The 72,089-nt window shown below is 39.7% G+C and overlaps 1 protein-coding gene across 1 annotated transcript; it reads right to left on the minus strand.

The window, feature by feature from the left end:
- Positions 1-346: 346 nt before the first annotated feature.
- On the minus strand, positions 347-54,548 carry LOC126239307 (uncharacterized). The gene is made up of 4 exons (XM_049947851.1): positions 54,277-54,548; positions 38,870-39,044; positions 17,659-17,840; positions 347-1,679 (listed from the first exon to the last, which is right to left on the minus strand). Exons 1-4 carry the CDS (start codon positions 54,421-54,423, stop codon positions 1,500-1,502), a joined length of 684 nt encoding a protein of 227 aa, XP_049803808.1. The 5' UTR covers positions 54,424-54,548; the 3' UTR covers positions 347-1,499.
- Between the last annotated feature and the right edge of the window lie 17,541 nt (positions 54,549-72,089).

Below are 72,089 nucleotides of genomic sequence, written 5' to 3' on the forward strand. Positions count from 1 at the left end.
GCTGCAGGAGCAACACCAAGATGAAGCGTTTATTGCTCCTTACATGGATGTCATGGAAAGAAGGAAGGGAATGGAAAGGAAGAGGATCTTAAAATTTGAGTCACAACATCAATAGTTATAGTTACAACTTTATCTTTGGATAGTTTTTCACAAGATAATGTTTGTCTGCAAATAATGATCTAAGAAATCAAAGCTGGTTAAAATGCTGCAATCTATTAGCTGAACCTTTGAGATCTGTCACAAAGGCATATGATAGTGGATTGGTGTAATGTGATAAAATTTAGATAGAAAGTATCTAAAAGCATTGAGTTTATGTTGAACATTTTCAGATATATAAAACACACAATACAGTAAATGCATTAGTTTTTATTATAATGATATACATTTACAAAATTAATAAATAGATATTTTAGATTAAATATAAGAGACTGCCTGTTACCAGACATAAGGCAAGAAGGTACTGATAGAATACCTCAGGTAGTTTAATAAAAATTTCAAAGTACTGAGACAGGCAGTCAAGAATGTTACATCAAGTCATGTTTACAGGACCAGTAATTCTCAGTCTCATCATCAGTTTCTTTCTCTATTATATATTTACAAAAACTGAGATTCAGTAGGCCTGTTACAAATAAAGAACTGCAGAATTGGTTTGAGAGACCCAAGCTGCTGGCACAGGCTGATTTATTGGAACTGAACTTAAGACTCGTAAATTCTGTAAAAGTCACTTGAAATTAAGAGATTCGCTAAAATGGATTTAACACATGGAAATGAATATTCTAAAAAAGGAGTACAAGAATTGACAAAGAAAACTTTAAATTTAATTCATCAAGCTCAGATTTTACTCCGCCTCTCTCATTCATAGCTACAACACTTTTTCCTTATTTTATTTTACTTGGTCTTTCCTTATTTTTTTCTTAAAATTCAAGAGTTATTTGTTGAAATAATCAGTTTTAAACATTAGCACAACTAATTTTATTCATCTTGTGCATACTAATATTTTGGCTGTGGCAACATAAAGGAAAACAATCACCATGTTTCATTTTGCACCAGCAGATAATAGAGACACAGCAAATAATTCCAAAGCACTTTTATTATTCTGAGCCTCAGTTGATGACAAAATGATTCTGTAAAACGAAGTCTTACTCTGACAGAATCCTAGGCCAATAATTGCTCATACAGTGACATATTTACCAATCAAAATCCTGTCATTAACAAAATCACACATGTCCATAGTATACATTTGCACACTTCAGACACCCCGTGGAATGTAATCTAAATAATCAGCCTTGAAATTTCAGTTTTACACACACAAGAAAGTACAATAAATCTCATTTGAAAGAGTGGCAAATGCAATAGCACAAATGTCCTATTTCCAATAATACGAAATCATTATGTATAAAACATCTAGTCTACACATAAAAAAGAACAGCAGGATACTGTGAAATACTGTCTCACAATCAACCCATTTATTTTAAATACACAAAAGAAATTTAATTTACTTAGACATTTGTCATGCTGAAAAGAGCTTGTTGCACTTCCAAAATTGAAGGATGCCTCGCTATTTCAGTTGAAGGTATGGCTGTAGTACCCACAACACGAACTTTATGTTTTGAAGCAGGAATGCTGTTCAGGTCTAAAATGTCTGCAATCTCCTCACTGTTTTTTGCATTGGGGAGATCCTGCAACACAGATAAGAACCAGTTATTTTGTACATATTATAGGACATGGTGCCAAGGACCTGTAAACATGTTTTTCCTCTTTCTTTTCAACCCCAGTTACACAAATTAGTTGACACCGTGGGCTTGGTATTTGTCACACATCTTTTGCTGCATATTTTTTTCGTATTTGTCCATATCATGTGTTTCTTTATCATTCAAACTAATTCTGCCTCGCAAGCACTGCCCTTTTGCTTCATAATAACATGCCTGTCTTTTCTTATATACATCTACATACATAATCTGCAAGCTACCATATGGTGCATGGTGGAAAGTACCTTGACCACTATTAGGCATTCCCTTTCCCGTTCCCCTTCCACTCGCAAATCGAGCAAGGGAAAAGTGATTGTCTAAACATTTCCCTGTGAGCCCTAATTTTTCTAATTTTTGTCTTCATGGCCGTTAACGCAGAATGTACAATGGTGACAGTATAATCTTTCCGCAGCCAGCCACAAATGCCGGTGCTCTAAATTTTCTCAATAATGTTTTGCAAAAAGAATATCATCTTCCCTCTACGGACTCCAACTGAGTTCACAAAGTGTTATACTGCAACCTGTTTGAACCTACCAGTAGCTAATGTACCAGATATGATTACCTCCACTACTGCAATTAATTACTGCCTTTGATTTTATATATTTATCTGAACTCTTAATTTACTGACAGCACCAAAGCCCTTTCACTATGCACTTCTTTAAGGTGAACAAAATTCCCAAAAAATTAAATGTAGATGATGATATTTTGATAATAACTCAATGTAGCTCAGGGTGTATACGTGGACAACAAAAAAATATTCCTGGATTTTTCCCGGATGTCCTGGTTAAAAACACACATTAAATTTGAATTCCATCAGACACCGCATGTTACTTTCCGAAGCATTGAAATAGAGAATGCGAGGCACTTTGTAAGCCAGTCATAGCTCATGTCACGTGATCTCGCCAGCCGATGACAGTGGATATTCAGAGTACAGGACACGTGATGTAGTCAGCCAATAGCAAAATCATTGTTAAGTAGCAAGAAAAACCCTAACAGGGAAAGTTAATGGTTTAAATTAATATGCACAGTGTTGCTACAAGAAAAGCAAATTTTTCACGTATAATATTTGTCTCGGTAGATTAATAAGCTGGAAGAGAAGCTAAGCTTTCACTTATTGTTCACCTTTTTTGCGCGTGTTAACACTTTAAGATACATCACACAAATGTGCCGGTAAAATTGTTTTAATACCAACAAAAATCTCTGATATTCTGGGCTCAAAATTCTTCTAAATAGCTTGACATCAAAGAGCTGATTATTAAATTAGAGTCAAATGCTCTATGATTTAAGAAATTCATCGTACATTCATGCACATAGTTCATCTTGTGGAAAAAGATCTTACATTATGCCATTTTTTTGAAACAAGACATCAGAGAATACTCCAAGAGCGTCGGAATTTCGTGAACCATATTAAAATGCATAATTCAGCTTAAAGTGCACATTCGTATGTCCAGATTCCCAATTAAGTAGGCCTCGACCTGATATTAAGCGTTTCAGTGCGGTTTTCGGGATGCAAATTTTCTTGGAGTACCAGTACTGTATTAACTCATGTTTGGTTCTTCATTATGACATAATACCATACATGCTAGAAGATGAAAATATGCACTTGAAATGAAGAGGATGGTTGAAACTAGCCAATAGTTAGGCAAACTGACAAATATAACTTCATTGCCCTGCAAGGCATCTATGCTTGACTGTCAGGTAGTTGGAAATAAAATAAAATCTGAAACAAATATCATATTTTAGCCTTCCATAATTATGTGACTGTTTTAATTCACTTGATAGCTCCCAGCCACAGAAATCCGTTTTGTTTTCCTTTGACGTGAGAGCAGTAAACAAAGAGGAAACAGCAAAACCAATAAATGTAAATACAGATCACATGAAGACTACCCCCCCTCCCCCACTATAACTCAAGACTGCTCTGCGCATCAGCCCCAGATCTACGATCTTTCCGGGCAATACTAGATAGTGCCCCCCCCCTCCCCCCCTTTCCCTCCTCACTTGAACGTTTGAGATAGGACATCAAAAATTTGAACGGAAACGACTTCACAAAAATACGTTCATTTTGTAGTGCACATCTTTCTGAAGAGTCTGATACATAAAACATATATGAGGGTTGGAACTTTAATAGTGGAAACTATTTATTTACAGCTTGTACAAAATAAATACATGTTTCAAAGTTTTACTGACCACAAAGTAGTCCCAGCATTGTGTATAACCCGTTGCCAGCAATGTGGAAGTCGTAGGATACTCTTAGCAGTGCCAGTTGTGTTGACAGTTCGAGCGGCGCGATCTATTGCCCGACGAATTTGTAGCAGTTCTAAAGCGACTGCCGTGAAATGTTTCCTTCAGTTTAGAAATTGAGTTCAACTCACGAGGGCTTAAGACAGGGGAGTGCAGTAGGTGGTATAGCACTTAGCAGCCCCATCAGTCAAACAAATCAGTAACAGCTTGCACTGTACATGCTTGAGCATTGTCCTGCAAAATCATGGCCAGGTCCTGCAGAAACTGTCATCACTTCTGTCTCTATTGTGTTCATTTTTGGAACACAACCATACAGTGCAAGCTGTTACTGATTTGTTTGACCAATGGGGCTGCTAAGTGCTATACCACCTACTGCATTCCACTGGCTTAAGCCCTCGTGTGTTCATCTTGATTTCTAAACTGAAGGAAACACTTTAGGGCATCTGCTTCAGAAATGCTCCAAATTCGTCGCGCAATAGACCGCGCCGCTTGAACTGTCAACACATCTGGCACTGCTAAGAGTATCCTATGACTTCCACATTGCTGGCAACGGGTTATACACAATGCCTGTGACTACTTTGAAGGTCAATAAAGCTTTGAAGCACATACCTATTTTGTACAAGCTGTAAATAAATAGTTGCCACTATTAAAGTTCCAACCCTTGCATCTTCGAGGAAATGTAAGACATGTTATTTGGTATTAAGTTAGCCAAGATGCAGTGCCATGCTCTTCACACAGCATTCTTCAACCGCACATCAGTGTATTTCACTCTGTGGAACTCAAACGTGTATATTTAGCAATGGATGCCATCAAGCTACATTCAGGACAGTGGAAGTTAAAATGTCCTGTGGCGCCTCTCCTGCTCCCAGTTGGCTGGTTTGACATTCTGCCCCTCTTTAAAAAAATCTCGCAGTTAACACTGGATTGGATTATTTGTAACCAGGAGAACAAGAACTCTTCCGAAAATTTGCACTCTTTATTGCCTATTAGCTAATAACTTAACCAGTAAAACAAGAGACTAGCAAGACATCAAACATTTCTCCAACCCTTAGGTCCTAGCGTTTTCTTCTCTCTTATCTGGCTACAGCTTTAGATGGTGCGCTTTCCTTTGTGCGAAAGAATCTATTAGCTCACTAAAATTTGTCAAACTTTTGCTACATGAAAAATTGAAATGTCATTGTCTAATACCGGAAAAGCTGTTAATACAAATAGTACCCAAGACTGGTGTGGTTTCTCAATCTAACCACATATATTTCGTCACAGTCCGCTAGATAAAACAAAATAGACTTTTCTAATATTTCAGCAACTTTAACACACACCAAATAAGCGAGACTATTTTGGCAATAATGGTCATTTTGATAACACGACAGAATATAATTCACGAAGTACCAGTATGAAATGCTTATTTGGTCTATTATCAGCAAAATGCTTTATGTTAGGAAACAGTTTCACATTTAATTCATACACTCCAGTTTCTCAGGCATGAGATCAAAAAGTAGTAGCATGAGATCTTTTGTATGAATTTGGAATCGTCATATTCTTCCATAATTTGTGTGAAGTCCCCATTTCTCCGGGTAGCATGTGGCTGCTTGCTGCTACTGCTTACACAGCCAACAGCCACATTACTGTAGCCAGAGGCAGGTGAAGGTACTACTCACACGCGGCTCAACTGCGCATGCACACGAGAGCGCTTGCAACTGCTGAAATGAATCTAATGTAAACAGTTGTAACGTCAACTCATGAGAGGCAATTTGTTGTTATAAAGCATTGCATTGTCTTCCTAAAGCCTTTGACACATTTTGCTGTTGGCAGACACTTGTATGAGCACGGTTTTTTTATATGGCGCATGTCATTTGCAATTTAAGTTTATTTTCATTTACTTTCTCGTCCATGTTTTATTGCTGCAGTATTATTCTGCAGTAGCAGGACACAGTAATATCCTTTGTTAGAGTATTGGTTCTTACCAGTCAACATTACAAAAATTTAGCTAAAACAATGAAAAATTCCCGGAATTCTGAAAAATTCTCGGGCTTTTCTCGGTTTTCTCCTGGATGAAAAAATTCCTGGGTTTTTCCCAAATCTCCCGATTGTCCTGGGTCATATACACACTGTAGTTAAACAAATGAAAATTGTGTGTAGAGCATGACCAAAAAATTAATGATTTTCTGAAGATAATTTTATTTAGAATAATGTGCATAAAGTGAAAAGATTGTTGAAAACAGTGGCATATCACACCTTAGAGAAAATGGGCAGAGCCATTAGCAGGGTAAGGAATGAACATTAATTCCCAATAAGTACTTACAATGGCTTACAGTATTAGGAGATGACTGAAATAACATCTCTGGCCTGATAAATATACTACCACAGCATAAAATTCAATAAAGGGAGCAATAAAGCAATACTGTAACTAGTGAAAAAGCAAAACCAGGGAAAAGATTACCCAAAAGTAATAAAAACTAAATAACTACACAATGAGAAAGTTTTGTGTGTGTGAGGGGGGGGGGGGGGGGGGGGTTGGCGGCGGCACGCGCGTGCATGTGTAATGCGCTTGATGATCGAAGTACTGTCTTCGAAGATTGCATATGCACTATTAATGGCCACTTGGGTGGCACAGCATGAATGAAGTACACATGTTCTGTTTTAAAATTAGGTAAAACTACACAATAAAATAATGCCATTTGAAGACCGAATCACTGAAACTGATCAAAGAATACAGATGGAGGAAAACATGCTGAAGCAACTGTAATTAACTGTCAAATAGTTTACAGAAAAGTCCCAGAACTCTACTCTCTCTAAGGAAACTGTTGTGCTCGCATAAAACTATGAACTGAATTGGCTCAAACCAGAGGCAGAAATTGGGAATATCACCCGGGAAGACAGGTTAGACTCTTCATGAAGCTGAGTGTTTACAACAACAAACAGCAAATATTAAGCCCAACCGATATCAGTGTACATGGACATTTCTATCAGCCACCATATTCCACCATATCAGTATTACAAAGACAGTCAAAATTCAAAAGTAATGAATATCCCAAACATATGGTAGCTGTAGAGTGTCACTAACTCAACAGGTAATCTCCATAGTCTAGCAGTTAAACATTGCTGACCACTGTTACATAGGTCTTTTGTTACACTTGTGGGGATTATTTCATATTTTTCTGTCTTGCTAATACCAGGAAAGGGATCCACTGAACCACATGAGTCCAAGGGAGAAGCTTGGATTAATAACATACACAAAAAATCGAAATCAAAGGCTGGCATCAGCCTGGACACCGCACAACCCTACCACAAAAGGGAATTTACAAAAACTGATGAAACTCAATTACAACTTATGCATGTTATTGTTAAGAAGGCTCTGAGTGAAGCCTACAACAATTTATATGTTCAAATCTTTACAAAAATCTTTCATAAAATCCTAAGAAGTTGTAATTCTTTGTTAAGGTCAATGGATGGATTAAATCCTCACATCAAGTACCACTGATCATTTTGGTGTGGGAAACTAAAGTCAAGTGGCAAAAATCTCTTGTTTAAAAATACTATCATACTGAAGAGCCTACTAACATAAATACACCATACAAAAAATTAAGTCAACCCCAGAAAACATCAAACTAAAACTATAACATCAGCCTCAATGACCACAATTCGGTGAAGAAGAGTGTCACTTCTGGTATGCCATATCGATCCTGAAATTACAAGTCGATGATTATATTCTACAGATTCAACAACGAGAAATGTTGATTGCTACATTCCACCCACTGTTCCGAATAAACCCTAGTATTTTCCACGTGGTTAAGATCGGATGATTAGTGGTTGAGATGATGAAAGACCTTCATGACATCCTGTAGTCAGTAAATCTCAAGACAACCTCCTTTGTGAGATATTGGTACAATATGTGCGGATGGGAGAATGTCTTAACTCATCGCATCTACAAGGTGGGGTAGCAAGTGAGCATTTCCACGTGCTGTCCGGGGCCACATGTTCCTTGGTGTCATTATTTGAAGGTGTTTAGCGGAAAAGGAGAAAAAGAGAGGGCCATGGCTACAATGAGTGCCATGAAAACTGACATACTTCTTGTCCATATCTTATCCAAGCTACATCAGTTTTAAAACGGCCTGTCAACCTACCTTGTACATAAGATTGTATATTGAGACACAATGCTTTTGTTAGAGAAAGTATTAATACAGAATGCTTAAAGATCAGTAGTTTACATCATTTAAGAGAACTGACTTGGAAGACAACTGATGCTCTCTTGCAGCATCCATACAAGTAAAAGTATACTAAGCCCTGTGAAGACTACTGCAACATTGTTAGGTGGAACTAGTATCAAAAATTGTGACCAAGATAAATTTTGCTAAGTAGATCTTCTGACATTGAACACAGGAGAGTTACAGAATGCATACAGGAAATGCACCATTGATACTATTTTTTGCATTTCACTATGTTGACTGTGATGGGACTCCAATAGCGGTTCTAAATTTAAAAGGGAATTAAAGATTAAATATTTTGGCCCATAGCAACATGGATGACGGCAGTAAATACAACCATGTTCGAGTCAAATAGGACACAGGAATACAAGAAGATTTCACTGTTTGTCTAAGATGATTTCCTGTCTTGGGCCGGAGGGCTACAACCAATTTGGCTGTCCATGACACCACTACAACTGCTGTCGATCGACGCGATGGCAGCTCATCTACAGTCAATGTCCACAGGTACAGCAAGCTGTTTCCATCATCCAGTGAGCTATTCTCAGTACATAACTGAGATTTCTTATGCTTTGTCTGAGTTTAAAACTCCCAAAGAATTGAAATGGTGTAGACATAAATAAGAAGTGACGTTTAAGTACTGTTAAATCTGCATATTTATTTATAATATGCAAAGTGTGGATTTGTAATTTGCCTAAGGAGTTACAGACTGAAGTAAATAAACAGTGTGACCTAGCAAGAAACAAAATGAATGTCCAGTAGAAATAGGTATACGATGGACTTAAAGACATTAAATGATCAGATCTTAGATACAGAAGTGTTAGAGCAGGGTCAGAATTTAATGAAACACCAAATGCTCAGAAAACACTGACTATTTTGGACGAATGCTGCGGCAATGTGAGCAAATGATGTTACTGTCAGAAGCAAGCTGGAACAGTAGGGGAAGGTGCTTTATTATGTAGGTGAAGAGCTATAAAGCTTCTTCAAAATACTACCCATTATCGAGCCCTTGTGAGCAAGCAATGAAGGAATTTAGGCGTTTGTGCAGAACATACTGTTCTGCAAACATACTACATAGGCTCAGATGATTTCGGAGTGTCAAATAATCAGAAATGAACTACTGCACATATCTACAGGACCATTGATGTGTAAACAAAAAATTTTAATGGTGAAATCCTATTAACATTATTTAAATGGCCAGCTGTAAGAAAGACAGAAACAGAAGAACTACAGAAAATAGTGGCTAATAGTTTTCACCAGCAAGCAGAAATCAGAGTTAAGAGATACAATGAGAATGTGACTACAACAATATTCCATATCGATGAGCTACAACTGATTTAGCATCATCACCACAGTCCAAATATAAAGAAAGAGACTCGCATTCCCCCCCCCCCGGATGGTGTGGACAATTTAAAATAGTGGGTATTCCACATCCGTACGCAGTATTCTTAGTAGACCCCAAAATGGAGTAAGAAAAAGGTTTATATGCCGTTGATATGGTGAAGAAGTGAAGTCCTCAGGGGACCTCCATTCTACGTGGGTTCGGCAGTTTGATGTCTGTCGGGTTTACAGAGTTAACTGTTTCAGTATTTCCCGTTCAGTTTTTCCTTGAAACAGTTTCTTCACCTTTTGTTGTTCTGTTGCCTTTCAATTTTACCTTTTACTGTCCCTGCTGTCGAGACATCTTCGCAGGTATGGGGTGCGGTTGGGCTACCCTCTCCCCAAGGAGAGTGGCGGGTTCAGCGGCGTTCGCGGCGGAGGGAAAATGTGGAGGCTGGCCGTGTGGCATCGCCCGCTCTGCCTGTGAGTGGACATGTGGCTGCTCTTTCAGCAAGGTCCGAGCAGACACACGGGGGGAGGAGTTTATTAGTTATTGGGAGCTCGAACATTAGGCGGGTGATGGAGCCCCTTAGGGAAATAGCGGAAAGGTCGGGGAAGAAGACCAGTGTTCACTCTGTCTGCTTGCCGGGGGGTCTCATCCAAGATGTGGAGGACGCCCTGCCGGCGGCGATAGAGAGCACTGGGTGCACCCGACTGCAAATTGTTGCTCATGTCAGCACCAATGATTCCTGCCGTCTGGGTTCAGAGGTCATCCTCAGTTCGTACAGGCGGTTGGCGGAATTGGTGAAGGTGGAAAGCCTCGCTCGCGGGGTGGAATCTGAGCTAACTATTTGTAGTATCGTTCCCAGAACCGATCGCGGTCCTCTGGTTTGGAGCCGAGTGGAAGGCTTAAACCAGAGGCTCGACCTCCGCTATCGGGTGGAGAAATGTAGGGTCCCACTGAATAGGTCAGGCGTGCACTACACGCCGGAAGTGACTACAAGGGTAGCGGAGTACGTGTGGAGTGCACATGGGGGTTTTTTAGGTTAGAGAATTCCCTCCCTAGGCCCGACAAGATGCCTCCTGAGACGCGGCAAGGTAGGAGTAGGCAAAATGCAACAGGGAATAACAATATTAATGTGTTAATAGTAAACTGCAGGAGCGTCTATAGAAAGGTCCCAGAACTGCTCTCATTAATAAACGGTCGCAACGCCCATATAACACTAGGGACAGAAAGTTGGCTGAAACCAGACGTAAACAGTAATGAAATCCTAAACTCAGACTGGAATGTATACCGCAGAGACAGGCTGGACAGTGAAGGGGGAGGCGTGTTTATAGCGATAAGAAGTGCAATAGTATCGAAGGAAATTGACGGAGATCTGAAATGTGAAATAATTTGGGTGAAGGTCACGGTTAAAGCAGGCTCAGACATGGTAATTGGATGTTTCTATAGGCCCCCTGGCTCAGCAGCTGTTGTGGCTGAGTACCTGAAGGATAATTTAGAAAATATTTCGAGTAGATTTCCCCACCATGTTATAGTTCTGGGTGGAGATTTTAATTTGCCGGACTCAAACGTTCATAACGGGTGGCAGGGACAAAGAATCCAGTGAAATTTTTTAAGTGCTTTATCTGAAAACTACCTTGAGCAGTTAAACAGAGAACCGACTTGTGGCGATAACATATTAGACCTTCTGGTGACAGACCCGAACTATTTGAAACAGTTAACGCAGAACAGGGAATCAGCGATCATAAAGCGGTTACAGCATCGATGATTTTAGCCGTAAATAGAAATATTAAAAAAGGTAGGAAGATTTTTCTGTTTAGCAAAAGTGACAAAAAGCAGATTACAGAGTACCTGACGGCTCAACACAAAAGTTTTGTCTCAAGTACAGATAGTGTTGAGGATCAGTGGACAAAGTTCAAAACCATCGTACAATATGCGTTAGATGAGTATGTGCCAAGCAAGATCATAAGAGATGGAAAAGAGCCACCGTGGTACAACAACCGAGTTAGAAAACTGCTGCGGAAGCAAAGGGAACTTCACAGCAAACATAAACATAGCCAAAGCCTTGCAGACAAACAAAAACTACGTGAAGCGAAATGTAGTGTGAGGAGGGCTATGCGAGAGGCGTTCAATGAATTCAAAAGTAAAGTTCTATGTACTGACTTGGCAGAAAATCCTAAGAAATTTTGGTCTTATGTCAAAGCGGTAGGTGAAACAAAACAAAATGTCCAGACACTTTGTGACCAAAATGGTACTGAAACACAGGATGACAGACTAAAGGCTGAAATACTAAATGTCTTTTTCCAAAGCTGTTTCACAGAGGAAGACTGCACTGTAGTTCCTTCTCTACATTGTCGTACAGATGACAAAAGGGTAGATATCGAAATAGACGACAGAGGGATAGAGATACAATTAAAATCGCTCAAAGGAGGAAAGGCCGCTGGACCTGATGGGATACCAGTTCGATTTTACTCAGAGTACGCGAAGGAACTTGCCCCCCTTCTTGCAGCGGTGTACCGTAGGTCTCTAGAAGAGTGTAGCGTTCCAAAGGATTGGAAAAGGGCACAGGTCATCCCCGTTTTCAAGAAGGGACGTCGAACAGATGTGCAGAACTATAGACCTATATCTCTAATGTCGATCAGTTGTAGAATTTTGGAACACTTATGATGTTCCGAGTATAATGACTTTTCAGGAGACTAGAAATCTACTCTGTAGGAATCAGCATGGGTTTCGAAAAAGACGGTCGTGTGAAACCCAGCTCGCGCTATTCGTCCACGAGACTCAGAGGGCCATAGACACGGGTTCACAGGTAGATGCCGTGTTTCTTGACTTCCGCAAGGCGTTCGATACAGTTCCCCACAGTCGTTTAATGAACAAAGTAAGAGCATATGGACTATCAGACCAATTGTGCGATTGGATTGAAGAATTCCTAGATAACAGAACGCAGCATGTCATTCTCAATGGAGAGAAGTCATCCGAAGTAAGAGTGATTTCAGGTGTGCCGCAGGGGAGTGTCATAGGACCGTTGCTATTCACAATATACATAAATGACCTTGTGGATGACATCGGAAGTTCACTGAGGCTTTTTGCAGATGATGCTGTGGTGTATCGAGAGGTTGTAACAATGGAAAATTGTACTGAAATGCAGGAGGATCTGCAGCAAATTGACGCATGGTGCAGGGATTGGCAATTCAATCTCAATGTAGACAAGTGTAATGTGCTGCGAATACATAGAAAGATAGATCCCTTATCATTTAGCTACAAAATATCAGGTCAGCAACTGGAAGCAGTTAATTCCATAAATTATCTGGGAGTACGCATTAGGAGTGATTTAAAATGGAATGATCATATAAAGTTGATCGTCGGTAAAGCAGATGCCAGACTGAGATTCATTGGAAGAATACTAAGGAAATGCAATCCGAAAACAAAGGAAGTAGGTTACAGTACGCTTGTTCACCCACTGCTTGAATACCGCTCAGCAGTGTGGGATCCGTACCAGATAGGGTTGATAGAAGAGATAGAGAAGATCTAATGGAGAGCAGCGCGCTTCGTTACAGGATCATTTAGTAATCGCGAAAGCGTTACGGAGATGATAGATAAACTCCAGTGAAAGACTCTGCAGGAGAGATGCTCAGTAGCTTGGTACGGGATTTTGTTAAAGTTTCGGGAACATACCTTCACCGAAGAGTCAAGCAGTATATTGCTCCCTCCTATGTATATCTCGCGAAGAGACCATGAGGATAAAATCAGAGAGATTAGAGCTCACACAGAAGCATACCGACAATCCTCCTTTCCACGAACAATACGAGACTGGAATAGAAGGGAGAACCGATAGAGGTACTCAGGGTGCCCTCCGCCACACACCGTCAGGTGGCTTGCGGAGTATGGATGTAGATGTAGATGTAGTTAAAGTGGTAAAATGACTGTTAACGACATTATCTCGAAGAGAGGTTGGACTATGGTTTTAAGCAAAAATATATTGTTCTCTCTTGCAGACAGGAAACGCAAAAAGACTAATAAAAGCATGTAATTAAGAGGGTTTATACGACATCTTTAGTCACAGTGGGCGGGATATGAAGTGTGACATAACGTTTTTTGGAAAGTGAATATTCCACTCCCAGCATTCCAAGACGATGAAATATGTTCATGATGTTTTAAGTTACAACATGTGCAGATGCAAAAAGTCTTGAACCACCACATCTACAAGGCGGGACAACAAATGAGCATCTCCACCTGCTGTGTGGGGCCACTTGTTCCTTGACATTGTGGTTTGAAGAGGTTTACAAGACACAGAGAAAAAGAAAAGGCCATGGCTACAATGGACACCATGAAAACTGACTGTTGAACAGGTTTGTGTAGAAAATACTTTTTGCCTTTATCTTATCTGAGCTATATCAGTTTTAAAAAGATCCATCAGTCCGTTTTTACACAGGATTTCAAACTGAAACACGATGTTTTTATAAGAGAAAGTGTTAATACATGAGGTTCAAAGTTCAGTAGTTTATGTCATCTGAGTAACGTGGAAGACAATTAACACTCTCTTTAAGCACCCATGCACACACAAGGAGATGAAGTCCTGTGAAGATTGCTGCAACACAGTTAGGTGGAACAGAATAACAAGGCCATATCGGCAAACATCAATAACGGTTACCAAGAGAAGTTTTATTAAGTAGATCTCCTGACACTGAGCATAAGAGGGTTACAGATGCATAAAGTAAATTTAACACTGACAGCATTCCAAAAAACCATTGATGTTATTCCAGTCCCTCTCACTTGAGTTATTTTTACGGCCACTGTTCTTATGCCGTGTTACGTGATTGGAAAGGATATTCTATTCCTTGTAGATATGATGGACAGTCTGCATATACACCAACAAATCTGTCATATTTATTCATAGTATGTTCATGGACAAAGTCAAACACAATAGCTCCTTTCTACCATTCTGTTATACTCCTTGCCATGAATGACAATAGGTGAAGGGGTCCATGACTGCCTACACTACTTCACAAATAAACAAATGTGTGAAATTTTGCAAAAGCCATTGGAACTACACACAGTTAACACAATGCAAGGCCCTAAGAAAATTTATGTTAGATTTAACATTAAACTTGTGAATAATATTAAAGCTTCCGTTACTCAAATCTCTTGTGCAACCAATAGTCCCACAGACAGATAAGGAGCACACATTGCTCCTGTTTATAAGAAGTGTAAAAGAAGCAATGCACACAATTACAGACAAATATCCCTAACAAGTTTTATACATGGAAGACACCCGGAGGCACAGAAAGATTTCAGGTAGATTATGTAAGTGGCAGACAGAGGTTTCAAAATAACGTTTTATACTGCAAAACATATCCAGGGACAGATACGGACCTGACCATAATTTATTGGTTATCAACTGCAGATTAACACAAGATATTTCAAGCTGGTAGGAAATTAAGGAGATGGGAAAAAGTTGAAAAAAATCAGAGGTTGTTGAGAGCTTCAGAGGGAGAATTAGGTGCCAACTGACTGAAGCAGGGATAAGGAATATAAAATAAGTCGAATGCAAAGCCTTGAGGAATGAAACAGCGCAGACAGCACAGGATAAAATAAGCAAAAAGTCCAGTAGAAATCCTCAGGTACTGCAAAGCATACCCAACCTGACACCTGACATAAGGGAAAAATGTAAAAGCGCAGTATGCAAAAGGGAATATGGATATCTATAAAATGAGATTGACCAAAATTCCAAAATGTTAAGCAGGATTGGTTAGAGGACAAATGTGAGACATAAGAAGTATGTGTAACTGAGAGCAAGATAGATGCTGATGCTGCCTATATGAAAATTAGAAAGACCTTTGGGGGAAAGAGAACCATGACCTCAGATGGCAAGCCATTGCCACGTAAAGACGGAATGCTGAAGGGTTGAACAACTATGCAGAACTATTATACAGGGGTAACAAACTTTAAGTCAGTGTTATAGAAAGGGAAGCAGAAGTAGATGGAGAAGAGTTGGGAAATACAATACATCTAGGAATTTCAGTTGTTTTTATACTGTGAAGAAAGTGACCATGCACTGGAATGCTGAAAAAAGTGACCAAGCACTGGAATACCTAAGTGGAAACAAGGCTACTTGAGTAGATGACACTCCCTCAGAATTACTGAGGTCCTTGGGAGAGTCAGCCATTAGACAGAACTATTTTCTCTGCTGTGCAAGATATAAATGAGGCAAGTGAAATACACATGGACTTCAAGAAGAATGTAATAATTCCAACTGCCAGTAGGCAGGTGCTGACAGGTGTCAAAAGTATTGAATAATCAGGTCAGTAAATCATTACTGCAAATAACTGACAAATTATTTACAGAAGAGTGGAAAAACTGGCAGAAGGCAATCTTGGTTATGATCATTTTGGTCTTTGGAAAAATGCAAAAACACACAAGGCAATACTGACCCTACAATTTATCTTTTAAGACTGGCTAAATAAAGGCAAACCTACATTTACAGCATTTTTAGTTTTACAGAAGGCTTTTGACAATGTTGAAAAGAATCACTTAAGATAATAGAGATAAAATGCAGTGAGGGAAAAGTTATTTAGATTGTATTCTGTCTCCAATCTGCAAGCTGTGAAGGAAAGCAGGGACAAATTTGGGATGAGGATTAGTCCAGGGAGGAGAAATAAAAATTGAGGTTTGCCAATCAGACTGTAATTCTGTCAGAGACAGCTAAGGTCTTGGAATACCAGGTGAATGAAATGGATAGTGTTTTGAAAAAGATGACATATGATAAACATCAACAAAAGTAAAACACTGGAAATGAGATATATTCCAATTATATCTGGCAATGATAACCGTATTAAATTAGAAAATGAGATGCTAAAAGTAGATGAGTTGGATAGCAAAATAACTGATGATGGCCAAAGTAGTGGTGATAGAAAATGCAGATTGCCTATAGCATGAAAAGCATTTAAAAAAATATATATTTAATATAAATTTAAGTGTTGCAAATTGTTTCTTCCTGTCTGGAGTGTCACCCTATATGAAAGTGAGACACGGATGGTAGCATACAGTTAAGACAATATGATGCTATAGAAGAATGTTGAAGATTAGTTGGGTAGATTCAGTAACTTATGAAGAGGTACTGATCAATTTATAGGAAATATCCTGAGGCATGACAAATGCATGAGTTTCGTAATGGAGGGAAGAGAGAGAATATCTGTGTGTGTGTGGGGGGGGAGGGGGGGGGCGTAAAAATTTTAGGAGACCAACGGATGAAATACAGTTAAGTAGGTTCAAATGGATGTGGGTTGCAGTAATTATTTGATAACAAAGAGCATCGCACATGACAGTACATATAGAAAATAATAAACACAAACGAAAATAACAGGGTGAGTCCTGAAGTATAACAGGATTATAAATGAAATCAGTATACATAATTTATCACAAATGGTCAGCAGCACTCTCACATTGTTCCAGTATGTTGCTGTTGCCTATGGCAAATTACTGTTACTGAATGATTGCAATAACATTTAGAAGAAATTATTTCCACTTCAGGTGTTGGTTGCACCTACCCTTAAATATGGGTAAATTCAAGGTAAAGCATAAACGAGGGAAAGCACTTGATAGCACGCTATTATAACTTTAAAGATTAACATTTGGAGCCTGCCACATTCTTCAAATGCCTAAAAGTAATAACAGAAGTGATCAGCTGAAACATGAAATCAATAATAGGGAAAGAAAATAGAAGATCAGATTTATTGAGGGGATTCAATAAAAGGACAGTTCATCTGTTAAGGTAATCTCGCGCTGCATTAGTTCTTAGTATTTAAGAAGTTCTCGGGTTTTATGTCCCATGACTGAAATATCATTAAAGATGGAGCACAAGCTCAGATTGGGGAAGGGTGCAGAAGGAAATCAGCTGTGTCTTTTTGTATCATTGTTTGGCACCCTTCCCAGGACCATGTCACGATTGTCAATACAGAAGTGTATTTTATAGCTCATTAAGGCTAGAAACAATTTAAATGAAGCATTCAAATGTTATATATTAGAACCTCGGTAGGATAGAAAATGTAAACAAAAATACGACTAACAATAAGGTTAATATTGCATCTTAACATGCCATGTTATGTTATGAAATTTTATTATGGAATGCCACACAATCACAAACCTGCTTATTAGCTAGGACAAGTAGAGGCACATGTGCTAGCCTTTCATCTCCTAAAAGGCTCTTAAGCTCACGAAATGCTAATGGCAAGTTATGGTCATCTGCTGCATCTACCACGAACACCAGGAGGTCTGTGTCCTGCAAGAAGTTACTCCAGTAGGGACGCACACTTGGTCCACCACCAACTGTAAGAGAAGAAAAATGTGCATCGTAAAGTACCAGCAAGTGGTAACACTCAAACAACAAGGACGCCACGTTACATGTAAGTGAAAATAGATATCTTAGATTAAATTAACAATTTTCATCCCACTTAGATTTACTTTATTCCTTTTACTATCAGCTGACAGTTTCGCATGGCAGGCTTTAAACAGACCTAATCACAGGGACTTCTACCAATTTTGATAACGCTGACTCACTGCAAACGTTGGTAACATTTGCGACATTCCAAAAACATTCAAGTACCTGAAATAGAAGGAGCTTCTGGTCATGAAAATCCCCAACGTGAATTAAATAAATGCTAAGCTGTTGTGGAATGATGAGCTTATTCCAAACATTCAACCATCTGTCTCCTTTCTAGTGGACTACATTCTTGGAATGTTTAATCTGTCATACCACATGTTACCTACTTAATTGCCGTAGTATTCATACTGAAGTTCCCGAACTTGCTGCTCTCCACGAAATTTAAAATTTTCTGACTAGGTCATGACTGTAATTATCAATTACTGTTACACACTGATTTAAGTAACCCCCATTTTGTATTTGCTGTGACTGCCCTTTACACAAAGGAGCAGTAGTCGTACCATTAGCATCCATTTCTTACAGAACAACCAACTTCCTTGAAAAGTAGATAATGGAATATAGTTTTAGATTCGACTGCCTCCAATGTATCTTAACAATGTAAACAATGAGTTTAATGTCTGCAGTCTACTAAACAATTCAGTTACTGCACACAAGAACTCCGATATTAGGTCCTGATAAATTAGCTCATGTCTACATGTCGTAAGCCTTTAAAAGTCAACGCAGGATACAGTTGCCAATGAAAGTGACCAATTTTCATCCTAAGTGCTGGGCAAGTTCATTCGTTTGTTCCGAAGGGGAGGCTGACACTTGTCTGCAACTTTTGGTTGGTCGGCAATGACAGAATCGAGGCGCACACCCTCAATCTTTCTTAAATTATTTTACAAGAACTATAAGATAAAAAAATTCATATTTGATTTACTTGTAGCTTTATATGTCAGGGTCATTATGATGTGTAGATCATTTTGTTGATGAACATAGTTACTGTAATATTTATGTGGGCGTAAGACACTGAGCAAAATTCAAAAAAGTTTGCAATGTAAAACAGGGGTTGTTATGATTTTGCAGCTGTAAAGCCAGAGTGAAATATCCACAACATTCCTCAGATTTCATAAACTGTTTGAGATATCAAAATAAGATTTTGGCAAACTGCAAAGAGGAGACTATTTTGCCATACAGCTATTATGCAAATCTTCATTATCTACAATATTATTCCACTATCTACAGACTTTTTCAATAAAAGAATGTAATTTTTACGGTTCATCGATAGAGGATGAAAAGTGTAGACATTAAAAGTTTATTTTGTACTGAGGATGTGCTTTTTCATACGATACTGGCCTTACTTTTCCTCAGTTCCTATCTTAATAAACTTAATAAACCACTGTTTCAGAATTCTCTCGCCATTACATCTGCACAACATGTTCGTGAGGTGAGACCATGTAAACTCTGCTATGTTTTGTCAAAAGAAGCAAATTTTATCATAGCAACAAGAGAAATATGTAGGTTTTACTCAAAATTTGCCACTCGTGGCACTTCTCTGAAAGTTACAAATGGTTAACAACCCAGGGGCAAAAATAAATTGCTGCATTTTTGGTGGAATTCTTTTTAGACGCTAACCAAAGCCAGGGTGACATATTTTTGAATGGTCGCAATGCAACCAAGTTTGGGTGTGGAGGGGGCCTGCTTAGTATTTACAAAAAAATATGAGTGTAGGCTTCACTTTAGAATGGCAATTCTCCTCCAGTGCTCAGCATTTCTCCTACAGCGCCTGCCCACAGCCCTCATCACTACCGCTCTCCCTGTGCATGCCCTTCTGTCTGTGCATCTACCAGCCATGGTTTACTATGTGAACTTGGCCATGGTTTACTATGTGGACTCTACAATCACTTCAATAACTTTGGAAGTAATTTGGCTTACATCTCCAAAACCCATGGAATGTGATATCCACTCCATCCATCATGCACGGATTCTGTCTGCTGTAAATGACAAACTATGGATCTCCATTTTGATAAGAACCCTGACTAACGTCATGCATAAGTAAAGGCTACCATATTCCTCTTCTCCCATTTTGTAATGATCTCCAACTCATCACCAGTACCAACAGCAATATCCGCCAGTAGTTTCACCAATTTTATTTTTTTATTTTTAGGGTGCATAAACAACTAGGGGCATACGCACCCATATCAAAACTGTAGAACACGAAGACAAAGAGAGGAGTTAAAAACAACTACCCGTCAATCCAAATTGACGGAAGGGAAGGCAGCTAAAAACATGGATGTGAAGAAAGGTCTACAAAATATGCCAGAGAGAAACTGAGGTCCAGAACTAAAAATTAAATGGCCCTTACCATATTGCTAGGGTAAAATGCGGTCGACAGCCCCCGCGCATCGTTTGCTAAAATGGCCAATAACTCAGACAGCAAAAATAAACGGGGTGTAAAAAAAAGAAGGGACATTGCATCAGGAAATTGCAGACAGTCTAAAATTGGGCGCAATGTGCAAAACGTGGTGGGGGAGCACTACTTAACAAATGGCGATGATTAAAGAGATAGTGCCCAATAGGCAACCTCAATAAAATGATCTCCTCGCGGTGAGAGGGCCAAGAGGAGGTCGTCCAAGCCACTGGGAGAGGCTTCATAACCCAAAGCTTGTTCCCATGAAGGAAGGACCAGTGGTGATGCCAAAGTGACAACCACCTGCTGACAGACGGCAACATTGAGGTCAATGGAGGGAATATAGAACAAGCAGGCTGAGATACAAGGACTGCAGCCTTGGCAGCAACGTCAGACCGATGTGATCAGCAATCCACAAACAGCACAGTGGCTCCATCAAGAGTTAGCAAGTGACAGCTTTCCTGAACCTATAGCACTAAGGGATCGACGGTGTGCAGCACATAGAGGCTTTGAAGGGCACTGAGAGAGTCTGAGCAGATGACACAATTGAAAAGCCTGTGTCGCCAGATGTACTCCATGGCCTGATACAGGACGAAGAGCTCTGCTGTAAATAAAGTTGCAGATAGCATGAAGTTGAGCTGCCGGAGCAAGAGCCGAAAGTGAACTCCAGGAGGTAACAGAGAGAAGGGACGCACTCCATACTGGCGATCAAAGGAGTCATCGAAGAAGGAGGCATAGGATGGCTGGCCATGCATGGCGTACAAATGGCATGCATATCTGCTGAGGAGAAAGTCAAAGAGGTAGGACAGCGGTGGTTCAGCAGCTTCTACATACAGACATTCAACCAGGATAGTGTAAAAGGCACCAATGGGCAAACGGATGCCACGATGATGGACAGTATTGAAACAGCGTTAAGAGGAACGGACATGCAGACACATAAATGAAACACCCACACTCTAGTTTTGAACTACAAGGGACCGGTACAAATGGAGGATGGTGGCTCGATCTGCACACCTGGAAGTACCATTGAGGGCACGTAGAACAAGACCACATACAGAAGGCTGCCAGGTAAGACGTGGGAGGACCAAGAGTATTTCCTATCGAGCATGAGCCCCAAGAATTTTGTAGTTCCAACGAAATGGCGACAGCAAGGGGATGCTGCTCAGGACGGAACCCTGAGGTTTCCTGGTTAAAGGTGTCCAACAAGGCAGAACCCACACGTACCTTGAAAACTCAGTCTTTTAAATAAATTTCCTGAAAGAAACAGGGCAGACGGCCATGGAAGCCCAACATGTAGAGAGTATGGAGAATACCAGCCTCGAGCAGGTGTCCTATGCTTTCTCCAAATTGAAAAACACGGCTGTAGTCTGGGATTTCTGCAGAAAACCATTCATGACACGGGTGGACAAAGTGACATGATGGTAAAGTGCAGAACGCAGTGCTCAAAATCCACACTGTGCAGTGGTTAGTGAATTACAAGTCTCAAGCCACCATACCGCCCAGACACGAATCACACGTTCCATTGCCATGCAAACACAGCTGGTGAGAGAAATGGGGCAGCACATAGGAGGAAGATGTTTGTCCTTACCAGGCTTAGGTATGGGTTTGAGAGTGACACCACCACCTCGGTTGTACGTATTAAGCAGAAAGTGCTTGCCCATGAGAGAAAGGTGCTGCAACATCTGAAAGTGGACAGCATCTGGCCCTTGGGTGGAGGATCAGGATAAAGTGAAAGCATGATCTAGCTCCCTCATAGTAAAGGCGGCATTGTAGCACTCTTGATCACCCGAGCCTCCTCCGCTCATTTCCGATGGAAGAACGCAGGGTGATAGTGGAAGGAGCTTGAGATCTCCGCAAAATGGTGGCCCAAGGCATTGGAGATAGCAACAGGGTCCACGATGACATCGTCTGCTACAGTCAGGCCGGAAATTGGGGAATGGGAAATGGGGAATTGGGGAGAGCCGTCAGAGGTTGGCCCACACGACGGAAGGGGGAGTGGAACTGTTAAAAGAACTAGTTTTTTTGCTATCCCGGAGAATGTGATGACATGTGCATGCATCTGTTTATAATGATTGCAGTTTGCCATTGTAGGATGACCGTTAAAAACAAGGAGCGCACATCTCCGTGCACGAATTGCATCATGGCACACCTCAGTTCACCAAGGGACTGCGACACGGTATGGTAAAGAGGAAGTGCGAGGAATGGAACATTCTGCGGAGGTAAGAATAACACTTGTATGATATTCCACCTGGTCATCACAACTGGCCTTAATAAGCTGCCATTTGATTTGGCACGGAGGTGGGGTAGGAGTCGGCAAATGGATAGCACACGGGAAATGGTGACTCGAGCATGTGTCAGAGGGAACGGACCAGGGAAAAGGTCAAGTAAAGAAGGAAAAGGTGAACTGCAACAGCTTGAAGATGGGTAGCCATGGAGGTGGGCATGAGCAGCATGACTCCCCCACAAGATGGAATGCCATCCTCGGGGGGAAGGTCAAAATGGACCATGAAGGAATGCAAGTGCTCAAAGTGGTCAAAAGGATGCAATTTTGTTTCTTGAAGGCAGAGAACAAGTGGATGCTGTGATTCTAAGAGCAGTCGTAAATCCTCCTCGTTGGATCAAAAATGGTGAACGCTCCATTGGAGGAGAGTCATGATGAGGAAAAAATGAAGGGAAGTCACCGCAGCAGTTGCTGAGCTGTTCTGGAAGCCGATACCAAAAAATGTCAGCGCCAATGATGAAGGCACATGCGACACCACGGTCAGTCCAAGAGCCATCAGTGAATACAAAAGTACTATCGCAAACTGAAGGCAAAAGAGTGAGGCTGGTGTAGTCTCCTTAAGAAGCGAATGAATGCCAAAGTGATCACAGGCTGCCGCATGAAGCCAAGGTGGTGAATGTTTCACGCCCACCGGGAAAGACTTGCTGCTGCAGGGCAAAGAGGCAGGAGGATCCCACTGCATGAGGTCTACAGAAGCCTCGGCACTCTTCTGCTGTCGGCCTGTGGAGTCCAGAGCAGATAAACGGTTGGTGGTGCACACCGGGGACACAGAGGTCAGCCAGGAGAGGGTATCACGTGGCGACACCATCGAAGAGGATCTCCGAGTCAGCGAAGGAGAAGACCTTTTGCCTTTGTTTCACTTCTTTGAGCCTTTCCAGTTAGCAGAGGAAGACTCAGGTGTTGGTTGGCTGGATGGACGTACAAATTTCTCGTGAGAGTATTCCTTCTGTCCCTACCGGCCTGCTGGTTGTGTAGATGGTAACTTCGCCCCATGAAGCGAGAGTATGGTGGCATGTTGTACAGCTCGTGGAGTATACGAGGACACTACCATGACGGTGGGCGATTCCACAACTGCGGTGCTAAATTTGAGGTCGCATGTCTGCGGTGTTAAATTTGAGGTCTCATATATGAGTGGCCATGTCCTTCGTGGAGTGAGATGTAGCAAGAACAATACTGTTGGTGAAAGATGGTAGAACGCAGGGTTTTTGACTAGCCAACAACTTGCGAACGACTGGGTAAGACACTTTTTCCTTCAGCCGGATCTACTGGACAGTTCACTCATAAAAATACAAGGGACAATATTAGGTGGAGGCAGCGGGGTCACCACTGCAGTTGATGCAGTGGGGAGAAGGAGGCGTACAATCAGCCTTGTGGGCATTCCTACCACAGGTTACACATTTAGTTGGTTGTCGACAGGACTCTCGAGTGTGGTTGAAACAATGACACTGATAGCAGTGCATCGGGTTCGGAATATACGCCATTCAGGAGAGCACAGGGACAAAGAAGAAAAAGAGGAAACTCAAATACCGAAGTGGAGGAAGGATAGTACAAGGTGAATGAAGAAACAGAAAAGGAACAGTGGAGCGTGTTCTGATACTGATGCCAAATACGCAGAGTACGTTTCCAAAAACAGTCCAGACATGTTCCCCAAGGGTGGGAAAAAGAACAGCAAGAGGATAGGCATGTGGCACGGAATGGAAAAGATGCTACAAAGGCCGGGGTCCTGTGGTAGCCAAGCACAAACCCGCCAAAGAGCGGTGAGCCCACCTGGGGAACCTATTTTTTTACTAGCGTCTCGATATAACTGTATTTCGAACAGGTCTGGATGAGGTATTAATTATTACAGATGTAGGGTCCATTCTACATTATTCCGCTTTCATTTTATTACATCCCCCAAGGCAACCTCTAATGCTCATTGGTTGGAATGCTGTGTATTCGTACCACCAATTCCTAATGCATGCACTACCGAGTAGGCGATGTCACCACCCACCACCAGCGCATTCACCTTATATCTACATCCCACTGCCCAGCTGCCGCTTCACTAGTTTCTGAAGCCTGGTTTATGCAGACAAGTTGCACAATATAAAACCCCTTGTTGCCAACTGTGTCCCTGCCTTATCCAATTATACATTTTTGTGCACTTATGTCCTTACGTCAAAAATTTCAGATTCTTTAACAACCCCCCCCCCCCCCCCCAAATAGTCTAAGTCCCCTATTTGGGCAAGTTGTCTTTGCAAAGGAGTGTCTGATAATATATTTTAACACTGTCAGTCACCACTCCTGCAGAAAAAGGGAGGGCTGTGCAAGTGGCCACTTACTTGCAGGAATTCAGGAGCAGTTTATTAATGATTCTGAGTTGTTAAATTTTATTTCACACTGAGTTGTTGTCTGTTCCTGCAACTGTATCCATGACTTTTGCACTGGAATGGCCAATGTTGCAAGTCAAGAGTGGTTCATACTGCCTAAAGCCTGCTTCTGAGTCATGCCTTACAACTGTAATGTAAGGAATGTGGGAATATGGTCATTTGAGTTCGGGGGGATGTGAGCACCAAGTTGGATTCATAGGTCTCTCTCTCTCTCTCTCTCTCTCTCTCTCTCTCTCTCTCTCTCTCTCTCTCTCTCTCTCTCTCTGACCTGACAACAACCAATCTTCCTTCCTAACACACTGCACTTCGGTACACCCTAACATAGCAGTTGGCTGCTCCAAACAGCTATGGCATGCTCACCTTCCACAGGCATACCCCTTACACCCTGCATATTCGGTACACCCTAACATAGCAGTTGGCTGCTCCAAACAGCTATGGCATGCTCACCTTCCACAGGCATACCCCTTACACCCTGCATATTCAATTATATCATGGTTTTTACCTATTCAGTTCTTATGTTACCTCTCCCTTGTCCTTTCTTTTACCTTTACAAGATCATCTGGAAGAAAGCAGATACATGAAAGAAGACAAAGATGCAAGACTAAGCAAGAATAAAGATAAGACTTCTTTGTCCAGGTGGCACTATTAATCTGAGTTTGGCAGGCTTCTGAGGTACATAACTGAATTGACTCTTCAAGTTGGTGCTGTCTGAGTTTGTGGTGCTAAATCATATTCATTGGCAACACATCGCTACAAGAGCAGCTGCAGCATTCCACAGGAGCATCCCTCTTATCTCAATCAATGCTTGCAGTTAATACTAATTTACTACAGTAGAAATACTTAGTGACTCAGATCAACTGACAGAAATTGTTGTTCAGTGACTATAAAGTGACTATTGCAATATATATGAACAGACACTATCTCTGAGACATGGACTAGGAGAGGCAATATACAATTATCAGCAGAACTATTAACCTACCCTAATAATAATAATTTACTTATTGTGTGTCAATAGTAGATAATCATTATTATTGCGTACTTGTGTAGAAAACATATAAATTAGGTTTTTTAAACTGAAACATTCAAATAAGAAACATGAGTTATGGGTTTATTTATCGACTGTCAGTTTTTATTTGTATTTCAATGTTGCTATCTGAATTTACATATTGTCATTGGGAGCTGTGGATGTTAGAAAATGGGAGTGCCAAGTGGAGAAATCAGAACACTTCCACGAGTTCAATACAGTGGGTGACAGCAGTGTGGTGGCAGCCAGAAACATTTGTGCCGTGTATAGAGATAATGCCATTGGACAGAGCATGGCAAGAAAATGGTTTTCTCATTGTAAGGAGGATTGTTTCGACATTAGTGACTCAACGTTCAGCAAGACATTCAGAATTTGATGAAGATAGTTTAAACGATTTAATCAACAATGATCCATGTCAGTGTACTCAAGAACTGGCAAATCAGATGAACTGTGATTATTCCACCATCGTGCAATGAGTAGGGTTCAAAAATCTTGTGAATGGGTACCGCATGCTCTAAGCCAAAATCACAAAAATAAGCAGGTTGCAACACACGAATCTCTGCTTGCTCATCATCAATTGCCTCACAACCAACACCGACCATTCCTATCCTGTATCATTGCTGGTGACGAGAAACGGTGTCTTTATGCTAACATAAGGAAAAGAAAGGAATAGCTGAGGCCACACAAATCTGCGAGTGCCCGTACAAAGATCTGGGCACACCCACAAAAGATAATAATATAAATCTGTAGGAAGAGTGGCAGTGTGGTGTACTATGAATTGCTTCCCCGAGGTGTACCCATTATTGCTGACTTTTATTGTCTACAACTGAGATGTCTTGCAGATACAATCCAAGAACTATGACCAGGAAAACTGTGTGAAGTGATGCTACTCCACGATAGTGCACGCCTGCATTCTGCTAGACTGACAAAAAACACTACACAGGAGTTCGGTTGGGAGATGCTACTCCACGATAATGCATGCCTGCATTCTGCTAGACTGACAAAAAACACTACACAGGAGTTGGGTTGGGAACTCACTCCACATCCATCTCACTCACCTGATCCTGCGCTCTCTGATTTTCGCCTTCTCCGCTCTCTATCAGACAACCTTCAAGGAACTTCCTTTCTGGATGAAAACACACTCTGAACATGGGCGATGAGCTCTTTGCCTCAAAACCACATGATTTCTACAGTAATTGAAACATAAAGTTACGGCAGCATCGGCAGACTGTTATAAATAGTGAAGGAGAACATGTTATTGATGACAGAAGTCTGTGTTACATGTATCTGTTGCGTTTTTTAAACTTTTGGAAAAACACTAGGAACATGTGCACCAACCCAATACAACTGATTAAAGAAATGGGGCACAAGGTACTTAAAGATAATAAAGAGTCAATAAGAGAAATAAAGACTGATATAAAGGATGTAAAAGGAGAATTGAAGATTGATATTTGGGAAGCAAGGAAAAAATATACATTCTGAATGTGAGAGGTCGGAAAGAGAATGTGAGGAGGTACTAACGGATGAATTTGGTTTCAAAAGCAACGACCTATCAAATAACTTTCCTGTATTTAAACCAGGTAATCATATCTTTCAGAACATTCGAGTGCACACTTCCCACTTGAGGGAACCAAAAAAGAAAGATTCAGTTCGTTACTGGATACCTGGGTGTGGGGTGTGGGGGGTGAAGGGTGGAGGGGGATGGGGGTGGAAGAGGTGTGAAGGGATGCAAAGAATGGTAAATGTTGCACATAGTTAGTTTACCAACTGGCAAAAGTTTTGTAAATCATTTTAAAAAAAATTGGTCTCATGCAGAACAGTATGAACACACTTTAAAATTGATAGACACTAGCCCATATGAAATGAAGTGAGGAAGAAACAAACGGATTTTTGAGTAGCATCTAAATAACGCTAGGGAAAGATGTGCAATTTGCTTTACAACCATTACTAGGTACGAAAGTGTGTCATGGTACTGCGTGTTTCACATGAGAAAGAAAACAATATACCTTTAATATTCGAGCTGACATTGTTGAAGAAAATTTCAGTCTGTACAAGCGGTGGTGATTTTTTTTTTTTTACGTTTTTTATAAGTACTGCACTGGCTCCAATATTAAGAGGAAGGAAAATTTATATTTTTTATAATTCATTTAGTAGTTATTTATTTCTTGGTTGCTAACTCATGATTTAGAATAGAATGTTTTGTAACTGTCAGCTCTTGCATTATAATGTATGTTCAGACAGTCACAAATATGGAATATTCACCAATATTTCTTTATTTTACTATTCGCACGACGCGTTTCGAGAAATAATTCTCATTTTCAAGTGCATTTTTTGATGTGTGTTAAGCCATTTCTTTTGATGTTGTCAGTGTGTGAGACTCTGCTTCATTTTGTTGACTTTTACTGTAATACATAAGAAACGCGATTTTTAGTTGGGTATCAATTCTTTCTGTGAGGTTTGTGGCTAAAGTTTGAGAACAATTTGTACTTACAGTTTTCTAATGGTCCATTTGTGTAGAGTCTCACACACACTTAACATCACACACAACTTGTACACTTTACACATCGAAAATATCTTATATAAACAAAACAGTTACAGAGATCTTCTTACAGGTAGTTCACAGAGATAACATTATAGGTCTTCCACAGATTATGATATGCTTTTGTACAGAGGTTATTTATCTTAACAGTTTGATTTTACAATTGTGCTTATTTATATGTTTTACTATTTTTATTTAAGTATATTATCGAAACATCTGAAGAAATTCACTGATTCACTTTCAAGTTTTTCATTTAATATTTTATCTTCATATTTTCCGTAATGTGAATATATCTCCAGTTCTTCAAGCAAATCCATTTTATGTCCTTTATTTAGTCGGTGGAGTACTTTGACATTTTGCTCTATTTTTCCAAATGGGTGTCCTGTATTATGTATGTGTGTTGCTATTGCTGATGTAGTGTGTTTGTTGTGTGTGTATGCTCTAATGTGCTCTGTGTACCTGGTGTTAATATTTCGGCCTGTTTGTCCTACGTAGAACTTGGAGCATTCCTGGCATGTTACCTTGTATATTCCAGAGTCTGAATATGGATCATGATTACACTTTATATTATGTATTAGTTTTTGGTGTAGTTTATTGGATGTAGAAAACTCAATTTTTACTCTGTGATTTTTGAAAATATTTGCAATCTTCTGTGATACATTGCCTATGTATGGAATGCTAGATATATATTTGTTTTTCTCTTTTTCTTCTGTGGTGCAGTTTGTACCTGGGTTTCTCTTCACTTTGTCTAAGATTGTGTCAACCATGGAAGCATTGTAACCATTGGCAACTGCAATCTTCTTCACTGTGTTTATTTCTTGTTGCATATTTTCTTGGTTCAATGGTATTTTAGTTGCCCTATGCAGCATTGACCTGTATGCTGCCTGTTTATGGATATTTGGGTGACATGAGGTTGCAGGGATTGTGGTGTCAGTCATTGTGTTTTTCCTATAAATTTTGAATGTGCATGTGTTGTTGTGTCTTGTAATATTTAGGTCCAGAAAGTTGATACTTTTATTTTGCTCATGTTCCACTGTAAATTTGATTTTCTCATTTAGATTATTGAAATGATTAAGAATGTCTGTGATGTCTTTGGTATCTCCTTTCACTAACAGTAGTGTGTCATCTACATATCTCCTATAAAATTCTATTTTCTTTAGGCAAGGTTCTTGACTGTCAAATAATTTTTGTTCTAAGTGATTTATGTATATGTCAGCTATGGTACCGGATATACATGATCCCATTGCTAGGCCATCTGGTTGCTTATAAATGTTGTCATTAAAGGTAAAGTAGTTGTAACTTAGGGTTAGCTGAAGGAGTTCCATAAATTCGACAATCTCTGTGTATGAAAGTTTCTTGTGTTGCATAAGGTTCTTTTGTATTACTGTTAGAGCTGGGTATGTTTGAATAAAGGTTGGTGATGTCAAGTGATATAAACTGTGCATCTTGGGGGAGCTTTCTGGTTCTTAGTTCTTTGGCTAGAATCATGCTGTTTTTTATTGAATATGTTGTTTCATATGTATAATTTTTCACCAGTATGTTATTTAGTTTTTGTGACAGTTTGTATGCTGGGCTGTTTATAGAGTTAACCACAGGACGTATCGGGTTTCCATTTTTGTGTATTTTTGGCTGTGCTCTTAGGCGTGGTGCTTTTGGATTCATACATGTAAGGTATTTCTTTTCAGTTTCTGTCAACAAAAAATGTGTGTTCTTTAATTGTTCCTTAATTTTATTTTGGAATTGTTTGGCTGGGTCTTTTGTAATGTGCTGAATGTTATTAGCAGCAAAAAATTCATTTGTTTTGTCTATGTATTCTTTTTCTTTCATCACAACTAATGTATTACTTTTGTCTGACTTTACAACTATGGATTGGTTGTTTTTCAGTTTATTATTTATAGATTTTAAAGTTTTTGAATCATTTATTGTATATTTAGATCTAAACTTCTCTTTATTCAATTCTTTCTCAAGAAGTTTGCTTATTTTGTGACCTATTGCTGCTTTTGTATTTGAATTTACTTTTGCAGCATCTGCTGCACTTTTAGTTGCAGCTATAACCTGTTTCAGTGTATCGTTGTTGAGGTTAGGTTTTACATTGTATTTTAGTCCTTTTTGGAGTAGATCGTTTTCTCTTTGGTTGAACTTTATGTCAGTGTTGTTCACCACTCTACTGCAAAATGTGTGTTTGCTTTTGTCAGTTATCTCAAGGTTGGATCTCTTGTCTTGTTTGGATGTCAAGGTCTGTAGTTTCTTGTTATGTGTGTTGCAAATGGTCAAGTACTCCTTGTCGACAATGTCCTGGATATGCCTGCAAATGCTGTCATAAACTGTAGGTTCCATGTTGTTTGCTGCTTCTATCTGCATGTTGAGTAGCTTTCTGTTTAGTAAGTCCTTTTTCTTATGTAAATGCCTTATTTCGGTTTTCAGCCAGAGTTTTTCTGCTTTGTGTTTTATAAGTTTTGCTATGTTGCTGCTAGAACATATTTTCACCTTTATATATTTCGGAATTATGCGTAGTTGTTGACAGTGCTTGTTGAATCTTATGTGTGCAACTGTTTTTAGTACTTTCATTTTGAGGTTTTTGTATTTATATATAGCTTTCATTGCCTGGCTTGGCACTAATAATTTGATTTGATCCATTATAAATGGTTTCTGAAAGCCTGCGACTGTAGATACAATAGGTTTGTTTATAAATAAATAAATCTTCTGCTACCAGTCACGATCTTTCTTTATTTTACTATTCGCACGACGCGTTTCGAGAAATAATTCTCATTTTCAAGTGCGTTTTTTGATGTGTGTTAAGCCATTTCTTTTGATGTTGTCAGTGTGTGTGAGTCTGCTTCATTTTGTTGACTTTTACTGTAATACATAAGAAACGCGATTTTTAGTTGGGTATCAATTCTTTCTGTGAGGTTAGTGGCTAAAGTTTGAGAACAATTTGTACTTACAGTTTTCTAATGGTCCATTTGTGTAGAATCTCACACACACTTAACATCACACACAACTTGTACACTTTACACATCGAAAATATCTTATATAAACAAAACAGTTACAGAGATCTTCTTACAGGTAGTTCACAGAGATAACATTATAGGTCTTCCACAGATTATGATATGCTTTTGTACAGAGGTTATTTATCTTAACAGTTTGATTTTACAATTGTGCTTATTTATATGTTTTACTATTTTTATTTAAGTATATTATCGAAACATCTGAAGAAATTCACTGATTCACTTTCAAGTTTTTCATTTAATATTTTATCTTCATATTTTCTGTAATGTGAATATATCTCCAGTTCTTCAAGCAAATCCATTTTATGTCCTGTATTTAGTCGGTGGAGTACTTTGACATTTTGCTCTATTTTTCCAAATGGGTGTCCTGTATTATGTATGTGTGTTGCTATTGCTGATGTAGTGTGTTTGTTGTGTGTGTATGCTCTAATGTGCTCTGTGTACCTGGTGTTAATATTTCGGCCTGTTTGTCCTACGTAGAACTTGGAGCATTCCTGGCATGTTACCTTGTATATTCCAGAGTCTGAATATGGATCATGATTACAAGAACTAAGAACCAGAAAGCTCCCCCAAGATGCACAGTTTATATCACTTGACATCACCAACCTTTATTCAAACATACCCAGCTCTAACAGTAATACAAAAGAACCTTATGCAACACAAGAAACTTTCATACACAGAGATTGTCGAATTTATGGAACTCCTTCAGCTAACCCTAAGTTACAACTACTTTACCTTTAATGACAACATTTATAAGCAACCAGATGGCCTAGCAATGGGATCATGTATATCCGGTACCATAGCTGACATATACATAAATCACTTAGAACAAAAATTATTTGACAGTCAAGAACCTTGCCTAAAGAAAATAGAATTTTATAGGAGATATGTAGATGACACACTACTGTTAGTGAAAGGAGATACCAAAGACATCACAGACATTCTTAATCATTTCAATAATCTAAATGAGAAAATCAAATTTACAGTGGAACATGAGCACAATAAAAGTATCAACTTTCTGGACCTAAATATTACAAGACACAACAACACATGCACATTCAAAATTTATAGGAAAAACACAATGACTGACACCACAATCCCTGCAACCTCATGTCACCCAAATATCCATAAACAGGCAGCATACAGGTCAATGCTGCATAGGGCAACTAAAATACCATTGAACCAAGAAAATATGCAACAAGAAATAAACACAGTGAAGAAGATTGCAGTTGCCAATGGTTACAATGCTTCCATGGTTGACACAATCTTAGACAAAGTGAAGAGAAACCCAGGTACAAACTGCACCACAGAAGAAAAAGAGAAAAACAAATATATATCTAGCATTCCATACATAGGCAATGTATCACAGAAGATTGCAAATATTTTCAAAAATCACAGAGTAAAAATTGGGTTTTCTACATCCAATAAACTACACCAAAAACTAATACATAATATAAAGTGTAATCATGATCCATATTCAGACTCTGGAATATACAAGGTAACATGCCAGGAATGCTCCAAGTTCTACGTAGGACAAACAGGCCGAAATATTAACACCAGGTACACAGAGCACATTAGAGCATACACACACAACAAACACACTACATCAGCAATAGCAACACACATACATAATACAGGACACCCATTTGGAAAAATAGAGCAAAATGTCAAAGTACTCCACCGACTAAATAAAGGACATAAAATGGATTTGCTTGAAGAACTGGAGATATATTCACATTACAGAAAATATGAAGATAAAATATTAAATGAAAAACTTGAAAGTGAATCAGTGAATTTCTTCAGATGTTTCGATAATATACTTAAATAAAAATAGTAAAACATATAAATAAGCACAATTGTAAAATCAAACTGTTAAGATAAATAACCTCTGTACAAAAGCATATCATAATCTGTGGAAGACCTATAATGTTATCTCTGTGAACTACCTGTAAGAAGATCTCTGTAACTGTTTTGTTTATATAAGATATTTTCGATGTGTAAAGTGTACAAGTTGTGTGTGATGTTAAGTGTGTGTGAGACTCTACACAAATGGACCATTAGAAAACTGTAAGTACAAATTGTTCTCAAACTTTAGCCACTAACCTCACAGAAAGAATTGATACCCAACTAAAAATCGCGTTTCTTATGTATTACAGTAAAAGTCAACAAAATGAAGCAGACTCACACACACTGACAACATCAAAAGAAATGGCTTAACACACATCAAAAAACGCACTTGAAAATGAGAATTATTTCTCGAAACGCGTCGTGCGAATAGTAAAATAAAGAAAAATCGTGACTGGTAGCAGAAGATTTATTTATTTATAAACAAACCTATTGTATCTACAGTCGCAGGCTTTCAGAAACCATTTATAATGGATCAAATCAAATTCACCAATATGACACCTTACTCAAATGTGTGCGTGTTTTTTTAACCTGATGTGGTAGCCTACGCAATAGTAAAAAAATTATGCAATTATTAAGATCAGATGAGTAATAATATGTAGTTAAGAGAACGTGTTACACAGCCATCAAGCTTGGCTGGTCTTGAGACAAGGCTTCCCTGCACGACGTAATAAAGATATACAACTTAATATTGGGGTAATTAGAACAAGTTGCTGTCTTACTATAAAGTACGACACACAATGTAAGTTACGAGAACTAAAAGAATATGCAGTCAGCCGAAAGGGGTAAATAGTATGAATTGCTGAGCTAGATAAGAGAAGGGTTCTCATTACAGTGATGTAGTAAATATTACAGGGAATTTAGTAGGCAAGCAAATCCTGTGATGTCATTCGCAGACACAATAGATCTTTCAGACCAAGGAGTCTGAAGTTTTTGCCCAGAAGGTGCCAATTAAGTTATAGTTGTGATGGAGGGAGAAGTCCACACAAATTTGAGTTAGACTCTCAACATTTGTAACTTTGTTCCTGCATTAAGCCAAATCAAAAATTTGTGACCTAGAATACTCCAGATTACTAATTAGAAGGGCAGTGGTGTGAAATTAATCAACTCATTATGTTTGCCTGATGAGGTCTTATTTATTTGAAGCATAACACACTAATACAACAAATTAAAATAAGTAAAACTTATGTACTGATGATAAAAAGAATAATGTAATAAGAGTAATGGAGCTCCTAGTGTAGCTCCTATAATCATTAGGGACAAGAAAAATTTGCAATAAATGTGAATACAGATGGTAAATTCTGTCTCAAAATGTGAAAACATGAAATTTCCCAACAGGAGTTTATTGCAAATTTTATACAGATGAATTCTTTTATTAGAAATAGTTCGAAATAGCTTTACTTTCTGCATAGAAATATAAAAAACGTAACCAGTTTTCGATTACTGATATTGCATGTCATATAGCAGGCCCAACCTCCCAAGATAATGCACTTATCAAAGTGTTTGCTAATAATAAATGCATAAAGCCAATGCAGTATCAGTATGCTTGATGTTCTAGTGGCATGCCAACTGTGGGTAGTTGAATGGTCTATACAACATACAAGGTGTGTAATACAACCAAGTACTCAATTGTAGGATTTAGCATCTTAAAACAAATAAACACATATGTTTACTAGCTAATGTTCAAAAGTTGGTATATTGCAGACACTTTTAACATGGCAGTTTTAGATGGCTGGTATTACAAACTGCGGGTGTGCCAAGTAGCACTCGAGGTCTGGCTTGAGCAACCTCATTAACAAAAGTCTGCCAATCTCAACAAGCAACTGCATGGTAGCCATTCCCAAATGTTTTGTGTTACGCTTTGCTCACTGTTTCTTATTTTGAAATAAGTGAACCGAATAATCCCGGTCCATCAAGGATTTCAAACAGGACCCTCAGAACACCAGAACAAATTAGAGATTCCTGTGACAATGTGTCAATTCTGTTTTCGCAGAACACGGGTGGAGACTGCTCGCGTCTCTGCTCTGCTCTGCCCTGCCCCCCCCCCCCTTTACAAATGTCTGCTTGTGTGTGTGTGTGTGTGTGTGTGTGTGTGTGTGTGTGTGTGTGCGCGCGCGCGCACGCGCGCGCGCCCTTGAGAGTGTATACCTGTCCTTTTTGCCCCCTAAGGTAAGTCTTTCCGCTCCCGGGATTGGAATGACTCCTTACCCTCTCCCTTAAAACCCACATCCTTTCGTCTTTCCCTCTCCTTCCCTCTTTCCTGATGAAGCAACTGTTTGTTGGGAAAGGTTGAATTTTGTGTGTATGTTTGTGTTTTGTTTGTGTGTCTATCGACCTGCCAGCACCTTTGTTTGGTAAGTCTCATCATCTTTGTTTTTTTTAATAACCCAATCCGTTACCCCCAGAAACCATCCTTGTAACCATTGATGCCACTTCCTTATACACAAATATCCCACACGTCCAGGGCCTCGCTGCGATGGAGCACTTCCTTTCACGCCGATCACCTGCCACCCTACCTAAAACCTCTTTCCTCATTACCTTAGCCAGCTTCATCCTGACCCACAACTTCTTCACTTTTGAAGGCCAGACATACCAACAATTAAAGGGAACAGCCATGGGTACCAGGATGGCCCCTTCGTACGCCAACCTATTCATGGGTCGCTTAGAGGAAGCCTTCTTGGTTACCCAGGCCTGCCAACCCAAAGTTTGGTACAGATTTATTGATGACATCTTCATGATCTGGACTCACAGTGAAGAAGAACTCCAGAATTTCCTCTCCAACCTCACCTCCTTTGGTTCCATCAGATTCACCTGGTCCTACTCCAAATCCCATGCCACTTTCCTTGATGTTGACCTCTACCTCTCCAATGGCCAGCTTCACACGTCCGTCCACATCAAACCCACCAACAAGCAACAGTACCTCCATTACGACAGCTGCCACCCATTCCACATCAAACGGTCCCTTCCCTACAGCCTAGATCTTCGTGGCAAACGAATCTGCTCCAGTCCGGAATCCCTGAACCATTACACCAACAACCTGACAACAGCTTTCGCATCCCGCAACTACCCTCCCGACCTGGTACAGAAGCAAATAACCAGAGCCACTTCCTCATCCTCTCAAACCCAGAACCTCCCACAGAAGAACCACAAAAGTGCCCCACTTGTGACAGGATACTTTCCGGGACTGGATCAGATTCTGAATGTGGCTCTCCAGCAGGGATACGACTTCCTCAAATCCTGCCCCCAAATGAGATCCATCCTTCATTAAATCCTCCCCACTCCACCAAGAGTGTCTTTCCGCCGTCCACCTAACCTTCGTAACCTCTTAGTTCATCCCTATGAAATCCCCAAACCACCTTCCCTACCCTCTGGCTCCCACCCTTGTAATCGCCCCCGGTGAAAAACCTGTCCCATGCACCCTCCCACCACCACCTACTCCAGTCCTGTAACCCGGAAGGTGTACACGATCAAAGGCAGAGCCACGTGTGAAAGCACCCACATGATCTACCAACTGACCTGCCTACACTGTGACGCATTCTATGTGGGAATGACCAGCAACAAACTGTCCATTCGCATGAATGGACACAGGCAGACAGTGTTTGTTGGTAATGAGGATCATCCTGTGGCTAAACATGCCTTGGTGCACGGCCAGCACATCTAGTGTTACACTGTCCGGGTTATCTGGATACTTCCCACCAACACCAACCTATCCGAACTCCGGAGATGGGAACTTGCTCTTCAACATATCCTCTCTTTCCTTTATCCACCAGGCCTCAATCTCCGCTAATTTTAAGTTGCCGCCACTCATACCTCAACAACATCTTTGCCTCTGCATTTCTGCCTCGACTGACATCTCTGCCCAAACTCTTTGTCTTTAAATATGTCTGCTTGTGTCTGTATATGTGTGGATGGATGTGCGTGTGTGTGCGCGCGAGTGTATACCTGTCCTTTTTTCCCCCTAAGGTAAGTCTTTCCGCTCCCGGGATTGGAATGACTCCTTACCCTCTCCCTTAAAACCCACATCCTTTCGTCTTTCCCTCTTTGCTGATGAGGCAACAGTTTGTTGCGAAAGCTTGAATTTTGTGTGTATGTTTGTGTTCCCTCTTTCCTGATGAGGCAACAGTTTGTTGCGAAAGCTTGAATTTTGTGTGTATATTTGTGTTTGTTTGTGTGTCTATCGACCTGCCAGCGCTTTTGTTTGGTAAGTCTCATCATCTTTCTTTTTAGATATATTTTTTCCACGTGGAATGTTTCCCTCTGTTATATATATATATATACTTTTTTAACATGAGGTTATAATTTTTACAACAGTAGCAATCTACAAACTACGAACTGTTTGTCATATATTTCCGTGTTGCATAAGGGGGCGCAACATCGAGTGACAGCTGATGGCAGTTCCTCACACAGTCGGGGATTTCATGTCATACGATGAACTCTTCACAGAGTCAACACCCATGTATACTGGACAAGAAGCCCAATCCTATGCCCCATTTCTCCAACCACTGTTCTAATAATGTAAAAATATAATTAAAAATGTAGATGTTCAATCTGAGATCAGTACTAATCTAGCTAGCTAATTAACCAACTTAAAAGTTTTTAACACATGGCACATGTGGTATTCTGTGATGCAAACACAGAACTTTAAGTTGTTTTGGTGAAGATCAAATAACTACTTGTGGGGTTATGAATTCTGAAAGTCACTAGCAATGAGCAAATCTATTTTCAACTGTGCTATCTTGATCATTTGGATGATGATTATTTATTTTGAAAAAAGTTAATGAGACAGTGCATTTTTTGGGGAGTACTAAGTTTATAATATCTCTGGTTTTGTGTTATTATAATGAAGTAAATTTATGACAGATTATATGACATTTTATGAAACAAATGAAATTATAAGTCATCCCATACTGAAAAGGGAAAGTGATCAGAGTGAGAACCAAATCTTAAATTACAACCTGAATTTAGCAGAGAATAAATTATTTGCTTACATAGAGTACCGCTAGTTGCTACATATGTTTTTCTCTTGTCTCTGATTCTTATGAATACAGACAATTAACTGTGCTGACAGTACACTAATCTATAAACTGAAAATTTTACTGGTTGAAAACAGGATCATAGGCACCATATTACATAAAATTTTAGATTGGAAAGAACCTGCAAACTAAACATTGGAATGCGAAAGTGCTTTACAATCTGGCAGTAGGGAAAATTTTGAGCAAAGAAAGGTGACTCGGTACACCACACAACTCTGCTTATGTTAAATACATGGGCCATAGTACTTAACACATTGTATTCAATGGTGCCTCTATCAGCTGCCTTTACAATAACCTGCATGTGCTTGGGGAACCACTACTTGATTAGAGTGAACAATAACACTTGTCAGAATCCTGTCATATACTCACTCTCCCAGATGCTAAGCGAAACATCTTTGTTTTGCAGACTGGTGACCCTGAATCCTTCAGTGGGTTTAACAGTTTTAACATCACTGCTCCCTGTCGTCACTTGATTTAACAGTGTGCTCTTCCCAGAGTTGTTAAGACCAAGCACCAGGACTCTTCTCTCAGGATTGTCTTCCAACTGAAAAGTTTAAAAATCATTACTACTTCTGCAGAAACAAAAATGAAAACAAATTATACAATTTAAAACCTATTTCAACCTCTAGCACAGTCGTCACTATAGGTCTGATATCAACCTCATCCTAAGGTACCTGATCGGATGACAAAATGACCTACTAAAACACTAAACACTTGTCTCTGAACAACTTTTCCAAATTTAGTCAACATAATAGAACCCTTACATACTTTAATGCGGTAACACTAATGTTTGTTTCTGAAATTTGCAATAAAAAAGGGAAGCAATATAAAAAGAAAGATATTTTCACTGGCGTCTCATAAATCGATAGGTTCCCTATAAAAGGCATTGTGACTATGCCCCAGATCATGAGACACTTACCTAAGGACTAAAAGATACAATGACACATCAGAGTACGGGGGGGTAGAGAAGCTTTAATTAAATCTTCAAATAAATAAATAAATACAATTACATACTTATATTTTTGTTTATTTGCAGATACACTATGGAATTCCCACACCGTAGTACTGTGACATGCCACTAGAGCCACCAAAACAAATATTTGCATCCAATCTCCACTTTATCATTGGGCCGCACAATTTTGTTTTGGCCACTTCTGTTGATGGTGCTGTGACACATGGATTCCAATGTGTACAAGGACCACAGACATGTGCATCTAAATCTATAACAAATTAATTACGTAACTTTGTTTTACTGAGATGATAATAAAACTTCACGACTTCCATGGTCTATTAGAATTTAGAAATTAGTCATGAACACACGTGCAGCAGTAGCAGTAGCAGCAGCAGCAGCAGCAGCAGCATCATTCATACAATTCAGAAATGATAATCCATGGCATGATAGATAGAGCAAATCTCACTAAAATATTCAATAAGATACATTACTAATGACGTCCGTCATGCCTTATTTCCTTTGACAAATATACACCAATCACAATTATGAGAATAACAGCCAGCAGCATGGGCCACAACAGTCATTAAATACGAAAGTTTACAGCAAAATCAAGAGAGATCTGCAGCAACTCATAACAAACAATACGGTAAGGTTAAAAGTAATGTTGGGAAGGTAAGCCAATGACTTATAATTCTCATTAGAAAATCAAAGTATAGTGCAGGTAAATCACATTTTAGTTCAACAGCAATATGAAAGAAGGTTTGGAAAGCGTATTCACCAAGGTAACTGTAACATAAAAGGGTGCCCTAAATTTGGGTTTCAATACTGTACTTTCATAAATGGTGTAAGCAGTTTCATACACCACATGTAGCGGTCTACAAAGGAGTCTGTGTTCGTACTGCTGCGTATGTATACACGTTTTATCAATTATCTGTCACATAAAATTTTAGTATCCCATGGGTTGACAATCCAATAATATTCTGTTTGTCAAAAATCCTGTCATACGTCCAATCTCGTACAAAGATGGAACATATGTATGATTGGTTACCCTCAGGTTCTGATGTCATTTCTACACGTAAACAGACATCAGTGTTCCAACATATAGGAACCATTGCAACTGGCCAGTATCATAGCTGACTTTGCAGTAGTATTGTCCAATGCAAGCAGTGATAAGACACAAAGTGCAAATTACTTGTGTGTCAATGCAATACTGTAATAAGGTATGTACAGTTTGTTAATGTTTTAACATGGAAAAATATTTTGGACAGTATTTTCTGCTGAAAATTAAAATTATACTGTAAAGTGTTGTGACGTTACAGGTCAATAAAAGTGTTCCTCTGATAATGTGACCATTTTTGCATTTCAGTCATGCTCTCAGTACCATAAGAAATGAATTAGCGAGGTTCTACTGTAGTACAGAAAAATATTGGAGAAATTAAACCAGTATAAAAATTTATCAGATGAAACAATTTTGTTGTTTGGTAGTAATATCATACGACAGCTGAAGCTTGATGAAAGTGAAGAGAAAGATTGCATTGGCAAAAGGTGCTTTTATGACGGAGAAAAATATTTTAAGCAGCAAACACATGAATACAGATGGCAGAATCAGTGATGTGTAACTGCTTCAGATGGTAAAAAAATATTCTATTAAGTGGGATGAAAACCTTAGTGAGAAGCAACTTGGTGAGACTATATTGAAGGTACTTAGCAGGAGTCTCAACTTTGCAGTGACCCTAAGGAGTGTCACTGTTGCGCCCTTTATCAGTGTGGTTGAGCAGGTGGTTCTCAAACTACCTCCAAGTGAAGCTGAAAATGTCCAACAGGAAACGTGAAGTTAATTCACCAAGACCAAGCTGCCTAAATCTAACATCACATGTGATGAGAAGCTGGTTGTCAAGACAACTCCAAGAGGATGGTACCATTGCGGTGCTACCAGCAGATAAGGGGAACACTGCCACCATTCTACAGAAGACTAACTAAAACATCAAAGTCCGACAACTTGTGGGTGACCCAGCATACAGACCAATAGAAAGGACTGCACTGACAAGGTGGACAGGAAGATCAGGGCTCTTTTAAAGGAAACCTGCATATCTGAAAAAGTCTTGAGGCAGCTGAGGCCAAAAGCTCTAGTACCACCCAGGCTTTATGGACTGCCCAAGGGCACAGAGAAGGGGTCCCTCTACATATGATAGCAACATTGGCGTGGTCACCTATCCCACTCTTCAGCACCTAAAGAAGATGCCCTTACCATATGTGGGCAAATGTGCACCACAATCACAACTCTGACAATTTTCTACACCATCTGAAACAGTTACACATCACTGATTCTGACATTTTGGTTAACTTCAACATGGTTTCCTTGTTCAATCAAGTGCCACTGAATGAATCACTAAAGTTGATTGGAGAAAAGTTTGATGGTGCTCTCCTGAACTTGTTCAGGCACATTTTAACTTCAACATACTTCCTGACTGGGGGTTAATTCTATGAGCAAACAGAAGGGGTGGCAAGGGGCAGCTCACTCTCACCAGTGGTGATGAACCATTTTATGGAGAGGTTTGAAAATGAGGCACTTGCATCGGCCCCGGTCAATCGAATTGTTTCTTGAGATATATAGATGACACCTCTTATTTGGTCCTAAGGCAGGGAAACGTTCTTTGTTTTTCAGGAAGAGCTGAACTCATGCCACCCTTAACATAAAATTCAGAATGGAAATGGAGAACAGCGGACAACTCCCATTCTTAAATGTTCTTGTCCGGATGAAGGCAGATGGCACTTTTGGTCATAGTATTTACTGAAAACCAACCCACACCAAGCTATACCTGCAAGCCTGTAGCTGCTGCCATCTGGCACAGAAGAAAGGTGTACTCAAAACTCTGGCCCATCAAGCAAGAACTCTTTTGGATCCAGACAATTTGGCTACTGACATAGAACACCTGCAGTCTGTGTTCTATAGAAATGGATATTCTTCCAAGAGATGTTCAGATGGCACTATGCCCTCCTTCTCCACCAGAGAAGTCAGTAGATGTACAAGACGAAGCAAAGAAGGGTTTTTCACCATATGCCTGGCGAATATCTGCCAAAATCAACAGAAGTCTTCTCATATATAATGTTTAGAGCATTTTCTGCCCACCAATAGAGATTAAGGCTCTGTTAGGAAATGTAAAGGATGATCTGGGCCTACAGAAATTAGGCATTTACCACATACAATGTCATGTATCGGCCAGACCACCAAAACCGTAGACGTCAGGTGTAAGGAGCACCAACAGCACACCAGACTCAAACAAGCTTCCAAGTCAGCTATAGTGGAACATTGTTTGGAACTCCATCATCTGACGAATTATGAGGATGTCAAGATTCTGACACAGACACACAGATACTGGGACAACATTATTAAAGAATCCATCAGAATAAAGATCGCACAGAATCTTATCAACCGTGACACAGCATTTCGACTTAGCTCCCCTGGAATCCAGCATTCTATCTCCTAAATACACAATGGAGGAAACAGCCAAATTCTAAGGGAAATAACTTTGAAAATGGTTATAGAGCAAGTAACCCAGCACAACCAAAGCATGGCACACCATCAGTGGTACTTCAGATAGCATATCAAGTACCCGAGGACAGTCATTTCGAGAATGAATGGCAATTTGAACACCAGCAGACAGTAAATAATTTGACAGCCAGCAGGCATATACCTCGGAGAGAGCACCTGACGCAGTCAGTGATGATAATGGAACAGTATAGGCCACAGGAAAGATTAAGTGACAACAGTCAGAAGACTGAAAACTCAGTACAACTTGGGAAGTGGAACAGAATGTCAGATGATAAAACTGTTAACAGACAACAGCCAAAAAGCATGCGAACAACTATCAGAACAGCTGTGGCTAGAAAATAATATGGCTGCTGCCACTGACAGGTGTGAAGCTCAGGCAGAGTGCCTAGTGTGGCACAGACCAATGAAGTAGCACCTAGTCCCACATAGGCATAAATACTGGACCTGTTCCACTCTGGATTCAACCTCAGGAAGCACCTGATAAAGACTGCAGGTCACACGATCGAAATATTGTGCAAATATATGCACATTAATTTTTCCAAGATGACAATACTTTAATGTGAAAGCCTGAAGACCTACAGGTTGTTTTGTTTAGCAGATGACAACCTTGATTTTGCTGTGATGTTCCCTCATTTCCTAATCCACAAAATGTCTACTTGGGTAGCAGTAGAGCTCCATACTGAACTGCTATATCAAATGAATTTTTGGCTTCTTATGTGATACTCAAGCCATAGATTCACTGTCTTTATCATCATTATCTTTCTCAATCTCACCAGTTATTTAAATTGCAATGTCAATGACTTAGTTATCAATTAATTTTTCTTCCTTGGTGGAATCAACACTGACTGTACTGATCCACTAACTTTCATCACTGGCCTCAACGTCCGATTGTATGGTACGTTCTAAAGTACGCAAAGCCTTCAAAACCTTGAGTCTCTACGTCTTGACTCTCATCAATTGTTGCACAGGCTGTTTCATCATGATTCTTTTCACTCACTTCTTTTTAAGTTTCATCTTTGTTTCCATTCATTTTTGACAACACTTTGGGCAAAGATTTTTCAAGTGCTGATGTCAGCATTTCTTCCCAAGCTTCAGCAATTGTATGTCAATCTTTTATAATTGCTGATTTCACTGCTTGAAACAAGCTGCTGGCTTCTTGTGCCCCCTCTAAATTTGACCCAACATATTTTGAACAATACAGCCTCTTCAGCTGTCACTCAATGACATCCTGGCCCAAAAAGAGAATTAGACATGCTATGTTGGAAGGAAGAAATAAACCCATAATTTACCTGTCTCTAATTCATCTTCAGATGGATGAGATGTCACACTGTCTTTATCAACATGGCACATTTAAGGAATCTTCCTTTCAAACAGGTGTTTGTAATGGCTGTATTCCATTCATGTTGATTTTGGTTTAGTAATATACAGGTAGTGATCCCATCTTAATATTTTTGAATGTCCTTGGTTCTTTTTTTTTTCAATCACACATAAAGGCATCTTGTGACTTCCATTGGCGTAACTACAGAGAGCACTAGTTATTCTAACTTCAGCAAGCTTTGTAACTATTACTGTCTTATTTTGCACAGCAAGAGTTCTTGTAGGAAGCATTTTGTAGTTTAAGCCAGACTTCGCAGGGGTACTAAGTTTCCAAATTTTGGAATAAAATCCATTGGCAGCAGTTTCATCAGCAGACAGCTTCTCTTCAGAAACAACTACATTTCAAATGGCATGTCATTTTTTTGACTTGGTGTTAACTTCTCTCATGCTCAAACCACACGCATAAAGACTGTCATTCATTTTTAGGCTTCTTAAAAGTATTGTGTATTTTCACTCCTTTTCTCATTGTCAATCGTCATTGTATGTCTTTCAAGACTTTTCCTACTTTTTCTCCGGCCTTTAACAATTGTTATGACAATCCGTACCTTACTTGCAATGTTTTGAACAGACTCCCCTTTATCTGACCATTCAAGCACTTTCACTTTCTCTGATAAAGACAATGAGACTGTTTATGTTTACTTGATATCATAATTTAGTTTTACACACTTCAGTATTTAAAAATAATAATGTCACTAATTTAGTAAATAAATTCCTGCACAATAACACTCGCTGGTTGAGTTAGAAACAAATTATTTCATGCAAAACTGCCACACCTATCAATGGTCAACTGCCTACTGATCCACATCGCAGCTGATAACTGGGTAGTCGGACCAACTGTTCAATTTTAATTTTCTTAGCTTAAGAGTGTACAATAGGATTGGCAAAACCTATTCCTTTCTTTTTCAGAGTCTACAAATATTGTGGTGTCACCAGCAAATCTGATACAACCTACCTTGTAATCATGAGCTTTTATTCTCCTTCGAGATCTGAACAGCTATCTCAATAAACACATTAATTATACATGGGGCAGAGGAAATCCCTGTCTAACTCTTTCTAATCCTGAGCTCTTCTTGTACCTTACTGATGTCTACCTTAGTGCTTCGGTTCTGAAGCAGTTGATTAATAACTCTTCTATCCTTTCAGTTCAGTCCTATTTCTTCTTAGTTCTGAAGATTAGCTCTCAGTTCACATCCCCATAAGCTTCTTCGAAGGTAAGTTGTTCTAAGTAAAATAAGTTATTCTATTCACATCCATAGAATGGGCAATGCCAACATTACTTCTCAACCCTCTGCTTTCTCTAAATCCAAATTACTCTTCTCTAATATAATTACTAATTTTTCTTATTACACATGTCAAATCTTATCTTATTGTTAACTTATAATATTATGCCCCTCACATATCGTGGACCTTGCACCAAGGTGGAGTGGCTACTGTGCCCCAACAATACTGATATCTGTACCCATGGTGCAACTTCGATGGAGGGTTATCTGCAGGGTGGTGAGACCAATCCACGGTTCCTGGAGAGGGGTGACAGCAGCCTTTCCATTCTGTAGTTGCCGGAGCAACAGTCCGGATGACTGACTGATCTGCCCTTGTAACACTAACTAACATTGCCTTACTGTGCTGATACTGCAAATGGCTGAAAGCAAGGACAAATACATCAGTTTCCGTTTTTCGCTGAGGGCATGCTGTTCTATTGTGCAGCTTAATGACGATGGGATCCTCTAGTCTAGGGTAAAATATTCCAAAAGTAAAATAGTCCTCCATTCAGATCTCTGGCCAATGCTACTTAGAGGGACGATGTCATCAGGAAAAACAAGACATGCATTCTATGGATCGGAGTATGGAATGTTAGATCCTTTAAACAATTTGGAAGGTTCAAGAATTTAAAAAGGGGAAACAGACAGGGTCAAATTATATATAGTAGGAATTAGTGAAGTGTGGTGGCAGGACAAACAGGGCTTCTGGTCAGGTCAGTACAGGTTGTCAACATAAAATCAAACAGGGGTAATGCAGGAGTAGGCCTAATAAAGAACATGAAAACAGGAATGTAGTAAGCTACAATGAACAGCATGGTTAATGTATCATCAAGGACAAGACAACATCCACCACACTAGTGCAAGCTTATATGACAACTAGCACCACAGATGATGAGACTGGAAGAAGGTATGAAAGGAAATTATTCAGATAGTTCATGGAGACAAAAATTTAACTACATGTGACTGGAACTGAGTAGAAAGAAAAGTAAGAGAATGAAAAATAGCAGAACACAGAATCGAGGAGAGAGGGTGGGAGAGTAAGGAAGGAAAGAGGGAGTAAGGAAGGAAAGAGGGAGTCATCTGACAGAATTTTGCACAGAATGTAATTTAATCATCAATAACACTTCGTTTAAGAATCAAGCAAGAAGGTTGTAAACATGGAGAGACCTGGGGACACTGGAAAGTTTCAGACTGAAAGTGTAATGGTACGATTTTGAACTATAAAACATTTCCAGAGGTACATGTGTACTAACCATAATTTATTGGTTACTGGCTGAAGAAAATGGCGAAAGGTAGGAAATTATGGAGATGGGAGTTACGAACCAATGGCTGTTGAGCATTCCAGAGGGAGCATTAGTCAACAATTGACTGAAACAGGGGAAAGAAATATGATTGAAGATGAGTGGGTAGATTTGAGAAAGTGAAGGTAGTAGACAACCACAATGTTAAAAAGACAAGGCTTAGTAGAAGTCCTTGGACAACACATGAGGAATGAATTAAATTGATGGAAGGAAGAAATACAAAACTGCAGAAAATGAAAGGGAACACAGGTGTCTATTAAAACAAGTTTAATAGGAAATACAAAATGGCCAAGTATGAAAGGTTAGAGGACAAATGCAAGGCTGTAGAAACACGCATGACTAAGGGAAAGATAGATGCCATCTATAGTAAAATTGAAGAGACATTTTAAGAAAAAGGAAGCAGCCGTAGGAATATCATGAACTCATGGCAAGCTAGTACTTAGCAAAGAAGGGAAAGGTGGAAGGGATAGATACAGGGCCAGTATAAGGGAGACAAACGTTAACACAACATTATGGAAAGATACCAGGTGAAGATGAGATGGGTTATATAATACTTGAAAAGAAATTGACAGTGCACAGAAAGAAGTAAATGGAAACAAGCTCTCTAGAGTGGCTGATATTCCTTGAGAACTGTTCAGATCCCACTGCTAGTAAAGCAGTAAACAACCACTGTATCATGCAACTGTTCTGTGAACCCCCTGCTTCGGCCTTATTGTGCTGTACATCTGAAGATGGCCACCATGCAGGCCAAAACCAAACATCATGTGTAGTGCTGGTAAAGCAACAAATGACTGTGGCATCACCCAACTGTTCTGTGCACTTCTGGCTTCAGACATATGGTGCTGTAAATCTGAAAATGGCCAGCATAAAGACTGAAACCAGTCCATTTTTTAATAAATGATTATTTGCAATCTTAACTGTTTCACCAAGTGATAATGTGCTATAGACTGCTGTAATTTCTCCACCCATGTTATCTAAATTATGAACTCATATAAGCCAACCTAGGGGAAAGTCAGTTTTGGTTCTGGAGTAATGTTGGAGCACACAAGGCAATACTGACCCTACGACTTATTCCAGGAGACAGTTTGAAGAACTGCAAAATAAATAGCATGTGCAAAATAAAGTGAGCAAAATACTATCTACAACTTGTAAAAGAAACCAGACTGCAGTTATAATAGTCAAATGACATGACAGGGAAACTGAGATGGGAGTGAGACACAGTTGTAGCCTATCCCTGAAGTCCTTTAATCTATACACTGAGCAAGCTGTGAAAGAAACCAAGGAGCAATTTAGAAAGAGACAACTCGGGTAGAAGAAATAAAACTTATGAGGTTTTCTGATGACATTGTAGTTCTGTCACGGTTGGCAAAGAACTTGGAAGAACATTTGAATGGCAAGGGTAGCATCTTGCGAAGAGATTATAATCTATGAATATCAACAAAAGTGAAAGAAAGGTAATGGAAAGTAGTCAAATTAAATAAGGTGATGCTGACAGAATTAGGTGAGGAAATAAGACACAAAAATTAGTAATGAGGTTTGCTATTTGAAAATGGATGAAAATAGAAGTAGAGAACATTAAAATACAGATTGGCAATTGGAAGATAAAGCATTGCTGGAAAAGAGGAATTTCTTAACATTTAACATAAAATTAAGTGTAAGGGTGTACTTTGAATTGTAACCCTATATGGTAGTTAACATTGATGACAAACAGTTCACACAAGAAGTACACGGAAGCTTGTGCAACTTGGCACAACAGAAGAACAGTAAAACTTGGAAGGGTAGATTTAATAACAAATGACCTAGTAGTGAATCAATTTTGGGAAAAAAGAACATTAATGTATTTCATCAACTGACCAATATGTAGTTACTGTCTCAGATGGCATCCTAAAACACTAACTATGAGGATGGTTTGGAAAGTTCTCGGAGTCACCATGAGATATCAGCACTGGTGCAACGAGTTTTTCACGTGATAACTCATTGGACTGTTGCCTGTAAACATGTACCACGTCAGTTCTCTTGGAAGAGAGCTGTGGCAGTGACATGGCTCTACTGTTGTTCCCGCGTAGTGATTTGCGAAGATGGAGAGAAATCAACATTTGAGCAGTGATTAAGTACTTTGTAAAGAAAGGTATGAAAGCACAGGACATTCATACCGATTTCCAGAATACACTGGGGAACTCTGCTCCTTCATATTAAACTGTTGCAAAGTGGACAAATGAATTTAAATTTGGTCGGGAGAGCTTAGATGACAATCTGAGCAGTGGTCGCCCAAGATGTCACTACTCCAGAAATCATTGCAAAAGTGCACAAAATGGTCATGGAGGGTCACCGATTGAAAGTGCGTGCAATTGCTCATGCTTGTCATATGGCATCTGAAGGGTATATCACATTTTTAGTGAAGAACTAGAAATGAAAAAATTATCTGCAAGTTGGGTGCCGCAACTCTTGACGCTGGATCAAAAATGCATGAGAATGGACATATCAGAACAATATTTGGTCCATTTTAGAAGAAACAAACAAGATTTTTTGCACTGTTTGTGACCGCAGATGAAAACTGGGTGCACAATTATATTCCAGAGACAAAACAACAGTCAAAGCAGTGGAAACATACTGATTCTCCGCCACCAAAGAAAGCAAAGATAATTCCTTCGGAGGGAAAGATCATGGCATCAGTGTTCCGGAATGCGAAGGGGATTCTGTTTGTAGATTATCTTCCCACTAGGCAATCACTGGAGAATACTACACTAATCTCCTGGACAAACTGCACCAAAAGATATGCATAAAAAGGCAAGGTTTAGCAAGGAAGAAAGCCAGCTTCCATCAAGACAATGTGCGCTCGCACACATGTGCCATCACCATGGCAAAATCGCACAAACTAAGGTATGAATTGCTACCACACCCTTATTCACCTGATATGTCTGTCAGATTTCCATCTCTTCCCAAAACAGAACATTTTTCATGGTGAACGAAGATTCACTTCAAATGGAGAAACGGTAGCCAGAGTTGACAACTATTTTGCGGGCCTGGAGGAAACTCACTTTTGAGATGGGATCAATGCATTGGAACATTGTTGGAGCATGCGCACTAATCCACAAGGAGACTACATTAAAAAAAAAAAAAAAAAAAAAAAAAAAAAACGGTTTCTGTGATGAAGAACTTTTTTTTCTATTCCGAGAACTTACGTACTATAATAAGTGTGCTCCCTGAAACACGCTGAAATCACATTCTTTCTGCTCAAAATAATAGTCATGTGAAGACCCACATTTTAACTTCTAGACATCAGCTCTATTACATTTATTAGCCTTTTTGTCAAATTGTGCCAGATATGTACACAACTCTTTTGCTAATGCGGAAATCTGCCTTCATTTACTAACATGCAAATTGAGATTACATGTTAACAAGTTCCTCAGATATGCTTTTCTTATATTGCCAGTCCGTATTTTACATCTTTCTCTATTCATCAGTTCTTTTGTTGTGCAAGTAGCAAAACTCATTTACTACTTGTAGTGTCTTATTTCCTAACTTAATACTATCAGTATCATCTGTTTTAATTTAATTACATTCCATTATCTTTCTTTCACTTTTATTGGTATTCGTCTTACGATCTCACGACATTATCCATTCTCTTCAAATGCTCTTCCAAGTTCACTACCACTTCTGACCGAATTACAGTCATCAGCAAACCTACACGACAAAATTGTTTACTTTGTACCACATTTAACTCCCTGTGTCAGTATGACACTGATGGTGTTAAGGAATGGAGTAGGAAGTGGCAAGATACCCTCAACCGATTTTAATATGTATGTTTCTAAAGCCCACTGCACTGTTGCTATAAATTACATTCATTATTTTGTCTTGCGCTTTATGTTTAATGCACAGAGACGATAAAATTTTGTGGTAATGAAGACAAGCGTAAAGCTGGTCACGTTCTGGAGGTAATTGTGGAGCTCTGCCAATAAACTGAATATGCTCTAAAAATTGCATCATCTTATTTTGACTCCAGAAGACAACCTGAACATCATGAATTATCAATGATGCACTTGGCCGAAAATGGCTTTTGAGCGACAAAGAATATTCAAGATTGGGGTCAACAGAAGCGTCCGATCCCACGCGTCGGCTTTGACCCGTGACGTAAGGGTGTTGTTGTGTGTGACGTCTTGACGGTTCGGAGTTTGGTTTGTGTGGCGTATTTGATGTCGTCGTGTTGTGGTTTGTTGTGCTCTCTGGTGGTATGTTCAGGGTTTTCGTTTGTGTATGTTGATATTGGTATCGGGAGATGTTTTTGAGCTATATAGGCCAAGGGAAGTGTTTGATCCTAATTTATGGGATCGGGAGCTGCTGTTGAGCTATATAGATAAAGGAAACGTCCGATTCCAGAAGATATTGTGTTTAGTGGTATTTGGGGAGTTTGGTGATGTCGGTTTTTTCGTCCTTTAGTGTGGTTTTGTATGGGGGTAGGTGTCTAAATTTGTTTGTATTTAGTTCGCCCCCCCCCCACCTAAAAACACCCCATTTCCCACGCTTGTCCCGTTAGTGTCATTAGGGTTTTTGTGGAAAGTGTGTGTGTTTGTTTTTCGATGTATTTTCGTCCTCATCATGTGTACGTACCGACTTTATATGTGCCATATTGGAATCGTGGCTTATGGTCTTTTCCGCCATATTTGTGACGTCATGGGTCAAAGCAGACGGGCGGGATCGGACGCTTCCATATTTCCCAAGATTGTACCACAAATTAGGAAACATATTCAAAAGGACTTCATTAACTAGATGAAAAAGTACAGTATTCAAGCTTTACAAAATATTCACAAGTGAAAGCTTCGATCGCAAATGTCAACTCTTTTCATCCAAAGCTTTGTAAATTTTTCTAATTATTTATGTGGTTATGGTATATAAAAAAAAAACTAATTTCTATCCAAAAGGTAAAGGACATCAACTGCCTAGAAGGTGTAATATTGAATAAAGCCATCAATTGTTTTCCTTATGTCTAGGTCTACAGCCATCAAATATATATAGCCTTAGTGGTACCATAACTTATTTTAATCAATGTCAGGATATTATAATTTAATTTATTTTCAAACAGAGCTTCGCACAATGATATTGGTGAATATAATGGTAGACCTGACTGTGATGCTGACCCTCCTCTTCTGACGTACTTTAGTTACTTTTCAACACTGACCACTTATCAATAACATGTGACTTGATACACTGGTCTATTTCGAAAAGAAGTGCAACTTCTATGGACTCTTTACATTTTGGCACATAAAATTTTGCTTCAAATTCCCTGGATGCTATTTATATAGCTGTCTTTATAATTGTTTACCACTATTATTGAACCATGGTATGTCCCTCTCATAATTTGCTATCCCTTGAGGCATATGTCTCATACGTAAACAACAAAGTCTTGAAACTGTGGCATCCTCTATCGACTTGCTCCTCAGAACTTTTGTGTTTGCCACTGGGCAGACTGATGGAAGCCTATGTCTTGTCATATTTGCTCAGTAGAAACAATTGGCTACACTTTTCAACACTAGCAGCCATTGATGCTTTATGGTTACAAGTCCCTCTATGTTCACCGATTTGAACTGTTCAGGTGCATTTATTGCTAGAAGATGCAGTTTATACCAAATGCATACATCTCCCAATTTATTATTCATAAATTGAAATACCCTCCTAATACCACAGTGCAATTGGAGAATTCATGAATGAACCACTCCCAGATTTCTAGACACATTATAACACTTCCATATTTGCTGCAAGTAGCCAATAGAAACATTTGGTTACTATTTCTTACTTCATCATCTCACATTTTGAATATGGATTTTCCAGAATGAGATTTTCACTCTACAGCAGAGTGTACGCTGATATGAAACTTCCTGGCAGATTAAAACTGTGTGCCGGACCGAGACTCGAACTCGGGACCTTTGCCTTTCGCGGGCAAGTGATCTACCAACTGAGCCACCCCAGCACAACCCACAACCCGCCCTCACAGCTTCAATTCTGCCAGTACCTCATCTCCTACCTTCCAAACTTGATAGAAGCTCCTCCGCGGTAGAGCACTTGCCCGCGAAAGGCAAAGGTCCTAAGTTCAAGTCTCAGTCCGGCACACAGTACACCAAATACTAATAAACTATTTTTTACATACAAAAATATAATTTTTACATGTCATTAGTGGCTGTCCTCAACACATTAGTTTTATATTTACTCATAAATTAAAAAGTACATGACAACTATTAAACACTGGAACTATGGTAAGTTTAACTTCGAAATGTCAAATGTTTACTGAATAAAATACTGCGAAATGCCCCAAAAATTCCAGATAAATTATCAACTTTCCCACTTACCACAAACTAATTTTTTGAAATAAGCATCTTATACTGGCACATCAGTGTTACCATATTACTGCAATGCATTCTTTATAATTTTTATGTACTGACATATGAGAAATGTCTTGTTGTCATACTGGTTCTACAAAATAAAAAAATTAAACAACTGTGACCCAATAACTTGAATCACTCATCCTTTTAAGAGTAGCCTACAATCTTCGGATTCTTTCATAAATATGACCCTCTGTAAATAATCTGATAATAGGCTCGATGCAACCAGTAATTGTCATACCAACAATTATTGTACTTGACAATGCCATGTCACTGAGAACTGGATGATGGGGAAGCGCTAGTATAGCCTGTATTGAATATTGCCCAACAGAACAGCTGACTTAAATCATCTAAAATTATGTCAATTATGCAGTGGCAAGACACGATATAAATTGGCATGGTGGTCGATCAGTCTATAATTTGTGTTTCTAACGATACGTTTTGAAATATTACGTCATTAAATAGGGTAAATTTTTATTCAGGAGTCAGCCCATTTAATGCGGCATATGTTTAAAAAATGAAAACAGTCCAGCAGCAGCCTACATTTACCCTAAAAACGAAAAACTTATTCTGGGTGTCTACAGTTTATTGAAGCTCCATCGTCGAATGTTTAGATTTCTTATCATTTTCGCAATGTATACAAACAATTCTATTGGAAACACGAAGCAACCATGTTAGGTCAGTGTATGGAGGTATGAAACGTTCATAAGGGCAACTGATAAAGTTATCATAGGAACAGTTTTATTCCTTTTGGGTAACGTTATTTAATAGTGCTGAATAATATATTATAAACACCTAAAAAAAAAAAAAAATGGGAACCAAAAGGCAACACTGTAGGCCCCAAACACATTAGCATTTTATAGAATGCCAATCTTCTTACGACGCGCTGCCAGTGTAATAAGTTTACGAGCGAAAATATCAGTCACCTAAACTACTATAGCGTTAAATTACGTTACATACACGAGAAACGTCTTCAAATCCTTCGTCGATACTTCTCGCGTCCCTCTGCTTCCAGTATCTGTAGATTAAATAAGCACAACCGCAAACAGCAACACTTGAACCAACGACCACTAGTCCTCTAATTGGGGATGACCAATTACTAGCCATTCTCCTTCAACAATATATCACAACATATTAAATCCCAACCATACAACTATTAAACATGCTCTTAGTAGCACACACAAAACATGCCTAAAATGCCAAACTTAAGCTACATCTTTGGTTCTTTGCTGTCAACGAGGTTCTATGTGGTTAACACCATTCAACACATTCGATAGTGTGCAGCATCTAACTTACGACAATCGAAAAGGAAGACATACGAAGAAAGTGTGGGAAAAAGACTTGTTGTGCAGAATAATAAAAGGTGTAGCTAAAACTAAACTTGAAATTTATTTAATAATTGAAGACAAACTATTATATAATCTTTATGATGGTACATTCATTATTCAGAATGTGAATGTAAAATGGCTCGTTCTACACCATTACAGTTAATCGTACAATAATCAATGAAACTAAACAATCATTTTTATAGCTTATCCAAAATTATTTTAGGATTGACAGCTGTGATTGACAGCGAGGACGGAAGCGGTAAGGAGGCAGGAACCCACGCATCAGGCCCGGGGCACTTTCCGCCAATACCACGCTACCTGCTGCTGCAGCAAATCCCCGAGGTTGCCAAACCCTTTACCCCAGACAACACTTTCTGCTTGCAGTGGGCTACATTTGAAGCCAGCTTGCTGTCCTGTGTGATTGTTGCGCCCTGTGACTTTCTATGTGTTCGGTTTTTACGGGTGTAGGAGTTGTTACAGTTATTCGTTGTGTGGCACTCAATGCGGGAAGTTCGTCCAAAGTGGAAAAGTTCGACGTCGTTCTCTTGGCCAGGAGACTGCCAAACGAGTGCAGTCAAGAGAAACGTTTTGCGTGTAACATGCCAAATTCGAGAGTGAAAAACTTAATGGTGACCTGCTCCTCTCCGTTACCAAAGTGTTCTGTCGATCAGAAATGCTGGAGCTCTGAACATAAACAAACAAAAAAAAAAAAAATTGTGAACAATGGAAAGGAAATGTTCTACGAAGAAGAGGAAGTTGCTCATCCCTGTGCACAGTTTTACACGGCCTTGGCGTTCATTATGGACATTTCTGTGGCCGTAAACTGTTGATGGAGAGGGAAGATATAGCTGCATGGCGATGACGATTTTTAAGGGACATCCCTAGTATAAATATCGACGAAGTGGTGTGGCTTGACGAAATGTGGTCACGTTGTCAAGACGTTGGACAAACGACACAACTAAAGGAACAATGGCAATGCCTTTTGGCAAGAGTTGTAGACTTATTCTTCTTCATGCAGGCACCTTGCAGAGTAATCCCGCAGTCTCCTGCTTTTCAAATCAAAGAAAATAGGAGATTATCACGAAGAAATGAAACACGTTATATTTACAAAGTGGTTCGAAGATTCACTAATACCAATTCTTGGAAAAAAGTCAAAAATTTTACTATATAATGCTCCTTACAATTCAGTTGTTATTGACAAGGCTTCTACCATGGCAAATCGAAAGGAGAAAATGATTGTTTGGCTTCAGCGTCAGAAAGGCCGATATAAGTGATGACATTGAAAAGGAGGAGCTTATGGGAGAACGGCAGTTCCCCCTATACGAAATCGACGAACTGGCAAAAAAAAACAACATGGACATGCAGTCGTTAGGCTACCACCTCACCACTGCCATTTCAACCCAATACAGTTGATACGGGCTCAAATTAAAGATTACGTTGCCAGGAATAATAATAAATGTAGCCTCTCTACAGTTGAAGCACTCACAAGAGAAGCTGTCAGGAACGTCACCGCTGAAAACTGGAGATAGCCGTCGAACATAGCAGAACATCATGGAAAGAGCATGGCAGAATGAAGCTCTAGACGCGCGGGATTAGCCGAGCGGTCTAGGCGCTGCAGTCAGGTCCCGGTGGAGGTTCGAGGCCTCCCTCGGGCATGGGTGTGTGTGTTTGCCCTTAGGATAATTTAGGTTAATTAGTGTGTAAGCTTAGGGACTGATGACCTTAGCCGTTAGGTCCCATAAGATTTCACACACATTTGAACAATGAAATGCTTTTGGAAAATTATTTGGAGGAGATGATGATTTCATTAAATGACTGGAGTGCCAGTGCCATTGCGACGAGAGCACATCAGTGGAGTTTTTCTATTACCCGCGTAGAAATGATGCACAGGCTGATCCAGCTACTTTTCTGGAGTGCGCAGTTTACATCTGTAAACGAAACAAAATTATATCGTCGTAAGTTTTGAAACTTCAGTGATAAGGTCTTAATAGCAACTAATTTCAAACGAATTTCACTTCAAGCATGCAGTACGCACCACACAAAATAAATACTGCTGTTTACAATATAAAAACAATGAAGTTTGGTCCATTTAAGATACGTTTTCCCACCGTGATAAAAACGCTTAATTTTATTTTTGGTTGCGTTAGAATTACGTTGGTGGATCGCAAAAATTAATAACAGTTTCATTACAAACCTACAACGACCTATTTCACGTGCCGAATCTGTTTCGGCGCCCGATTGATAGCTGACGGCCGAGCGGACCATTGTGCGTTACATTTAACTCAAATTATCTCGCATTAGAGATCTCAGACAGAGTTCTGGTTTCGAACATATGAAAATATGATGCATTCTTAAGATTTCATTCGCATAATTTATTCACCTAACTTCAACAACAAAAACGTTTCCCACGTGTCGACAGATCCAATAATGACGTGAGAAAATGGACTTACTATCATCTTAATAATTTGCTGCAGCAGATAAAACTAAAACCTAAACGTAGTGTAATTCTTTCAGAACACAATGATGCAAGTTCCATATTTATAAAGTGAATAGTTTGACTGTTTGAGCGAGTTGACTGAAACGTAAGATAACTCTTGTGTTCCGTGCGGTACGAGACAACTCTCTTCCGCGCCTCCACGTACTCCTGATGGTGTCAATCCTAAAGTAATTTTGGACAGTAGTAATCTTAGTTGGAAAGTTACTTTCCAGGAAAAGTAAGTTACAGTTATTGTACATCAAAAGTAACTTTTTCAGTTACAGCTGTCAGCACACTTATTTTTACAGTTAACAATACTTTTAAAATTATAATTGTAGCTCATCTGTAAATAAATAATTAACCCTATACAGTAAGAAAGGAAACAAGTATTAATATTAGTCAATAATTGAATATAGTGTCTACAACTGCTTCCATCTCAGCTGAACTGTTTGTTCATTTCAACAAAAGATTTTTTCAAATGTTTCACCAACCCAATATGCCCCTCGTTGTCGTAACACAATAATCCCTGCATTGAAAACTCTTTCTACAGATGTACTAGTTGGTATTCCGGTATTAGAGAGTCTTGATTGTGGGAAACGCTTGGAGCATCTCTACGTCTGTTGAAGAATTGAGTAAAAGCTGTTTGAGATCCTGTTGAGCACATGGCGGGAGTGCACTTTCTCTCCCAAAGCAGAAGAAATTTTCCTTCTTGCCTTCAAGTACTTCTGCTTTCTCCCGGGGAGTATCTCGTGCAGCTGTTGTTTTCATTATTTCCAGCATATGGTCTTTGGCCTCACAGGTATGTGGCATTGTAGACTGCTACATTGCGTTTAGGGGATGGTGGGACTAACCCCAGCGAGTAACTGGGATGGCGGCTAGGTACTTGCACCACTATGGAGGCTGTACCACCTAGGTCTCATTCTGCTGTCATCCAGGGCAGGGGTCTGGCTGCTGCTGGAGTGGGCCAGGAGGCAGCCTATCAGTGGAGTCCACAAAGGACTTGGCACTAGCAGAAGGTACAGTGGTGGGAGCCTGAACTTGTAGTGGCTGCGTGCTGTCCCATATGGCCTGGTAATCCGATGTGGCCCTCCTGTCTCCATAGGCACTGACGGATTACTGCTCTCTCTGCTAAAATTAATGGTTATTTATACTAATTCACAGCTCACTTTTTTATTCATTTATTTGTCCATATAAATCTCTTTTTCAGTACATATATTGTACACAGGATATTGGACAGAAAACCTTTTTAGCTATTGGTTTTTCAAATGTCAAATTTTTATGACAAATTGGATCTATACAGTTAATAATTACAAATTTTTGAAATACATTATATTTATAATTTATTTCTACAATTAAAGATACAAATTACATTTTTTCTTGCATAAGATACTGTGAGATTGGATAGTAGCAGTTTTTCAGAAGGTAGGATGTCACAGACTTTTTAAAGCTTTGTAGTTCAGTAAGAGATTTTATATGTCTTGGTAATCTGTTGTAAAGTTTTGTTCCTGCATGATATACACCTTTTTGGCATAATGTGGTGTTACAATGATTTACATGTATGTCACTGACTGACCTGGTACTGTAATCATGGACACTTTTGTTTTGAGGAAAATGGTTTTCTTTTCTCAGTATGCTTTTTTTGACATGTGTGCCTACTTCCAGTATATAAATGCAGGGAAGGGGTAGGATCTTTAGATCTTTAAAGAAAAGTTTGCATGATTTTCTGCTGCTCACTTGTTTCATTATTCTTATAATTGCCTTTTGTTTCCTGAAAACTGTTATGGCCTGATGTACATTTCCCCAGAAAATGATACCGTACTTCTTTATTGAATGTACACGAGCAAAGTATACAGCCCTAACTGTTTCTGCACTAGGACTGTTGCAGAGAATTCTTACTACATAGCTCATTTTTGCTAGTTTTGAATTTAGGGCTGTGATATGAGTGTTCCATTTAAGATTTTCCTGGATATGAATCCCAAGAAATTTAGTTTCATTGACAGCACTAATGTTCTGGTTATCTATACATATTACAGGTTGTGCCAGATTTTTATTTTGATCAGTGTGGAAATTCAGGAGTACCGTTTTTTGGGGATTAACTATTAGCCTGTTTCTGGTAAACCATTCAGACACTCCTTTTGTAATATCTTTTGCAGATGCAGTAATATTTTCTTCATTATTCCCTTCAATCAATAGACTGGTGTCATCTACAAACAGTACTGGTTCAGAATCCCTATCGTGTGAAGTCATTAATGTAGACCAAAAAAAGAAAGGGGCCTAAAATGGAGCCCTGTGGAACACCATGACTTAGTCCACATGGTTCTGAAAGGTTGTCAACATGCTGTTTCCTGTCATGTAGTGAATAACAAATCTGTGGGCTGGTAGTGCAGATATGTCTTAGTTCACCCTGTAAGAGCTACGTTTTACAATGTTGTTGCATTATTGTGGTGCTTGGTCTAACGTGTCACATGCGGTCTAAACACCCTTCATGCTGCAGCTGGCATACCAGCATGTTAGCACCTGCTGGATGCTTTCCAATGCTGTGGTCCAGCTGCTAGTTTCTGCAGTAAGGCCTAAAAAATATTGGAGGGATTGCAAATGTTTCCGGGGAAGCATAAAATATCTACATAAGCTTTTGAAACAACGTAATAGATATTTATAAAAACACACTCATAAAAAACTAAGAACTTCATGGAGAATGACATCTTCTATATCTACATCTAAATCCATACTCTGCAAGCCACTGAAAAGTGCATGGGGGCAGTATGACCTATTGTACCAGTCATTAAGGTTTCTTTCTGTTCCATTCATGTATGGAACGTGGGAAGAATGAGTGTTTGAATGCCTGTGTGTGTGCTATAATTATTCTAATCTTATCCTCATGATCCCTATGTGAGTGATACGTAGGGGAGGCGGGGGGGGGGGGGGGGTTTAGTATATTCCTAGAGCCATCATTTATAGTCAGCTCTTGAAACTTCGTTTGTAGACTTTCTTGGGACAGTTTATGTCTATCTTCAAGAGTCTGCCAGTATCGCTGTATCACTCTCCCACAGGTCAAACAAAACTGTAACCATTTGTGCACCCCTCTCTGTATACTTTCTGCCTTGTTAGTACTATTTGGTACAGTTCCCACACACTTCAGCAATATTTTAAAATGGGTTGCATGAGTGATTTTTAAGCAATCTCCTTTGTAGACTGATTGCACTTCCCCAGTATTCTACCAATAAACCAAAGTCTACAACCTGCTTTACCCACAACTGAGACTGTGTGATCATTCCATTTCATATCCCTACAAAGATTCACACCTACTATTTGTATAAGTTGGCAGTTTTCAACTGTGACTGATTGTTGTTATAGGTATAGGATACTATGTTGTTCCATTATGTAAAGTGCACAGTTTTACTTTTCTGAACATTTAAAACAAGTTGCCAATCTTTGCACCACTTTGAAAACTTATCAAGATCTGATTGAATATTCATGTAGCTTCTTTCGGACTGTACTTCATTATGGAGAACCTCATTGTCTGCAAAAAGTGTAAGGTTACTATTAATATTGTCTATTAAGGATATTAATATACAACATGACTGCTGTGTCCTCCTTACCAAAAAGTCCTCAATCCAATCACATATTTCACGTGATATCCCATAAGATCGCACTTTTGGCAATAAATGTGGGTGTGGTACTGAGTCAAATGCTTTTTGGAAATCAAGAAATATTGCATCTGTCTGACTGCCTTCGTCCAAAGCTTTCAGTACCAGTATGTCGTGAGAAAAGCGTGAGTTATGTTTCACATGGTCAATGTTTTCGAAATCCATGCTGGTTGGCACAGAAGAGGTTGTACTGTTCTGGATATTTCACTGTGCTTGAGCTCAGAATATGCTCTAAAATTCTACAGCTAATAAGTGTCAAAGATTTTGTACAGTAGTTTTGTGTATCACTTCTACACCCTTTTAGCAACGCAAAATCCTTCTCTCTCACACATATTGCTCCTGATCTGCCTGTGCTTGCTTTCTTTTTATCTCTCACACATGACAATAAACCATGTGGAAACAATTTTATTCTGCCCACGTGATGATATATTACACACAAATATACGTCAGTCACAATACTACCCCCTGCCGCCAACACGATTCCTTTGACTCGTTACACCTCTTAATGTTATTTAACTCCCCCTTCAACCACCTGACACCTTTACTCTCCACTTCCAATGCCAACTTCTTTCCCCAGTGTCATTAACCTCGGCCCCGCCCCCTCTTCCTCTGCGGTGGACCCCTGCTCTATTTATGTGCATCAATTCAGAAAAGTTTCCCTACTCCCAGCCAAAACCATGTCACCATGTCCCATATCCTCTTCCTTAAATGCTAAGCCTTGGAATCCCCCCCTCCCCCAACGGCCTGACCATAAAAATCCCTATTTCTGGATCCCACCTCTCCTTCCTCAGTGACATTCACCTTTCTTATTCCGTCAGTTCCTTTCCCTCACAAACCTGGTTCTACAAAAAGCATCTCCATGGCACAGGCATCCCTGAATCACCTCCACTCTCTCTGCAAAATTCTGTTACTATCCAATCCCCACTAGCTACACCTGATCACCCAAATTGAAGTCCTGATGCTCCAACACCTAGAAGAACGTTCCAAACACCACCTCCACAAGTTACGCAGCCTGCTGACATCGTACTCCTGCCTTGGGGCACCATTATCCAACTCCTGTCCTACCCACAGTGTTCCTCCTCTTCAACCCATCATAGCACCCAGACCCTGCCTAGCTGACCTTTTCAACCTACCACATCCTCCAAAACCCCCTACCAACACTCCATAAAATTCATAGGCAAAACAATTCAAGAACACTGCTGTTAACCTCTCCACCAAAATTCTCAGAAGTTTCAGTCCTATCCAAAGGACTAACATTCAGCACTTCTCCCAGGTTTAACCATGTTGGACTTGTGAAAGATCTACTCTCCTTCTCCCACTCCATACAGTGGAAACACTTCTGTGTCACCAACCCAGCCAACTGAAGCCAATCCAATCCCAACATTGAATCCTGCCTGTCCTAATTCGTACCATCATCCAACCATGACCCTCCCACATTTCTGTCTAACCATCCCCTTGTCACCTTCTAGGAATTCCTAACTTCCAATCTGGCCTTACCATCCTTCCCCAAGTCCCTCCCTAAGAACTACAACCTTTCAGCTGAAGAAAGGACTGCCCTACATGACCTAAAAATGGAATCTGACCTGATCATCCTCCTTGCAGACAAAGGTTCCACCACTGTTGTGATGAACCAGAGTAAATACCTGGCAGAGGGCCTCTGTCAGTTATCTGACAGCTCCACCTACAAGCTCTGCTAAAGTGATCCCATCCCAGAAGTCCAACATAACTTTCAATCCCTGCTGAAATCCTTAGGCCTTTCCCAGAACCTCTCCCTTGAATCCATCTCCCTACTCATCCCAACAACAGCCTGCACACCCACCTACTAAATGTTCCATAAAATCCACAGACCCAACAACTGAAGGTGCCCCATTGTGACTGGTTACAGTGCCCCCACTGAAATAATCTTGGCCCTTGTTGACCAACATCTGTAACCAACTGTCCAAAACCTAGCCTCCCACATTAAAGATGCCAAACACTTCCTGCACCGGCTGTCCTCCATTCCCACACATTTACCTCCCATGTCCCTGTCACTGTTGATGCAACCTTCTTATACACCAACATCCTTCATGCCCACTGCCTGGCTGTGATTGAACATTACCTCTTTCAATGCCCTGCAAATTCCAAACCCACCACTTCATTCCTCGTACGCCTAACCAAATACACCCTAACCCCTAACAACTTCAGCTTTGAAGGGAGGGTATACAAACAAATTCGTGGCACAGACATGGACACCTGCATGCCACTATCCTATGCCAACCTCTTCATGGGCCACCTATAGGAAATGTTCTTAGCTTTCCAGAACCTCAAACCTCTGGTCTAGTTCACGTTTATTGATGGCTTCTTTATAATCTGGACCCAAGGCCAGGACAGCTTATCCTCATTCCTCCACAACCTCAACACCTTCTCTCCCATCCACTCAACCTGATCTTCCTCCACCCATTGTGCCACCATCCTAGATGTTGATCTCCTCCTCTCAGACAGCTGCATCCACACCTCGGTCCATGTCAACCCCACCAGTCATCAACACTACCTGCATTTCGACAGCTACTACCCCTTCCACACCAAAAAATCCTCACCCATACAGCCTGGCCACCTGTGGTAGACACATCTTCAGTGATGAGACTTCCTTGCCCAATATGCTGAAGTACTCACAAAGGCCTTCCTCAGACAGGCAATACGCTCCAGACCTAATTCACAAACAGATCTCCTGTGCCATATCCCCATACACACCCAATCCTCACATCAATCCCATGAACCAACTACAAAGAAGCACCTCCCTTGCCACACAATACCACTCGAAACTGGAACAACTGAATCACATCCTTCATCAAGGCTTTGATTATCTATCATCTTGTCCTGAAATGAGGGACCCATTATGCTTCCATTCCCTCCAAAAATGGTGTTTTACTGCCCACCCTACCTCCACAACATCACAGTCCATCCCTATGCCACTCCCTACCCCAATCCCCTGCCACATGGATCATATTCTTGTGGAAGACCCAGATGCAAGACCTGCCCAATCAACCCACCCAGCACCACCTACTCCAGGCTTATCCTACCCCATTACATATGAAAGCAGTTGTGTTATATACTAGCTTTGCTGCAACCATTGCATAGTGTTTTACATTGGGATAACAACCAACCAGCTGTCAACTAGACTGAATGGCCACCACCAAACTGTTGCCAAAAACAAGGTGGACCACCTAGTGGCACAACATGCAGCAGAACACAACATGTAAGATTTTGATGGCTGCTTTTCAACCCATGCCATCTTGATCCTCCCCAGCACAGATGGAAGCTATCCTTACCGCACATCCTTCACTCTCGTAACCTCCCTGGCCTAAACCTAAGGTAACTCGCTTTCCCCCCCAACCCTCACCCAATAGTGTGTGTGTGTGCGCGCGCGCGTGTGTGTGTGTGGTTGTGTGCATGTTTTTCCTACGAGCTTGAAAAAGGAAGTTCATTATGAAAGCTAGCAAAGCTCTGTACCTTTCATTTATGTACCTATCGACGATGCAGTGCTTCTGCTTTATTCCTAAATAATTCATAATTCTACTAGCCTTCTTGTAGATGGGTATTATCCATGATTTCTTCCAATTACTGGGCACAGTTTTTTTTTTTTTTTTTTTTTTTGTTCAATGAATCTATGATAGATTATAGTTAGAAGAGGGGCTAACTCAGCCACCAATTTAACACACAATATGATAAGAATTCCATCAGGCCTTGGAGCTTTGTTCAATTTTAATGACTTCAGCTGTTTCTCAACATCACTGACAGTAATACTGATTTCACTTATCTTTTCAGTGGCAAGAGGATTAAATTGTCCAGTACACCATTAAAATTGTTCCAACACACCACTAAAATTTTCTCCCGATAAAATCCAGTTATCCTTATGTATGTCTTGTATAACTTGAGACACACTAAAATCAGTGCAGGCAGTTCATCTCCCTAAAACTTTTCTTTGGGCTTCTCTGTGAAACAAGTGTTCCAGTTTAACATTTTGTAGATCTTTAAATACTTTTACAAAAGAAATTGAAATGAATGTCAGTTAATCTTAACATCTGAAACAAAAGAATTATTTTGTTGTTATCAGATCAGAGTGATTCAAAGGTTATCGTGTCATGGATAGTATTACTGACATAAATTAGGCTAAAGTTTGCATTACTTCCTCGAGTATCTCTGTTTGTAAAGCGATTAAAATTTAGTTGAATGTCACAATGTCCTCACAGCTAAGTACAATATTACATGGCCCATTTTTGGACAGTCTTCATTCATGATAATCGCTGGCCAGTTCTGTTATTGTCCAATGAGCTAGCTGCCTAGTACAATTAGATACAAAGATTTTCATAGGCAATGTGCCCTACCGTGTAGGGAATGATTCAGTGGTTTTGTTAGCCATTTCTATGGCTTGACCTATAACACAAATAATAGTCTGTAAGCAAATGGTGTAACCATACTTAACAATAAGTTTGATCACTCTTTTACATCTTTCTACAATTAAAAAAAAATTTTGAAAGAAACTGTTTCAACCCAAGCTCTGCAGTTCTGTTATACCTTGTCAAGGGACTACCAACGGGGCATTCTGATAAGCATGTTACCACAGCAAGCCATATATACAAGGAGGGGAGGCAGGGAACCTCATGGCATCACTGCACTCGTTGGTTGTATGCGGGGATTCCACTTGTGTATGCTCTTAAGTAGGAGAAGCGTGAGGTAGGGGAGGGATATGTAGTGCTGCATGAGACTCTCACCTCATGCGCAAAGAATTCCACAACATGAATCAATTCACAACATTGTTAAACAAATGAGAACATTTCACTCTATTCTTGATGGAAATACTTCTTGTAGGATTGCAGATAGGCACAACAGAGAGACTGTCACAAATAAGCTTTTGGCCAGCAAGGCCTTTGTCAAAAATAGACAACAGACACACACTCATGCAGGTGCAACTCAACATACATTACCCAGATCTCTTGCTTACTAGACACGTTTCTCATGCGCCACTCCTTCCAGAAATTATCTCGTTGTCTAGATTCAAAACATGAATATTTATGTATGCTGCATGACAAGTAGTAATGTTCACTGTATGTGGGTCTCTATGGTGTCTGTTAGAAAAGTATCCAATCTTTGGCTGTGGAAAAAAAAATATGGCTTACAAGGAATGAAGGACATCTAATCACCCTCAAAGTAGTTTCCTTGGGATTCCACACATTTCTTCCAAGGGTGCCACTGTTGTTGGAAGCATGCCAAAAAAGCCTCTTTTGGAATGGAGTTTATCTTGGCTGTTGTTGCTGACATGTCCTCTCTTGTCTGAAATCGTGTTTCTTTCAATGGCGTCTTGAGTTTGGGGAACAGCTAGAAGTCACAGGGGGCCACATCAGGAGAGTAACGAGCCTGTTGAAGCACTGGAATGTGGTTTCTCACAAAAAAGTCTGAATCATGTGTGAGGAATGTGCGGAGCATTGTTTTGATGTTGACAACAAGTTCCATCTTTTGCGCCACACAGCAGCACGTAGGTGACAGAGGACATCCTTGCAGTACTCTTTAGTGAGTGTTTGAACCTGTGGTGTGTACTCATGGTGTACCACACCAAGGGAGTCAAAGAAAGCAGTCAGCATCCATTTGATGTTGCTGCAAACTTGGTGGGCATTCTTTGGTGTTGATGACAAGGAATGCTTCTACTATGATGACTGGGATGTGGTTTCTGGGTTATACCCATACACACAGGTCTTGTTACCAGTTACTATGATGTTCACAAAGTTGGGGGCACTGTTTGTGGAATCCAGCATGTCCTGTGAGACCTCACCACAAAGTTGCATTTTCTTCGCCTTCAGCAGCTTCAGCACGAATTTCGATGACACTCTCTTCATGGGAAAGTCTTTGGTCAGAATGGAATGTGCCAAAAAAGTGCTGATGCCCACCTGTTCTGCAATTTCCTTGACAGCCACATGACAGTCCCGCATCACCACAGCATTCACTTTGGCAATGACCTGGTCATTTTGGCATGTTGATGGCCAACAGGAGCATGGCTCACTCTCCACTGATGTGCAACAATCTTTAAACTGTTTGTACCACTCCAAAATCTGTTTGATGTCCATAATATCATCATCAAAAGCCATCTGAACCTTCCAAAAGGTTCCCACTTAGCTGTCACCCAGTTTCTGGCAAAATTTGATGCAGTAGTATTGCTCCAGTTTTCTGTCATTTCCCGTAAAATGAAAAACTGACATGAAAATACACACTACCTCACTCATCTGCCCCTTGTCAGCAACTGATGCTATGAACAGGCAGGAAAAAATTCACCCATGAGCATGAAGGTTCAAGGAAGGCTCCATGCAAGTGAGCTAGATTCAAATCCATCATTTGTTTGCAAAAAAATAAGGTTTAATACTTTTCTAACAGATCTCATATTCTTATGACAAGTAGATAACTATTGTTCACCAATAAATATAAATATGATCAATTAGATATCAAATTAGAAGTAGTACATAAACAGCACCTGTTCCATATAATCAAGAAAGTAACAGCATTTTTTCGAAGTAGTCACATACATGCTAAGTTTACTTTGTTAAATTTAATCATAAATAGTTCATAGAAACTTAACTAAAATTAATTATATTATAGGGTACCCATATTTCTGCCTTGTTTTGTTAGTTAATAACTTGTCTTAGTTTGCTTCTTCTAGGATATCCTCCATAGAGTGGAAACGAGAAACAACAAATGGCAGAATTAATGTAAAACAGGTTCAATGGGTCAAGAAAAGGGAATTACTAAACAAGAAGCTCAGTTCAGTATGTTTTGCCCTCTTAGTGTGTTGACTTTAAGATCAGAGTAGTTGTTTGTTTTGCATTTTTTTCAGTCTTTGTTGTTGTGCAGAATTATCTTCTGAGACAATGCGACTAAAATGAATGAATTGTGTATTCAGCAGAAGGATGCAATAGAGCAGAAATATTAACATCTTGCAAGGGCCTTTTCAAAGAACTTATCATTTCTCAATGCATTCACTCTGTAATGGTAATAAAAGTCAGTTTCAGCTGAATTATGATTTATGCAGTTGCAATATACTAGTGCACCAACTGATGCACCTCTCCATCAGAATGAAATTTCTTTCCTCCCATCACCTCCTTGAGTGGTCCAAATATGTGTTAACCACTTGGGGTGAGAACTGGTGAGTATGGTAGTATAAGGTTGAGCATTGTCATGTTGCAAAATGGCATCTACAGTCAGATGTCCACATTGATTGGATCTGATTGTAGGGCAAAGATTATATTTCAACAATCATAATCTGACAATCTGGTTATGATATTTCTCCTAGAAATGTAGTGTTCCAAGACAATGCTTTGTTAATTCCAAAAGAGAGTCAATATAACCAGCAGATGGCTGTACCTGAAACTTCTTGAGTTTTGTTGATAACAAATGGTGGAATGGTGTCATTCCTTTGTTGCTCTACTAGTTCCAGGTTGGTGATAGTAGATCCAGGTTTCATATACTGTAATGGTTGTCACAAGAAAGCCATTATCTTATGCTTCAAAGTGTCACAAAAGTTCTTAACAGACTTCAGTGCAGTGTCCTTTCAGTTCTGGGATGAGATGCTGTCACGTACATTTTGGAGGCACTGGTAAACTTACGCAGGTCTCTATCATGAATAATGTGATGTGCTGAGCCATGACTAATTTTCAGATCTGTGGCTATTTCATCAATCATCATGGGGCAATTGTCCATCACAATGGCTTCAGCTACTGCAGTAGACTTCAGTGTCACAATTTGGTGTGCCTGAAGCCTGAACTGGGTAGGGAGCATCTGCTACAGGAGTCAAGCTGTTTCTGAACTTCCTACACAGTGAAAAACATTCGTCACCACACTGGAGTGCATTTGATAATGGATTTCAATAGGTTCTGAACCTTCAATATTATGAGAAGGAAAGTGGGGCAGCCATTATAAGCTGTTGTTGTGGCAGAGTTTTGCTTATCTGCAGTGTGCTGCCACATTTTGAGTATTCTTTAAAGTGCTGGCACCTGTCCTGTCAACATACTATTGTGCTGTAACCATTTTATGGCCAAATCTGTGGAGTACGTAGTGAAGTGAAGTATTGCAGCAGCCATGGGTACCTGGTGAATGCATGAGTGTTGACATTTTGGTTATAACAACTTAGCTGCTGAATTATTGTGAGGTGGGCCAGGGTCACTTAGCAAAACATGCCAGCACAGCAGCAATGTGCAGTTCTTGCAGTACAGACAAGGAGATTTCTCCACCAATGGGTTATTGCGGTACAGGTAAGGGGATTTCTCCACCAATGGGTTTCAGTGGTGTTGACAGATAAGTGACTAGAAGTTGCACACTGGCGTAGTAGGTGTGATGCTATCTTGTATAAATAGATAAATAGCTGTCATTTTTGTAGCAGTTGCATTCGCAATCCACCAGTCTACCAGGACATGGGTGCTACACCAGATGAGGGGACCACATGAAGCTACCAGCAGCAGTCAAGTCAAGAGTTTGAGTCTTTGTTGCAGGAGGAGCTTCCAGCACAAAGGCGTCCTTCCAGACTTAGTGCCATGGCACTATGGGCCTTCCAGGCTCACTCCACCAACAAGCCAAACTGCTGCACATGCAGCAGTGGTCACATTCCATGCGTGACAGCTGTCTTCTGCCATCGGGGGTCGTATGCCTCATTGATGCACACCAGTGCCCACTAGGACATGATCATGCACTATACAACTGACTACCATGACAAAATTCTCAACTGTCTTTGTGCACAATTGACACCAGGTGTTTTTGGTGTGACTCATGCACTGGGGTCATGCACCATACACTGAGCACAGGCATCAGGAAACTGGGTATGCATGTTGCAACCAGATGGTCAGATGCTAGCTGTCATCTAGCTGGTCACCCGACTATCTTCCTATGAAGCAGGGGCATGGTCGCACCCTGCACCATTGCAGCAACAATGTATGAGTGGAAAATAAAGCATTAATTTTGATAGCCACATCTCTCTGGATCTTCACCAGCCAGATATACCGCCTTAACTCTCCACAACCTGCCTTCCTTATATCCAACCCCTGGGGTTGGCTGTATTACTGAACAGTAGCATGGGATATCGAATGTTTATTATGTCATTGACATTTTCACATGACTCCCTCTTGTATTGCACACTTTTGGACTTGGAAAAAAAATCAGCACACTGTGATGAGTTACCCCAAAATTTATTCTGTATGCCATTATGAAATGAAAGTAACAAAGTGCATCACATAAGACTGACAACAATTCCAAGGCAGAGAAATATGTGTTTAGTCAGTCCTGCAGGTATGTGGTACCATCCTCCCAAATGAATTTATTATTTATATGGAGGGAAAAGTACTCATGAACATGCTGTAATTTAGAAAGATGTTTATTTTAGATATAACACAAAAGCCAATGTAGTCTTACAAAGGGTTCCAAAAAAGTTTTGTACCACCTTCAGAATTATAGAAGTTTTGCACTGCCATCAGTATTGTATAGGATTTTACTTTTTATTTGTTTCAGAAACCTCATTCTCAATACTCTTTTGGCCACAGGAAATTGCTATCATTGCAATGGAAGTCATAATAAACCTGCATGCTCAGGTGTGAGTCCAATGTGCTAACTACTGCATCATCTTGTTTGGTTAAATGCCGTTACTAATTCTAGTCAGTTCACTAGGCGTAACTCACACATTCACCAAATTCACACTCACATTAATATCGTTCACTGATTTTCCTCTAACCACCACACCACTGTTAAACTGGTTAAACAAGCATTAATGCTCTATTAGAGTTCAGTACACATAGAATACTGAACTACAAAATCATCAATATAAATCTTTGCAATATTCACTGCAGATATATTGCTACATTTCTGATCCTGTTCTGTGCATAAGAACATTTTTTTATCATTTAAATGTCAATTTAAGCTTCTAATAACTTTCACTGAGTTATAAGAATAGTCCTTTTAAGTTGCCTGGCTCATCTTCATGCAACTAGAAAGTTTTAAATTAAGGACTGCCATATCAACCAACTCATGCAACTAAACTATCTTATTGTGTCTTCTCAGCACTTATAATGTATGAAATATTCACCAATACAAACAGCTCTTAGACTTCACAACCTTTCAATATTAACTGTTCAACATCAGATACAATTTTAAGTTCATTTATTAGCAAGACATTTTTAATAATTAAATTCAGTCTGGAAAATGTCTTCCAGGTTGTTTGCCACCCATTGATCGTCAGTTGGACCACAGTAGCACCTGGTACACCTGCTGCCGCATTTTCAGAACAGTACTGGAATACCTGTCTGCCCCCAGTAGCTGAGTGGTCAGCGCAACAGAATGTCAATCCTAAGGGCCCAGGTTCAATTCCCGGCTGGGTTAGAGATTTTCTCCACTCAGGGACTGAGTGTTGTGTTGTCCTAATCATGATCATTTCATCCCCATTGACATACAAGTCTACAAGTCGCCGAAGTGGCGTCAAATTGAAAGACTTGCACCTGGCAAACAGTCTACCCAACGGGAGGACCTAGTCACACGACATTTACTGGAACACCTTGCGGAACTCAATTGTGGGTGATGAAACAAATACAAAACAAACATTTTAATACGACTAAATCATATAAAAATCTGCAATACAAAATCATAACATACCCTTCTACTTGCCTGGCATCACTCAGCGGAACCTATCAATGTTTGCCATGGTATTTTTATAAACATACAAAGTCTATTCAAAATTCAGGATAATTTGAAAGCTGTGCAATACTGAAACAGGATCCTTCAACATACTGTTGAGCCCTGCTGCCTATGATGTCATGAACCTAAGTATGCTTGAAATCAGCTGAAACATGCAGTGTATCATTCCAGTATGTGAAATATTGAACAGCCTCAGGTGCCCACCTGAGGCTGCTTATGCCCACTGTCAAAGAATGAAGCACGCGTGGTCAACAACATCTTGACCACCTTGTGGACACCTTCCTCAGGAGGGCCCAATGCAAAAAAAAAAAAGGAGTAATATCGTATCTGCAGTTGATTTTAATTTCACAGATTGCACTTTTGAACAAACTGCATTTAGTTTGGTTAGTGCAGTTTTTCTTCACAGGTTTTTCTTTACTTTTTTATGATTATCCTTTCATTCCCTGCTCACAGTGAATCTAATTCCATACGTTTGCAGATATGTAGGTGATGCAAAATTGTTTTTGAGCAGTTGATGTGTTGGATTAAATTTACACTAATTACTGTAACAAATGCTCAAACTGATGACCATCCCTATCCAGACAGTGCTGCTGCCATAAAACAATGGGGTGGGAAAGTTAAGAAAAT

The sequence above is a fragment of the Schistocerca nitens genome, chromosome 1, assembly GCF_023898315.1.
Source record: "Schistocerca nitens isolate TAMUIC-IGC-003100 chromosome 1, iqSchNite1.1, whole genome shotgun sequence".
NCBI lineage: Eukaryota > Metazoa > Arthropoda > Insecta > Orthoptera > Acrididae > Schistocerca > Schistocerca nitens.

Bases quoted from the DNA above. Each gene is read 5' to 3' on its own strand.
- LOC126239307 (XM_049947851.1), bottom strand. From the start codon at position 54,423: ATGGCTAGTAATTGGTCATCCCCAATTAGAGGACTAGTGGTCGTTGGT. The intron at 39,045-54,276 runs GTATGTAACGTA...TAAACTTTTCAG, and splicing joins GATTTGAAGACGTTTCTCGT to TTGGAAGACAATCCTGAGAG. The intron at 1,680-17,658 runs GTTTGTGATTGT...TCTGTGTTGCAG, and splicing joins TTGTCCTAGCTAATAAGCAG to GATCTCCCCAATGCAAAAAA.